The 72,089-nt window shown below is 33.9% G+C and overlaps 1 protein-coding gene and 2 pseudogenes across 1 annotated transcript; 2 read left to right on the top strand and 1 right to left on the bottom strand.

Annotated features, from left to right (window-relative positions):
• Positions 1–17,551: 17,551 nt before the first annotated feature.
• Positions 17,552–20,864, bottom strand: LOC136043907 (S-adenosylmethionine synthase-like; annotated as a pseudogene).
• A 29,496-nt stretch (positions 20,865–50,360) lies between these two features.
• On the top strand, positions 50,361–50,966 carry LOC136036544 (uncharacterized). The gene has a single exon (XM_065718867.1). It carries the CDS (start codon positions 50,361–50,363, stop codon positions 50,964–50,966), a length of 606 nt encoding a protein of 201 aa, XP_065574939.1.
• A 125-nt stretch (positions 50,967–51,091) lies between these two features.
• LOC136036478 (S-adenosylmethionine synthase-like) lies at positions 51,092–52,236 on the top strand (annotated as a pseudogene).
• Positions 52,237–72,089: the final 19,853 nt, after the last annotated feature.

The raw sequence follows: 72,089 nt of genomic DNA, 5'->3' as shown, positions 1-72,089 counted from the left end.
TCCTAATTCCTCCACGAGGAGTACAGGAATTATTAAATTACATCCACCATGGATTGTAGAAAAACATACAGAAATAATATGAAAAAAACTTCGTTTTCTTAAAGAGTTAAAGAGGCTGCGTCCCAAAGTCGAACCTTAAAACGCACAGGAATTAGAAAAGGCAGTTGGGGGGCTGCCGCCCCCCAAACCCCCCGCTTTTAAAGACTCTTTTGGACAGGTTTTTTTTGTGGGGGGACTTCATTGTTACTAATTTCTAGTTTCGGCGCAATGGTTCTCCTGTCCTCTTGTGTTTAACATTTTTCGAAGTTATTCCATTATTCATTCATTTCAATTATTTTTTAATTAAAAGAGGGCCTTTCCGAAGCCAAGAGCGGGGGGTTAGCAAAAAAACAAAAAACCTGTACAAAAGAGTCTTTAAAAGCGGGGGGTTTGGGGGGCGGCAGCCCCCCAACTGCCTTTTCTAATTCCTGTACGTTTTAAGGTTTGACATTGGGACGCAGCCTCTTTAACTCTTTAAGAAAACGAAGTTTTTTTCATATTATATATGAAAGAGGCTGCTTCCTCATCAACGCCCCGCTCTTTACGCTAAAGTTTGACTCTGTCTCTCAATTCTTCTTTTTAAAACAGTAAAAAACTTTAGCGTAAAGAGCGGGGCGTTGACGAGGAAGCAGCCTCTTTCATATACGAAGTAATTTCTGTTCGTTTTAAGTTTTAATGTCGCTCCTTACTTTCAGTTAAAAAAACTTGTTTTTTTTAATTTAATTTCTGAACGTTTTTGAATCAATGCATGTTTTGATTTTTGCTCTCCGCAGAGGAATAATTAAAACGAAATTTACATTTTTTTTTTTTTGGCTAAATGGCTTTCTCATAATTTTGATCGAATGATTTTGAGAAAAAAAGAGCGGGGGAGGAAGCCTAGTTGCCCTCCGATTTTTTGGTTAATTAAAAAGGCAACTAAAACTTTTAATTTTTTACGAATATTTTTATTAGTAAAAGATTTACGTAACTTATAAATTAGCTTACGTAAAGAACTTTTGTATTCTCATATTTTTATTACATATATGAGGGGGTTCGCCCCCTTGTCAGATCCTCGCTCTTTACACTAAAGCTTAAATTTTGTCCCAATTCATTAGGAATGACCCCAGAATCACAAAAGCCGTAGAATAAATAGTTGAAATTACTAAAAATACTTTAACGTAAAGAGCGAGGTAGTAGGAGGAGGTGAGCCCTTCAAATGGGTAATAATTTCCGTTTGTTTTAAGTTTTAATGCTGTTCCTTACTTCCAGCTGAAAGATTTTTTCATATTTTTTTTTCATTGTGTTTTTAAATAATGCTAGTAAATCCTGCGCTCCCTTCATGGAGATTTTCTTCCCCCATGACAAATTATCGATGGAAAGTTCCCCCAGCATATCCCCCTCTTCTCAACCCCTCCCCCAACCAAAAAAATCCTCCTGAAAACGCCTGTATACTTCGCAATAACCATTACTATATGTAAGCATTGGTCAAAGTTTGTAACTTGTTGCCCCTCCCATGGGGACTGTGGGGGAGTAAGTCGTCCCCAAAGACATAGTTATAAGGTTTTTCGACTACGCTGAATAAAATGGCTATCTCAGAATTTTGATCTGTTGACTTTGGTAAAATATTTAGCGTGGGAGGGGGCCTAGGTGCCCTCCAATTTTTTTGGTCACTTAAAAAGGGCACTAGAACTTTTCATTTCCGTTAGAATGAGCCCTCTTGCAACATTCTAGGAAAACTGGGTCGATACGATCACCCCTGGGAAAAAAAAACAAAAAAAAAAAACAAAAAAACAAATAAACACGCATCCGTGATCTGCCTTCTGGCAAAAAAATACAAAATTCCACATTTTTGTAGATAGGAGCTTGAAACTTCTATAGTAGGGTTTTCTGATACGCTGAATCTGATGGTGTGATTTTCGTTAAGATTCTATGACTTCTAGGTGGCGTTTCCCCCTATTTTCTAAAATAACGCAAATTTTCTCAGGCTCGTAACTTTTGGTGGGTAAGACTAAACTTGATGAAACTTATATATTTAAAATCAGCATTAAAATGCGATTCTTTTGATGTAGGTATTGGTATCAAAATTCCATTTTTTAGAGTTTTGGTTACTATTGAGCCGGGTCGCTCCTTACTACAGTTCGTTACCACGAACTGTTTGATTAGGACTGCATAAGCATATTCAACAATCTCTAAAATAGCCGGAATACCTAAACTTAATTGGCAAATAACAACTTAATTTGGCGCAAATAAATCTTCCACGATTGGAATCTATTTCTGACAAACAAAATAGCAAGGGTTAGACAAGAAGTAAACTGAGCAACCGTACGGATATTCCACTAGTGCATTAGCTGTACTAAAAATCATACAGGGAAACTACCCTGCAGAAAAAATCTCGTATCCATCCCGGATACTGGTGCTCTAAATGTAATATCCACTTAAGCTGATTACTCAACAGGATAGGTGCCTGTCACTTTCCATGTCAAACGTGCAAACGAAACTGACAAATTTTCCTAATTTGCTGTCTTGAATAATCTTATAACAGTCGTTACTGAAGGTTATCTCAAAGTCTGCAAATTCACTCAAATAATAATCCAACTTTCATTTTCTCTGAATCGTTCTTACAACCTGTTAAACTTTCTAATACGGAGAGATTCCCCCACTGGAAACCGAAAACTCAATTAACACCATGTTATTTCTCTTTATTCTCAAAATCTTACAATTGTCTCATTATTCCAGCAAAGATGGTCAGTTTGCGTATTTTTCTCTAATTTTTAAGTTTTTGGGCAAGGACTAAGCCATTCTTCAAAGTTATCCTCACTTATGCAATGCATCATTTCTACCTAGAGTATAGCTCATCAAATTTTACATTCCCAATGCTTCAAATCTGTCTTTCCCTGCAAATTTGTACAGCCTCCTACTTGTAGGCTAAATCCAACCGTATCTTCGGAAACGTGTGTTTTTTGCTATCAGTGCTCCTGATAACCCCTTTACTCGCTACCATCAGTGAAGGAAAGGGGAAGGAGGTCCCTACTCTGCCTCCGCCACTATTTGGAGATCTCTAATGCCACTAGAAATTCCTGGTATTACCTCAGAGTTCAGAGATGACCCTAACACGACACGGATTTCTCAGGTGTATTACCCTAACGTGTCAAGTATATTTCCCCTGCGGTAGGAAAGTCCCACACTAATTGGCCCAAGACGCCATTTCAAAGGCTACAAGCATCAACCTCCAACAGTTCACTTTATTTCTCTCCCGAAAAGATATCTTGCTTAGCAGAGTATTCTCTTCCTATACCAAATCAATCTAATGTCAACTTTTCTCTAGGCAACTAACCCTAGTTTCTACCTTGACTAACCAAGAAAACAAAAATATAAAACCCAACTTTCAACTCTCGGATCAGACACAAGATTAATTCCACAATACACAAAACCTCGCGGGTTAATTATCACGTGGAGGTAAGGGCCTAGCTCCTCTGGATGTGAATGGCCGAATCAAATTGAAACTATCCAGTATTCTTTATAGATTTCGGCTAGATTTAACCTATATGGATCATCGCTCATCTGTATTTTCAGGCTTAGATCAATTAGTGAATTGTTGTTAAGACATCTCGTAGTAACAGCTAGGTCCATGGCTTAAGAATAACAATTAAAGAAAAATTGAGCAAAATTTTCAAAAAGGATTATTTTCTGATAAAAGGGGCAAGGGTCTCAACATTCAACAACATGAATAGTGACAAATTAAATACAATCACAAAAAATTATGTCGTCTCTACGGTACCAAATAGTTCTTTAAAGCGAGCGGTAAGTATTGAGCGACTTGGCCCAATAGTAACCGAAACTCCAAAAGACGAAATTCTGATAACAATTAAAACGATTCCAAATATATAAAAATTTATTGATTTAATGTTACCTATCAAAAGCTACAAGCCTGACAAAATTCATATGATTTTCGAAAAATGGTATGTTGACAGTAATCACGCCATCAGATTCAGCATTTCAGAGAACCCTGCTGTAGAGGTTTGGAGCTACCATCTACATAAAAATTGGAATATCGTTTTTTTCTGCCAGAGGAAAGATAACGGGTGCTGTTTATTTGTTTGTTTTTTTTTACTTTTTTTCAGAAATGATCGCATCAAACAAAAGGTCCTAGGAGATTAAGAGGGGTCCCACACAAACACAAATAAAATTTAATAGGGCCCTTTAAAGCGACAAAAAAGTTTGAAGGGCAACTGGCCCCACTTACACTCTTCTTTTTCACCAAAGACTTTTCCGATCAAAATTTGATAAATCTATTTGATTCAGCATAGTTAAAAGGTCCAAAAACTATGCCTTTAGGATCATTGCAAAGTTCAAACGGTAAACCATTTGTACTTTGCTAAAAAAAAAAAAAAAAAAAAAAAAAAAAAAAAAAAAAAAAAAAAAAAAAAAAAAAAAAAAAAAAATCTGTATATATATATTTTATCATTACAATTTTGAAAAATCAAAATTTCTAAGAGCTCCAGGAATTTGTAATATTATGGGAGAGTGGGGTTAGTAGAGACAGGGATAGGTTGATACAAAGGTTGTTTCTAACCATTACGCATGCGCAGCCTAAAGGGAGTGATTAAAAGCAAGTCCTCTTACAGCGCAGCCTTATGGGTAATTTCTGAGTTATGCAGCAAGTGATGATAAAAGTGTGATTATATAACCAAAAAGTTTTTTTTTTATTTTGTGTTTGGGTGAAAATAAAATTTTGCTAGTTTTCGACGAAGCAACTCAGCTACCATCTCGCTTCACTCAGTGTTTCTTATTGAAAAAAAAATTAAATTTGATTAACGAAGGTTGCATAGTGTAGGAGTGATATTAGTTTAAACAACACATAATCACTTGAGACAAGCTGATTTGATGGGTAGTTTCTGAGTTATGCAGCAGATGATGATAAAAGTATGATTATAAAACCAAAACCTAAATTTTTTTAATCTTGTGTTTGAGTAAAAATAAATTTTGCTAGTTTTCAACGAAACCACTCAGCTACCATCTCACTACACTCAGTGTTTCTTATTGAAAAAATCATTTCAATTTTATAAATAAGGTTGCATAGTGTTGGAGTTAATTTAGTTTAAGCAGCACACAATCACTCGGGACAAGTTGATATGATAGCTGAGAGCAGATTGATATGGTTTATCAACGTGAACCAGCACTATTTTTTAAATTGATTTTATATTGTCCATTTTGATCATGGGGTGAACAAGAGGAAGACAGATAGGGGCTAAACAGCGATACAGTCATCTGAAAAACCATATGAGGCTGCTAAAGCAAAGACAATGACATTGAGGGAGCCAGCTATAATTTATTGAATCGACAAAATGACACTTTTTTGATTAATTAAAAAGAAAGGATAAATCAGATTGCAACTCACGATAGTTGTGCTAAGCCGGTGCAAATATTTAGTGATAAACTGGAAGAACGGCTTAAAAGGCACGGGATATACTCATAAAAGATATATCATTGGCTGACTCTTTATAACATTAAATAAAAAAAAACAAGTTTTTTTCAAATGACAGTAAGGAGCAACATTACAATTTAAAACGAAGAGAAATTACTCCGTATATGAAAGGGGCTTTTCCTCCTCAATGCCCCGCTCTTTACGCTAAAGTTTGACTCTTTCTCTTAACTCTATTTTTAAAACAGTAAGAAACTTTAGCGTAAAGAGTGGGGCGTTGAGGAGGAAAAGCCCCTTTCACATACGGAGTAATTTCTGTTCGTTTTAAGTTTTAATGTTGCTCCTTACTTTCTTTTAAAAAAAAAACTTGTTTTTTTTATTTAATTTCTGGACATTTTTGAATTGATGCATGTTTTGATCTTAGCTCTCCACACATAAATAATTAAAACAAAATTTGCATATTAATTAATTGCAATTAATCGGAAGGTTTTGAGAAAAAAGGAGCGAGGGAGGAGGCCTAGTTGCTTTCCAAGTTTTATGTTACTTAAAAAAGCAACTAGAACTTTTAACTTTTTACAAACGCTTTCATTGGTGAAAAATATACTTAACTTACGAATTAACTTACTTAGCGAACTTCTATATTCGTATGTTTTTATTGCGTATATGAGGGGGTTCAACCCTCTTCGTTACCTCACTCTTTACACTAAAGCTTAGATTTTGTCCCAATTCCTTAAGAATGACCTCTGAATTACAAAGGCCGCAGAATAAACAGTTGAAATTACTAAAAATACCTTAGCGTAAAGAGTGAGGTACAACGAGGAGGTAAACCCCTCATATGCATAATAATTTTTGTTCGTTTTAAGTTTTAATGCTGCTCCTTACTTTCAGTAGAAAAAACTTTTCATATTTATTTTTTCATTGTTTTTTCAAATAATACTAGAAAATCCTGTGCCCCCTTCATTGAAATTATCTTTCCCCATGAGAAGTTTCTCCTTGGAAATATCCTCCCACGTACCCCTCCCCCCTTAACTCTTCCCCTAAACAAAAAAAAACTGAAAACGTCTCTACGCTTCCTAGTAACCATTACTATATGTAAACAAAGGTCAAAGTCTGTAACATGCAGCCCCTCCCACGGGGGAGTAAGTCGTCGCTAAGGACATAGTTATTAGGTTTTTCAATTATGGGAATGTCTACCTCAGAATTTTGATCCGCTGACTTTTGGGGAAAATGAGCGTGGGAGGGGGCCTAGGTACCCTCCAATTATTTTGGTCACTCAAAAAGGGCACTAGAACTTTTAATTTCCGTTAGAATGAGCCCAATTGCGACATTCTAGGACTACTCAGTCGATACGATAGCAACTGGAAAAAAAAAAAAAAAAAAAAAAAAAAAAAAAACACTCATCCGTGATCTGTCTTCTGGCAAAAAATGCGAAATTCCACATTTTTGTAGATAGGAGCTTGAAACTTCTACATTAGGTTTCTTTGATACGCTGAATTTGATGGTTTGATTTTCGTTAAGATTGTACGACTTTTAGGGGATGTTTTCCCCTATTTTCTAAAAAAAGGCAAATTTTCTCAGGCTCGTAACTTTTGATGGGTATAACTGATCTCGATGAAACTTATATATTTAAAATCAGCATTAAAATGCAATTCTTTTGATGTAACTATTGTTATCAAAATTTCAGAAAATTTCTAAAAAAAATTTTTAGAGTTTCGTTTACTATTGAGCCGGGTCGCTCCTTGCTACAGTTCGTTACCACGAACTGTTTGATATGATCATTGATGGTATTGGGTATTTTAATCTTCTTGCCAATAGTCTATAAATTATGGTTTTCGGCCAACGATTGCAATTCATTAATTGTATAATGCGGTATTTGATCTTTTATCTTGACGAGTTTGGATTTTCGTTGTAAACAACTTTTAATCCCTTCTGCAAAGTCAGCAATTCATTAGGAGCTGATTTTAGTAAACAAATTCCAAATCTAAAAAAAGTCAAGCCTGAGGAATTTCAATGCTTGTTATTTACTACTCTTGAGACTTTCCTAAGATTGTAGAAGTCTGTTAGTATTTATTGATATGTTTAATAGTTTAAATTTGTTTAAAAACTTTATTCTGCAATAAATGGAGATTTATTGTATGCAATGTAAAAGGATTACTGCAACCGAGTCCTTAACTCGGACAGTTTCAAAAAGAAATAAAGTGTCAATGATTAAAGGTATTTGCACATGTTGTGGCTGCAAGAAAAATCGTTTCTTAAGAAAGGTTTGTTTCTTAAACAAATTCTTAGAACTCTATTATTCGAACCTCTCTGGGATTAATGATGTACATAGAAAACTAAAAGAACATTTACTGTATCAAAATCGGTTTTACTGTATCAAAATCTAAAATCAAAGAGGGGTTGCAAAAATCAAAATAGTTATTTTTTTTAATACTTATTTTTTGTCCCGGTCGTTATTTGTGTCCCGGTGTCCCAGTTTGTAATTTCTCTTTGAGTGTCCCGGTCGTCATTTATATTCCCTGTGTCCCGGTGTCCCGGTTGTCATTTATATTCCCTGTGTCCCGGTGTCCCGGTCGTCATTTGTGTCCCGGTGTCCCGGTCTGTAATTTCTATTCGAACAATCCCTGTGTCCCGGTCGTCATTTATATATTCCGCCTGTGCCCCCGGCGTCCCCGTTGTAGTTTTGTCCCTGTGTCCTGGTCCTCATTTATATTCCCTGTGTCCCGGTCGTCATATGTGTCCCGGTATGTAATTTCATCAGTTGACAAACATGACGTCAGTCGACAAACAACTTCATGACGCATACAGCTCAATCCTTATAATGACGTCAGTCGACATACAAACATGAGGTTACTCGACACACACACACACACACACAGACAACTTATTTATATATATATATATATATATATATATATATATATATATATATTTATATATATATATATCTCCTCCTTTTTGCCCTTCTCTCTGTGAGTAAGTATTTTTTTTCTCTGAGTAAGTGACTCTTTTGTTATTAACGGAAAAAATAAACTAAATTAAACATATAAAGAAAAGTAAAAAATAAATAAAAACCCAAAAGGAAAAAATTTAAAATCCTTGTGAAGTCCAATATAACAGATGTTCACTGTGGGGGAGGGGAAGATCCCTATTCCACCTCAGGTACTATTTGGATATCTCTAATGCCACCAGAATAACCTAGCTTTTAGGTTATTCTGTATTCTGTTAGGTCTATTTAGGTAGGGTCAGGGGTGACCCTACACCGTCACAGATTTTTACACGTCCCGCTTGTCGGTTTTCAAGAACCGGCAGGGTGCTGACAAGTATATTGCCCCCACTTTACAGAAGTGCCACAGTAATTGGCTCAAGATAACATGCCGAAGGCTACATGTATTAAACTCGAACCATTATCTTTCTTTCCCTCCCGGAAAGACATCTTGCTTAGTACATGAATCTCTTCCAATACCAAACCCATTTAATCTCAGCCTTTCTCTAGGCTACTGACTCTAGTTTCTGCCTAGGCTAACCAAGAAGAGAAAAATGTGAAAAAAGCCTACTACTTTCAAACTCAACTTTACACTCTCGAGTCAGAATCAGACACAAGATTAATTCAACTGCTCAAAACCTCTCGGGTAAATTTTTGCGCGGAGGTAAGTGCTTAGCTCCTACCCTCTGGCTATGAATGGCCGAATTAAATTGAAATCACCAAGTATCTTTTGTGGATCTTCTTCGTTTGTACATCTCCACTGAAGCTACCCGTTGGCTCATGGATCTGCAACTATAACATCCGCTTGGCTTAGTTCCATTGCCATGCAGTATCTCTGTCCAACCAATCAAAGCAATTGTCTGTTGGCCCTTTTCATCAAGTTTGGAATTTCGAAGAAGGAAAATCCAAACGATTTGTGGAACCTAATCGTACTTAGCGTGATTGAGTCAAAATTTTCTCGCTCTCACGAATTTACATTTGAAAGAAGCTTAGAATAGGTTCTGGTATATTCGATGAAGCGAGCCATCAAGAAAATTTGGCTGAAATAGCCTTTTGATCTCCAGCGATAAAAACAAGTGAATATCTTACTTGAAATATGAATTGCCTCTTGGAATATTTTGAAATAATCCACGGCCGAAAATTTAAAGTTCTGCGAAAACGATGGGGTACAGGGAATCAGGTAAAAATCTGAGCAAACCGCGAATCAACTTTTCTGGATCTCACCCCTAAGAGATTTGCATGATGAACAAATGGGGATGTCAATTGAAGATGAAATTGAAGACTGGAAAGGAAAGGCCTCGGTAAAGGGATCACAACTGGCCCATAAGACTGGAGCTATTTCATGTATTCTCGTAGGATATTCTCACCAAGGGATTCCTCCCCCTCATAAGAAACTAAAACCTATTTTGAATTGATGGGAACAGTTTCAGATTCCTTCCCAAGCCTCTTCAAACCAACCCAAAATTCAGTATCTCCAATCTTTTCCATGACCCATTGTAGCTTATCCAACTCTATCTTATGATCACCTGTAGTTTCGTCCAATCGGCTATGGATCTTCTCCCTCCTAAGCTTTTAGTCTTTCCGTAGTTTTTTGTAATTTTTCCTACAATTTTACTCTCTTTTATAACTAATTTATTTTGTGTGTAATATTTCTCTTTGTGCTTTTTGTCTCTTTTTTACTTTTCTATCATTTATTTATTATCCAAAACAAACCGTCTTCAATAACCGTTTGGTCCATATTGTCCTTCTTCTTAGACCCCATTGTAAAAAATTCTCGATCCTTACGAGGAAAAGCACATCGGATAACTTTTTTCTTATTTTTCTCCGATAGAATGATTGCTTCACCTTGGTATGTTCTTGTCAACGTCTTGTATTCGTTAGTGTCTTTTGAAGTTTGTTATTTTCTAAAAATTCTTTCGAAAAATCATTTTCGCGCGTTCTATTTTTAATATTACATTGGCTAGCCACTTCCACATCCCATTTTTTGGATTATAAACATTTCAAACTGGAGTATCAAGAATTTCGTTTTTAGTCTAGCTCCCCGCCAAGTTAACGAAGTAGCATGTTTTCCAGTCTTAGCATTTAATGTTGGATAATTTTCTTTCTCTTTCAATAGATCTTTACAAAAATTATTATGGTCATCTTATAGTTCAGAAGTTATTTGCGTAAAATCTCACTTTCTGGAATTTCCCAGTGGGGTATGTTTCTAAACTATTGACGATTTCTCTCTTCGTCTATCTCTCGATCTATTTTTTCTTTTTTTCATTCGTTCCTATCAACCTCTCTACGGGTTTCTCTCATCTGCCTTCCTACGGGCATTTCTTTCTTTTCATATCTGTATAAACTTTTCAACGGTAGAGTTTTGTTTATTACGACTTGAGTGGAAGCTACTTCCCCTAGAGCTAGAAAGTTTGTGTGAGTCCGGGATTGAATATTTTCTAGTTCGATTGGTATTTTCTCTCTCTAAAAATATAGTCAGATTTTCAATCCAACTCACAATTCCAATCCAACCCGAAGAACCTAATAACTATGTCTTTGGGAACGACTTAAATTAATTAATTAATTAAATACCAAGTAAATTTCTTACCACACATTCTAATGGACAAATCCCGGGGAACGAGGTCCTCCCTGGCTCTCACCCTTATACTTTTGCCCTTTTTGCAACATTTTCTTGCTCAAATTGTATATTCTCTCTTTAAAATATAGTCAAATTTTCAACTAGTACGAACATGCGCGTGATCTTCGTGGGGAATACCCCTTAATTAAGCATTCAATCATGGCAAACTCAACAATTGCCGCATGCAAAAACTATGATACACAATTACTATTATGAATGATTAAATAAAAAAAAACAAGTTTTTTTAACTGAAAGTAAGGAGCGACATTAAAACTTAAAACGAACAGAAATTACTTCGTATATGAAAGAGGCTGCTTCCTCGTCAACGCCCCGCTCTTTACGCTAAAGTTTTTAACTGTTTTAAAAAGAAGAATTGAGAGACAGAGTCAAACTTTAGCGTAAAGAGCGGAGCGTTGATGAGGAAGCAGCCTCTTTCATATACGAAGTAATTTCTGTTCGTTTTAAGTTTTAATGTCGCTCCTTACTTTCAGTTAAAAAAACTTGTTTTTTTTATTTAATTTCTGAACGTTTTTGAATCAATGCATGTTTTGATTTTGGCTCTCCGCAGAGGAATAATTAAAACAAAATTTACATTTTTTTTTTTGGCTAAATGGCTTTCTCATAATTTTGATCGAATGATTTTGAGAAAAAAAGAGCGGGGGAGGAAGCCTAGTTGCCCTCCGATTTTTTGGTTAATTAAAAAGGCAACTAGAACTTTTAATTTTTTACGAATATTTTTATTAGTAAAAGATTTACGTAACTTATAAATTAGCTTACATAAAGAACTTTTGTATTCTCATATTTTTATTACATATATGAGGGGGTTCGCCCCCTTGTCAGATCCTCGCTCTTTACACTAAAGCTTAAATTTTGTCCCAATTCATTAGGAATGACCCCAGAATCACAAAAGCCGTAGAATAAATAGTTGAAATTACTAAAAATACTTTAACGTAAAGAGCGAGGTAGTAGGAGGAGGTGAGCCCTTCAAATGGGCAATAATTTCCGTTTTTTTCAAGTTTTAATGCTGTTCCTTACTTCCAGCTGAAAGATTTTTTCATATTTTTTTTTCATTGTGTTTTTAAATAATGCTAGTAAATCCTGCGCTCCCTTCATGGAGATTTTCTTCCCCCATGACAAATTATCGATGGAAAGTTCCCCCAGCATATCCCCCTCTTCTCAACCCCTCCCCCAACCAAAAAATCCTCCTAAAAACGCCTGTATACTTCCCAATAACCATTACTATATGTAAGCATTGGTCAAAGTTTGTAACTTGTTGCCCCTCCCATGGGGACTGTGGGGGAGTAAGTCGTCCCCAAAGACATAGTTATAAGGTTTTTCGACTACGCTGAATAAAATGACTATCTCAGAATTTTGATCTGTTGACTTTGGTAAAATAATTAGCGTGGGAGGGGGCCTAGGTGCCCTCCAATTTTTTTGGTCACTTAAAAAGGGCACTAGAACTTTTCATTTCCGTTAGAATGAGCCCTCTTGCAACATTCTAGGACAACTGGGTCGATACGATCACCCCTGGGAAAAAAAACAAAAAAAAAACAAAAAAACAAATAAACACGCATCCGTGATCTGCCTTCTGGCAAAAAATACAAAATTCCACATTTTTGTAGATAGGAGCTTGAAACTTCTACAGTAGGGTTTTCTGATACGCTGAATCTTATGGTGTGATTTTCGTTAAGATTCTATGACTTCTAGGTGGCGTTTCCCCCTATTTTCTAAAATAACGCAAATTTTCTCAGGCTCGTAACTTTTGATGGGTAAGACTAAACTTGATGAAACTTATATATTTAAAATCAGCATTAAAATGCGATTCTTTTGATGTAGGTATTGGTATCAAAATTCCATTTTTTAGAGTTTTGGTTACTATTGAGCCGGGTCGCTCCTTACTACAGTTCGTTACCACGAACTGTTTGATTAGGACTGCATAAGCATATTCAACAATCTCTAAAATAGCCGGAATACCTAAACTTAATTGGCAAATAACAACTTAATTTGGCGCAAATAAATCTTCCACGATTGGAATCTATTTCTGACAAACAAAATAGCAAGGGTTAGACAAGAAGTAAACTGAGCAACCGTACGGATATTCCACTAGTGCATTAGCTGTACTAAAAATCATACAGGGAAACTACCCTGCAGAAAAAATCTCGTATCCATCCCGGATACTGGTGCTCTAAATGTAATATCCACTTAAGCTGATTACTCAACAGGATAGGTGCCTGTCACTTTCCATGTCAAACGTGCAAACGAAACTGACAAATTTTCCTAATTTGCTGTCTTGAATAATCTTATAACAGTCGTTACTGAAGGTTATCTCAAAGTCTGCAAATTCACTCAAATAATAATCCAACTTTCATTTTCTCTGAATCGTTCTTACAACCTGTTAAACTTTCTAATACGGAGAGATTCCCCCACTGGAAACCGAAAACTCAATTAACACCATGTTATTTCTCTTTATTCTCAAAATCTTACAATTGTCTCATTATTCCAGCAAAGATGGTCAGTTTGCGTATTTTTCTCTAATTTTTATGTTTTTGGGCAAGGACTAAGCCATTCTTCAAAGGTAACCTCACTTATGCAATGCATCATTTCTAGCTAGAGTCTAGCTCATCAAATTTTATATTCCCAATGCTTCAAATCTGTCTTTCCCTACAAATTTGTACAGCCTCCTACCTGTAGGCTAAATCCAACCGTATCTTCGGAAACGTGTGTTTTTTGCTATCAGTGCTCCTGATAACCCCTTTACTCGCTACCATCAGTGAAGGAAAGGGGAAGGAGGTCCCTATTCTGCCTCCGCCACAATTTGGAGATCTCTAATGCCACTAGAAATTCCTGGCATTACCTCTGGGTTCAGAGATGACCCTAACACGACACGGATTTCTCAGGTGTATTACCCTAACGTGACAAGTATATTTCCCCTGCGGTAGGAAAGTCCCACACTAATTGGCCCAAGACGCCATTTCAAAGGCTACAAGCATCAACCTCCAACAGTTCACTTTATTTCTCTCCCGAAAAGATATCTTGCTTAGCAGAGTATTCTCTTCCTATACCAAATCAATCTAATGTCAACTTTTCTCTAGGCAACTAACCCTAGTTTCTACCTTGACTAACCAAGAAAACAAAAATATAAAACCCAACTTTCAACTCTCGGATCAGACACAAGATTAATTCCACAATACACAAAACCTCGCGGGTTAATTATCACGTGGAGGTAAGGGCCTAGCTCCTCTGGATGTGAATGGCCGAATCAAATTGAAACTATCCAGTATTCTTTATAGATTTCGGCTAGATTTAACCTATATGGATCATCGCTCATCTGTATTTTCAGGCTTAGATTAATTAGTGAATTGTTGTTAAGACATCTCGTAGTAACAGCTAGGTCCATGGCTTAAGAATAACAATTAAAGAAAAATTGAGCAAAATTTTCAAAAAGGATTATTTTCTGATAAAAGGGGCAAGGGTCTCAACATTCAACAACATGAATAGTGACAAATTAAATACAATCACAAAAAATTATGTCGTCTCTACGGTACCAAATAGTTCTTTAAAGCGAGCGGTAAGTATTGAGCGACTTGGCCCAATAGTAACCGAAACTCCAAAAGACGAAATTCTGATAACAATTAAAACGATTCCAAATATATAAAAATTTATTGATTTAATGTTACCTATCAAAAGCTACAAGCCTGACAAAATTCATATGATTTTCGAAAAATGGTATGTTGACAGTAATCACGCCATCAGATTCAGCATTTCAGAGAACCCTGCTGTAGAGGTTTGGAGCTACCATCTACATAAAAATTGGAATATCGTTTTTTTCTGCCAGAGGAAAGATAACGGGTGCTGTTTATTTGTTTTTTTTTTTACTTTTTTAAAGAAATGATCGCATCAAACAAAAGGTCCTAGGAGATTAAGAGGGGTCCCACACAAACACAAATAAAATTTAATAGGGCCCTTTAAAGCGACAAAAAAGTTTGAAGGGCAACTGGCCCCACTTACACTCTTCTTTTTCACCAAAGACTTTTCCGATCAAAATTTGATAAATCTATTTGATTCAGCATAGTTAAAAGGTCCAAAAACTATGCCTTTAGGATCATTGCAAAGTTCAAACGGTAAACCATTTGTACTTTGCTAAAAAAAAAAAAAAAAAAAAAAAAAAAAAAAAAAAAAAAAAAAAAAAAATATATATCTATATATATATATATTTTATCATTACAATTTTGAAAAATCAAAATTTCTAAGAGCTCCAGGAATTTGTAATATTATGGGAGAGTGGGGTTAGTAGAGACAGGGATAGGTTGATACAAAGGTTGTTTCTAACCATTACGCATGCGCAGCCTCAAGGGAGTGATTGAAAGCAAGTCCTCTTACAGCGCAGCCTTATGGGTAATTTCTGAGTTATGCAGCAAGTGATGATAAAAGTGTGATTATATAACCAAAAAGTTTTTTTTTTATTTTGTGTTTGGGTGAAAATAAAATTTTGCTAGTTTTCGACGAAGCAACTCAGCTACCATCTCGCTTCACTCAGTGTTTCTTATTAAAAAAAAAAAAATTAAATTTGATTAACGAAGGTTGCATAGTGTAGGAGTGATATTAGTTTAAACAACACATAATCACTTGAGACAAGCTGATTTGATGGGTAGTTTCTGAGTTATGCAGCAGATGATGATAAAAGTATGATTATAAAACCAAAAACTAAATTTTTTTAATCTTGTGATTGAGTAAAAATAAAATTTTGCTAGTTTTCAACGAAACCACTCAGCTACCATCTCACTACACTCAGTGTTTCTTATTGAAAAAATCATTTCAATTTTATAAATAAGGTTGCATAGTGTTGGAGTTAATTTAGTTTAAGCAGCACACAATCACTTGGGACAAGTTGATATGATAGGTGCGAGCAGATTGATATGGTTTATCAATGTACACCAGCATATTGTTTACATTGATTCTATATTGCCCATTTTGATTATAGGGCGAACGCACGAGAGGAAGACAGATCGAGGCTAGACACAGATATAGTCATTTGAAAAACCATATGAGGCTGCTAAAGCAAAGACAATGACATTGAGGGAGCCAGCTATAATTTATTGAATCGATAAAATGACACTTTTTTGATTAATTAAAAAGAAAGTATAAATCAGATTGCAACTCACGATAGTTGTGCTAAGCCGGTGCAAATATTTAGTGATAAACTGGAAGAACGGCTTAAAAGGCACGGGATATACTCATAAAAGATATATCATTGGCTGACTCTTTATAACATTAAATAAAAAAAACAAGTTTTTTTCAAATGACAGTAAGGAGCAACATTACAATTTAAAACGAAGAGAAATTACTCCGTATATGAAAGGGGCTTTTCCTCCTCAATGCCCCGCTCTTTACGCTAAAGTTTGACTCTTTCTCTTAACTCTATTTTTAAAACAGTAAGAAACTTTAGCGTAAAGAGTGGGGCGTTGAGGAGGAAAAGCCCCTTTCACATACGGAGTAATTTCTGTTCGTTTTAAGTTTTAATGTTGCTCCATTTCGAAATAACTTCACGAAGGACCAATTTTTCCAGCACCTTGTTGAATGTAGTCGAGACACTAATCGGCCTGTAGCTTCCACACTCATTTGCGTTTTTTCCTTTCTTCAGGATGTTTGTAACGACTCCGGTACAAAACGATTTGGGGACGGTGGCAGTATCTATACACATCTGAAAAAGTAGTTGCATATGCTGGATCAAAAGCGGTGAACCATTGCACAGATGATTACCATTGACACCATCAAGACCTGGAGCCTTGTTAACCTTTAACTGGCGAACAGCCCTCATAACATCATTCACAGATATAAAAAAAATAATTTCTCTTTTTCAAAAGTAAATCAAGACGCGATTCATCATATTCCTTTTCCAAGGGAGTATCTTTAGACCCGAAAACCTTCGAATAATGTCTTAGCCACTGGTCCTCAGGTATCATGGCACATGGTTTGGACTGCTTTTTTTTTTTTTTTTTTTTTTTTTTTACGTGTAAGCCGTTTATCAGCCCATTTTGTTATTTTAATAACAAAAATATTACCAACATAATTTAGTAGTCAACAGATGTAAAACTAAAAAAGCAACAAAATCGTTACTACCGGATTCGAGGTTGTCAAAATGAAGTTCACATCGTTATATTCCGTCATTTGGCCCCGGAGTGTTTTCGGAAAGTGCTCTTTTTCGCTTCGAATTTCCGGAAACACAACACAAATGAGTGCTCCTTTTCGCTACACGCATTTGCAGCAAAACGAAGTATGTTGAGTAAGGGTCATTTACATTAAGCTTTCATTCATAATTTAGGCTGTTTTAAACCGCGAAATTTGAAATCAGCAGAGGAAATGAACTCTTCTCTGCTTTTAAAGGCTTTCAAAAAGTTATTTTAAATGGGGCTTCAGCTAATGCCATAGATCGCCCCATTAGTCTATTTTGGTTAAATATTGCCACTGTTTTTAGCTGAACTACATTTTCGTTTAAATTCTGAAAATTTGAGTGCGAAATTGTCAACACAGCTTTTAGGAGTTACCTTTGGCAGCACAATAATCATTGCACTATTAGAATCAATATAATTATTATAATCAATAGCATTGAACATACAGCCCAAATAGGGGCAAGAATTTCGAAAAAGACCAATATTCAACGTTGGTATTTGCAGGCTTTACCGAGAGGTTGGCAGAGGGAATGTAAACTCGATGTGACCTTTTACCACACTCAAAGTCTTAAAAAAGGAACAGAGTATAAATAGATGGCACTATTAAAACAATAACTACTAGCAGCGTTTATAGAAGAAGGAAAAGAAAGGGAGAAACTTCATTTACAGGATGAGGGGTTTGACTTGCTCCCAGCTGAAGACATCTCTGCCAAAATGACCATAGGTGCTAGTCTTTTGGTAAATAGGGCTCTTCAGATCCAAGTCTTTAAGAATACGACCAGGTCTGAGGTCGAAATTCTTCTTTATAATGGTGACAAGTTCTTTCTGTGTTTTGTCACTGGAGCCATAGTCAAAGATTGTAGTTGATAAAGGTTCAGCAACATCAATAGCATAGGAGGCTTGAACTAAAAAACGCCAGCATATTCCAGATTTGACCAATGATTGTGCCACCCCTATAGCGGCATAGGCTGCAGATCTATCAACTTTTGTAAAGTCTTTGCCACTGAATGCGCCACCGCCATGTGCTCCCCAGCCACTGTTTGTGTCAGCAATGATTTTTCTACCTGTTAAACCGGAATCACCCATTGGTCCACCGATGATAAAAGCCGCACAAATGTTAATGTGAAACACCGTTCTCGAGTCTAAATATTCGTCTGGGATGACCATTTTTACGACGTGTTCCATAATGTCATTTTGGAGTTGTTCCAAACTGATTTTCTCTGAATGTTGAACTGATATGACAACAGTGCGAACTCGGATAGGAATGCAGGCTCCTTGATCAAAGTAATATTCACACCTGACCTGTGATTTGGTATCAGGCTTGTCCACCAGAATGTTCCATCTCTACTCAACTCAGTTATCGTTGTAATCGTCTTCTTAAATTTTTGTCACTTTCTTGTAATTTATCAGTTATCATATTTGTATTTTTACCTTCTGCTTCCACGATTGAAGCACCCAACTTTTCAGCATAGTCACGAAATCCAGCTTGCTCAAAGGAACATTCTTAAACTACATTTCTTTGTGATGCGTGTTTATTTTATTTTTTTTTTTTTTCAGTTGTTATCGTATCGACTGAGTAGTCCTAGAATGTCGCAAAAGGGCTCATTATAACGGAAATTAAAAGTTCTAGTGCCCTTTTTGAGTGACCAAAATAATTGGAGGGCACCTAGGCCCCCTCCCACGCTCATTTTCCCCAAAAGTCAGCGGATCAAAATTCTGAGATAGCCATTTTATTCACCATAATCGAAAAACCTAATAACTATGTCTTTAGGGACGACTTACTCCCCCGCAGTCCCCGTGGGAGGGGCTGCAAGTTACTGACTTTGACCTGTTTTTACATATAGTAATGGTTACTAGGAAGTGTAGAGACGTTTTCAGGTTTTTTTTTGTTTAGGGGTTGAGTTAGGGGGGGGGGGGGGGGTACGTGGGAGTATATTTCCAAGGAGAAACTTCCCATGGGGGAAGATAATTTCAATTAAGGGGGCACAGGATTTTCTAGCATTATTTGAAAAAACAATGAAAAAATAAATATGAAAAGTTTTTTCTACTGAAAGTAAGGAGCAGCATTAAAAATTAAAACAAACAAAAATTATTACGCATATTAGGGGTTTACCTCCTCGTTATACCTCACTCTTTACGCTAAGGTAGTTTATTAATTTCAACTATTTATTCTACGGCCTTTGTAAATCAGAGGTCATTCTTAAGGAATTGGGACAAAATCTAAGTTTTAGTGTAAAGAGCGAGGTATCGACGAGGGTTGAACCCCTTCATATACGCAATAAAAACATACGAATATAGAAGTTCGTTACGTAAGTTAATTCGTAAGTTACGTATATTTTTTACCACTGAAACCGTTTGTAAAAAATTAAAAGTTCTAGTTGCTTTTTTAAGTAGCCAAAAACTTGGAGAGCAACTAGGCCTCCTCCCTCGCTTCTTTTTTCTCAAAATATTCCGATTAATTGCTATTAATTAATGTGCAAGTTTTGTTTTAATTATTTATGTGTAAAGAGCCAAGATCAAAACATGCATTAATTCAAAAACGCCCAGAAATTAAATAAAAAAAACAAATTTTTTTAAATGAAAGTAAGGAGCAACATTAAAACTTAAAACGAACAAAAATTACTCCGTATATGAAAGGGGCTTTTCCTCCTCAACGCCCCACTCTTTAAATTAAAGGTTCTTACTGCTTTAAATACAGAGTTAAGAGAAAGGGTCAGACATTAGCGTAAAGAGCGGGGCATTGAGGAGGAAAAGCCCCTTTCATATACGGAGTAATTTCTGTTCGTTTTATTTTTTAATGTTGCTTCTTACTTTCATTTGAAAAGACTTGTTTTTTTATATTTAATGTTATACAGAGTCAGCCAATGATATATCTTTTATGAGTATATCACGTGCCTTTTAAGCTGTTCTTCCAGTTTATCACTAAATATTTGCACCGGCTTAGCACAACTATCGTGAGTTGCAATCTGATTTATCCTTTCTTTTTAATTAATCAAAAAAGTGTCATTTTATCGATTCCATAAATTATAGCTGTCTCCCACAATGTCATCGTCTTTGCTTTAGCAGTCTCATATGGTTTTTCAAATGACTATATCTATGTCTAGTCTCGATCTGTCTTCCTCTCGTGCGTTTGCCCTATAATCAAAATGGGCAATATAGAATCAATGTAAACAATATGCTGGTGCACATTGATAAACCATATCAATCTGCTCGCACCTATCATATCAACTTGTCCCAAGTGATTGTGTGTTGCTTAAACTAAATTAACTCCAACACTATGCAATCTATATATATATATATATAAATAAGTTGTCTGTCCGTTACGCCAGATTATATCTTCTATATATATAAAAGAAAACAAACTAGAATATAAAAACTGGAAATTGCATAAATATTTCGAAATATTTTGACAATAGATTAAAGTTATTCGAAAAAAGAAAAACGGTAAAAAACTAAAAAAAAAACTAAAAAAAAAAAAAAATGGATGTTGCTGAACCTTTATCAACTACAATCTTTGACTATGGCTCCAGTGACAAAACACAGAAAGAACTTGTCACCATTATAAAGAAGAATTTCGACCTCAGACCTGGTCGTATTCTTAAAGACTTGGATCTGAAGAGCCCTATTTACCAAAAGACTAGCACCTATGGTCATTTTTCAGCTGGGAGCAAGTCAAACCCCTCATCCTGTAAATGAAGTTTCTCCCTTTCTTTTCCTTCTTCTATAAACGCTGCTAGTAGTTATTGTTTTAATAGTGCCATCTATTTATACTCTGTTCCTTTTTTAAGACTTTGAGTGTGGTAAAAGGTCACATCGAGTTTACATTCCCTCTGCCAACCTCTCGGTAAAGCCTGCAAATACCAACGTTGAATATTGGTCTTTTTCGAAATTCTTGCCCCTATTTGGGCTGTATGTTCAATGCTATTGATTATAATAATTATATTGATTCTAATAGTGCAATGATTATTGTGCTGCCAAAGGTAACTCCTAAAAGCTGTGTTGACAATTTCGCACTCAAATTTTCAGAATTTAAACGAAAATGTAGTTCAGCTAAAAACAGTGGCAATATTTAACCAAAATAGACTAATGGGGCGATCTATGGCATTAGCTGAAGCCCCATTTAAAATAACTTTTTGAAAGCCTTTAAAAGCAGAGAAGAGTTCATTTCCTCTGCTGATTTCAAATTTCGCGGTTTAAAACAGCCTAAATTATGAATGAAAGCTTAATGTAAATGACCCTTACTCAACATACTTCGTTTTGCTGCAAATGCGTGTAGCGAAAAGGAGCACTCATTTGTGTTGTGTTTCCGAAAATTCGAAGCGAAAAAGAGCACTTTCCGAAAACACTCCGGACCAAATGACGGAATATAACGATGTGAACTTCATTTTGACAACCTCGAATCCGGTAGTAACGATTTTGTTGCTTTTTTAGTTTTACATCTGTTGACTACTAAATTATGTTGGTAATATTTTTGTTATTAAAATAACAAAATGGGCTGATAGACGACTTACACGTAAAAAAAAAAAAAAAAAAAAAAAAAAGCAGTCCAAACCATGTGCCATGATACCTGAGGACCAGTGGTTAAGACATTATTCGAAGGTTCTCGGGTCTAAAGATACTCCCTTGGAAAAGAAATATGATGAATCGCGTCTTGATTTACTTTTGAAAAAGAGAAATTATTTTTTTATATCTGTGAATGATGTTATGAGGGCTGTTCGCCAGTTAAAGGTTAACAAGGCTCCAGGTCTTGATGGTGTCAATGGTAATCATCTGTGCAATGGTTCACCGCTTTTGATCCAGCATATGCAACTACTTTTTCAGATGTGTATAGATACTGCCACCGTCCCCAAATCGTTTTGTACCGGAGTCGTTACAAACATCCTGAAGAAAGGAAAAAACGCAAATGAGTGTGGAAGCTACAGGCCGATTAGTGTCTCGACTACATTCAACAAGGTGCTGGAAAAATTGGTGCTTCGTGAAGTTATTTCGAAATGTGTGATAGACTACCGGCAGTTTGGGTTACGAAAGCATCTCAGCTGTGCTTTCACCCATAGACTTCTAAAGCGCATTCTTGCCAAGGCTGATTCACTTGATTTATCCGTATATATGTGTAGTGTTTACATTTCTGCTACATTTTATTCAGTAATCCAGTCTTCCAGACCTTTCTAAATGCCGGTGTGAACGCCCATATAGTAGCTATGTTATCATTTTGGTACTGTAAAAATTATATAAGAGTGAAACTTGGGCATGTAAAACTCAATGAGCCAGTTAAACTAAAGATAGGACTTCGACAAGGTTCCGTCTTAATTCCGATATTGTTTAACACGTAGACATTTACGGTTACAAAACAAATTTCTGGCGGGCTAAGATTTGATACTTGTGATTTGAGTTTAATAAATTATGTTGACGATTTACAGATGTTGAGCTTCTCATTAAGTGTACTGCAGGATAATTTAGATAATCTTGTATCTGGTTATAGCGCTATTTGTCTACAAGTTAATGGCCAGAAAACTGAATTTCTGGTATTCAGCTCTGCGGAACAAGAGGCACCAGAACTAACTATATCCGCAGATGGTGCTATTATCGCACCGTCTTCTTCGCTTAAATATTTAGGTTTTTCATACGGCCGAGATAAGAAAACTACAAGAACTCTTTGCCTTGATACCTTTGTGTCTGACCTGCGAGTGAGCTATGCTAAACTAGCCCCGCTAAAGTATTCTTACAATCGGCAAATTTTGGCGAGGATGTATAGAGCAGTGACATTACCACATGTCCTTTACCTTTCCCTGCTTTGGGAATGGTTCACAGAAACAGAGAGACTTAAAGTTAGGTCCGCGTTTTGTAGATATTTGAAGTTTGTGATACGTATACCGCTATTCGAGAGAAACTCATTTTTTTACTTTGAATAAGTATCAAATTTCAGATCCCCGTGAAGCTGTGGCAGAACAGGAAACTATTGCTAGAAAAGATGCCCTTGAGCACCTTTATGATTTCCTGCCGTTGCAGGTCATATACGAGCTACGAATGTATATAGTGAACTAGTGAATGTATATAGTGAACATGACACGCGGCACGCTTCTATACATGGATTCTCATTGTCCCTTGTGTTCTAACCGCAGACAGTGCTGGCTCCCGACAATTTCGCCACCAGGCCCCAGCATGACACGTGGCAGGCTTCTATATATGGATTCTCATATATATATGGATCCTTTTTTTAATTTTTTTTCTTTTTTCTATTTTTTTTTGTTTTTTTCACTTTAATTTTTACCAATTTTTTTATTTTTTAGTTTTTTTCTTTTATTCCCCTTTGATCTTTTCTTTTCTTTATTTTTTGTCTTTTTTTAGTTTTCTTTTATATATTGACTTCACTCTTAGTGATAGACAGACGGATGGACAGACCGACAGACGGACACACACTACATTTGTATATATATATACTAGCTGTTACAACTAAAAATTTCTCTTTGAACGACCTTCTTACAATTAAAATTTTCTCTTTGAATAATCTTCTTAAATACTTATAATGACGTCATATACTAAGCATCGTCATAACAAACATGACGACAACTAACTTTATGATGACATACAGCTCAATCCTTATAATGACGTCAGTCGACAGACAGACAAACAAATTATTTTTATATATATAGACTAGCTGTTGGGGTGGCGCTTCGCGCCACCCCATAACCTAGTTCGTAACCTAGTTCATAACCTAGTTCGCCCCCCCCAGGCCCCCAGTGCGTGTAATATATATATATATACTAGCTGTTGGGGTGGCGCTTCGCGCCACCCCAAAACCTAGTTGGTGGGGCGCTTCGCGCCCCCCCAAGCCCCCCCGCGCGCGTAAGTCGTTACGCGCCATATTAGTTATGCGCCATTGTAGTTGTGTCCCTCTCTCCCACCTGTGAATATAGATAGATTTATATATGTGTTTCAAACTACGCAAAAATTGCGAATAAACAACATTCTTGGCTTTCCCATTGTCTGTGCATATGCAAAGCCGTATGTACTAATAATGACGTCATATACAAACGCTCTTTTTACAAACAAACAAACATGCATCCACATAACTCGTTTTTATATAGATAGATACAATACATATTAACTGCGTAAAACTTGCGAATAAACAACATTCTTCGCTGTCCAATTGTCGCTGCATATAAATACATTGTCAGGTTTACCGACCCTCGAACATGCAACGTACAATTGTCCATGGGAAAAACAATCAGGATTAAGATCTATAACACATTTTTCTAATGATTGACCTTGAGCTTTGTTAATGGTGATTGCAAATACTAATCGAATTGGGAATTGTAATCTTTTAAATTGAAAAAGCAGATCCGTTGGAATCATGGGAATGCGAGGAATAAGAACAGCCTCACCCTCATAAGGCCCTGTCAAGATTGTGGCCTCTATTATGTTTTCCATTGTTTTTTTTACGGCAAGTCGCGTGCCATTGCAAAGCTTTGGTGGGTTGATATTTCTTAAAAGTATTATTGGTACACCTATTTTTAGTTGTAGCACGTGTGGTGGAAACCCTGAAGGATCTATGGAATTTAAAAATTCAGATGGATAATTAACCGCTTCATTTGGTTCCAAAACTGTGTCGACTGACTTGTAAAGGACTGCCTGGTCTCGAATCTTGTTCAAAACAATATTGTTGATTTCGTGGACGTCTATATTTTTGGGTGCGAAAATCGCTCTTTCACTTAGCCATTTATTATTTTTATAATTTTTTAGAATATTCGGAAATACTTTTTCAATCAATTCATTTTTGGACGTCACTAAATTACAGAAATCAGCAGGTAGTTGTATACGTCCTGAAATTGAGTCTACTGTTTGACCAGAGTCATCGTTTTGCAATCGGACACGCATATTTGTAGTTAATTTTAATATTTTTACGTGTGCCCATAAATTAGAATTTTTTAGGCAAGCATTCATTTCGTCTGCAGGAGTTAAACTACGTAAAAATTGCGAATATACAACATTCTTGGCTTTCCCATTGTCTCTGCATATACAAAGCCGTATGTACTAATAATGACATCATATGCAAACGCTCATTTACAAACAAACAAACATGCATACATACAACTCGTTTTTATAGAGATAGATAGATAGATAGATAGATAAAATACAAATTAACTGCGTAAAACTTGCGAATATACAACATTCTTCGCTGTCCAATTGTCGCTGCATATAAATAGATTGTCAGGTTTACCGACCCTCGAACATGCAACGTACAATTGTCAATGGGAAAAACAATCAGTATTAAGATCTATACCACATTTTTCTAATGATTGACCTTGAGCTTTGTTAATGGTGATTGCAAATGCTAATCGAATTGGGAATTGCAATCTTTTAAATTGAAAAGGCAGATCCGTTGGAATCTTGGGAATGCGAGGAATAAGAACAGCCTCACCCTCAAAAGGCCCTGTCAAGATTGTAGCCTCTATTAGGTTTTCCATTGTTTTTTTTTACGGCAGGTCGAGTGCCATAGCAAAGCTTTGGTGGGTTTATATTTCTTAAAAGTATTATTGGTAGGCCTATTTTTAGTTGTAGCACGTGTGGTGGAAACCCTGAGAATAATATCTCGAGGTAAAAACTGATCACCGACCATAACGATGGCCACTTCGTCGATAGTTGGAGCATTGTATCTACGCACATGTTGGCCAGGAGGCGTTTTGTCAGCGGAAATAACAATTTTATGCGTATAAGTAGGCATCAAATCGATGGCTGTTTTGAACAGACGCACTGAATTATTATTTTCGTGGAAAAGATGTTGTAATTGGGAAACGATTGTCCTTTCAATGTTGGGAGAAATTTCGCAACGTGCATTCAATTCAGAATTTCTATCACTGATGAAGTACAATTGTAAAAATTTATGATTCTCGCCTGAGAATGGTAGAAGAGACCCTGCTCTATGATAAATTTGCCCTTTTACTTTGAAAGTAGACATAAATTGATCTGGATTTTCAATTTGGGCTCCAAACGACGTCATTTGGAAACATGAGTTGTATTTTCTGATTCATTTATATTCCTTATGTCCCGGTGTCCCGGTCGTCATTTATATCCCCCTGTTTTATATCCCGCTTATTTTTCAGTTTTTTCCTTTTTTTAGTTTTTTTTTACTTTTTTAGTTCTTTTAGTTTTTACGTTTTTTAGTTTTTTTTTAGTTTTTTAGATGAATTTTTTTTTAGTTTTTTACCTTGTTTTCTTTTTAGTTTTTATTGGTTTTTACCTTTTTTTTAGCTTTTTATCTTTTTTATTTTTTTTTATTTTTATTTTTAATTTTATTAGTATTCTTTTTCTCTTCTATTTTTCATTTTTCCTTTTTTTTAGTTTTTTTTAGTTTTTAGTTTTTTAAGTTTTTTCCTTTTTTTAGTTTCTTTAGTTTTTTTAGTTTTTCGGCTTTTTTATTTTTTTATTAGTTTTTAGTTTTTTTGTAGTTTTTGCCTTTTTTTAGTTTTTTCAGTTTTTTTTTTAGTTTTTAGTTTTTTACCTTTTTTAGCCTAACCAGGATTTGAACCTGGGACCTTCATTCTCCGTTCTGACACCCTCTCTCACCGAGTGACTACTCCAGCATGTTCATTTTGGTGTTTTAAATGGTATATTATTAACCAAATTAATGTGTTTTACAATATACTAAGCATCGTCTGAACAAAAATGACGGCAACTAATTTCATGACGTCAGCCGAAACATGACGTCACCTGATCCACAGACCCACAGACAGACAGACAACTTATTTTTATATATATAGATATATATATATATATATATATATATATATATATATATATATATATATATATATATATATATATATATATATATATATATATATATATATATATATATATATATATATATATGTTTTAACTACGTAAAATTTGCGAATATACAACATTCTTCGCTGTCCCATTGTCTTTGCATATAAATAGATTGTCAGGTTTACTGACTCTTGAACATGCAACATATAATTGTCCATGTGAAAAACAATCCGTATTCAGATCTATACCTCAATATTCTAATGATTGCCCTTGAGCTTTGTTGATGGTGTTTGCTAATCGAACATTCCCTGTGTCCCCGTCGTCATTTATATATCCCCCTGTGCCCTTCCGGCGTCCCCGTTGTAGTTGTGTCCCTGTGTCCCGGTCGTCATTTATATTCCCTGTGTCCCGGTCGTTATTTGTGTCCCGGTGTCCCAGTCTATAATTTCTATTTGAGTGTCCCGGTCATCATTTATATTCCCTGTGTCCAGATGTCCCGGTCGTCATTTGTGTCCCGGTGTCCCGGCATGTAATTTCTCTTCAAACATTCCCTGTGTCCGGGTCGTCATTTATTTATCAACCCTGTGCCCCCGGCGTCACCGTTGTAGTTGTGTCCCTGTGTCCCGGTCATCATTTATATTCCCTGTGTCCCGGTCGTCATTTGTGTCCCGATGTCCCAGTCTGTAATTTCTCTTTGAGTGTCCCGGTCGTCATTTATATTCCCTGTGTCCCGGTGTCCCGGTCTGTATATACATTCGTTTTTGAATTGGTCTTTTTTTTAGTTTTTAGTTTTTACCTTTTGTTTTAGTTTTTTTTAGTTATACCTCATGATTCTAATGATTGCCCTTGAGCTTTGTTGGTGGTGATTGCTAATCAAACATTCCATATGTCCCCGTCGTCATTTATATATACCCCTTCCCCCCCCCCCCGGCGTCCCCGTTGTAGTTGTGTCCCTGTGTCCCGGTTGTCATTTATATTCCCTGTGTCCAGGTCGTCATTTGTGTCCCGGTGTCCCGGTCTGTATATACATTCGTTTTTGAATTGGTATACGATGAAATAAATTTTTGTGTTTTAAAAAAATTTATAAAACACATTAATTTGGTTAATAATATACCATTTAAAACACCAAACTGAACATGCCGGAGTAGTCATTTGCTGAACGAGGCTGGCAGACTGGAGAATGAAGGTCCCAGGTTGAAATCCTGGTTGGGCTTCGGCAACTTTTTGTTGGTATTTGTTTTAGTTTAATAAAAACCAGGGAAATGTTGCGCAAAGAGAAAAAAAAACAGGTAATTACAAAATCTGTGTATATATTTTAACAAGGTATTGCAACAATTCTAAAACCTTAAACAGAGAACCGAAATTTTGAATCTTAGTAAAAAGTTGGAGTTATACATTAAATTTCTTCAATAGTCAATATCGTTGAAAAGACTGCAGATTTTTAGCAAGTAAAACTAACGAAACTAAATCCTTTAGGTCCAAACCAAAAGTGCTAGTCTCCGTTTCTTGGCCCTCCAGTCAGGAAGTGTGATCAATAGTTGGGGCCTAGTCATTCTATGTTTTTGCACACAAGAAAACGCAAACACATTTTATCTTGCTCAACAATTCTTTTAAAAAGTTAAAAAAGTTGTAAAATTTACACAGTATTGCATAAACGTAACAAGTTTTGACGTCACTCATACGAATTTCTTTCCAAAATTAAAAATCTTGACGATTTTTTTTCAAATTTATCACTTATCTAGAAATTTCTTTAGTTAGAAAATCACAGAAAACCAAGTTTCCCAAAAAATATGGAGCTGTAACTGAGAAAAAAGATGCACAATAATCTTTATTTAAACAGATAGTATAGTAATAATAATAATTAAGAAAATTTGTAAAACACATTAATCTGGTTAATAATATACCATTTAAAACACCAAATTGAATATGCCGGAGTAGTCACTCGCTGAGAGAGGCTGTCAGACTGGAGAATGAAGGTCCCAGGTTCAAATCCTGGTTAGGCTTCGGACACTTTTTGTTGGTATTTATTTTAGTTTAATAAAAACCAGCGAAATGTTGCATAAAGAGAAAAAAAACAGGTAATTATCTCCGTTTCTAAAATTATTTTAAAAACTTAAAAGAGTTGTAAATTTTACACAGTATTGCATAAACGTAATAAGTTTTGACGTCACTCATACGAATTTCTTTCCAAAATTATAAATCTTGACGATTTTTTTTAAATTTATCACTTATCTAGATATTTCTTTAGTTAGAAAATCACAGAAAACCAAGTTTTCCGAAAAATATGGAGCTGTTACTGAGAAAAAATATACACAATAATCTTTATTTAAACAGAAAGTATAATAATAATGATAATCAAAAAAATTATAAAGCACATTAATTTGGTTAATAATATACCATTTAAAACACCAAACTGAATATGCCGGAGTAGTCACTCGCTGAGTGAACTAAATCCTTTAGGTCCAAACCAAAAGTGCTAATCTCCGTTTCTTGGCCCTCCAGTCAGGAAGTGTGATCAAGAGTTGGGGCCAGTCATCCTATGTTTTTGCACACACGAAAACGCACACATATTTTATCTTGTTCTACAATTCTTTTAAAAAGTTAAAAAAGTTGTAAATTTTACACAGCATTGCATAAACGTAATAAGTTTTGACTTCACTCATACGAATTTCTTTCCAAAATTAAAAATCTTGAGGATTTTTTTTTCAAATTTATCACTTATCTAGATATTTCTTTAGTTTGAAAACCACAGAAAACCAAGTTTTCCGAAAAATATGGAGCTGTTATAGAGAAATAATATACACAATAATCTTTATTTAAACAGATAGTATAATAATAATAATAATAATAATTAAAAAACTTGTAAAACACATTATTTTGGTTAATAATATACCATTTAAAACACCAAATTAAATATGCCGGAGTAGTCACTCGCTGAGAGAGGCTGGCAGACTGGAGAATGAAGGTCCCAGGTTCAAATCCTGGTTAGGCTTCGGCAACTTTTTGTTGGTATTTGTTTTAGTTTAATAAAAACCAGCGAAATGTTGTGCAAAGAGAAAAAAACAGGTAATTACAAAAATATTTGTATATATTTTAACAAGGTATTGCAACAATTCTAAAACCTTAAAGAGAGAATCGAAATTTTGAATCTTAATAAAAAATTGGAGTTATACATTAAATTTCTTCAATAGTCAATGTCGTTGAAAAGACTGCAGATTTTTAGCAAGTAAAACTAAAGAAACTAAATCCTTTAGGTCCAAACCAAAAGTGGTAGTCTCCGTTTTTTCGCCCTCCAGTGAGGAAGTGTGATCAAGAGTTGGGGCCCAGTCATCCTATGTTTTGCACACACGAAAACGCTAACACATTTTATCTTGTTCTACAATTTTTTTAAAAAGTTAAAACAGTTGTAAATTTTACACAGTATTGCATAAACGTAATAAGTTTTGACGTCACTTATACAAATTTCTTTCCAAAATTAAAAATCTTGACGATTTCTTTTTCAAATTTATCACTTATCTAGATATTTATTTAGTTAGAAAATCACAGATAACCAAGTTTCCCGAAAAATATGGAGCTGTTACTGAAAAAAAAATATGTACAATAATCTTTATTTAAACAGATAGTATAATAATAATAATAATTAAGAAAATTTTGTAAAACACATTAATTTGGTTAATAATATACCATTTAAAACACCAAATTGAATATGCCGGAGTAGTCACTCGCTGAGAGAGGCTGTTAGTCAGGGAGCCACACGAGAGAAATGTTGATATTTAAGGATTGAGGTGATCAGCAAGCAGCAGAAGGTTTGAGTGTGCAATTTAATGCAATCGACCATGCTGAAAACGAAAATCGGCGTTATATAGTCGACAAATGGGTGCGACATCCACATTTCTTCAAATTCCCTAAATATCCATCTTAACTGGCAAAAATTATATTAAAATCGATAAAAAATTACAGGTTACTCCAAAATTGTTCAGCTATACCTCAGATCGAAGGTAATTAAATAAAGAAGCATATTCTCTTTTCAAAACATTTTTATCTTTTGCCGTTCAGTTGTAATCACAAAATTTCGACGAAAAAGTTAATACAATTTATCTCTCTTTTGGATTAATCTTGATCCATCTTGAAAATTTGCCTGACTGAGGTGTATTTTTTTTTAATGGCTTCTGTAGGAAATTTATTGTCCTACAAAATGACTGATCCAGAAATTCTCTAACTCTTCTCGTTTTTGAACTATTGACAGAAAAGCGGATTGACCCAACTGCATATCCCCAGACCATGCTGTAGAATCTACCATTAATTTAGATTCAAAAACGGAAGGTAGAATGACGGGTATTACCATGAATGAGTTGGCACTGGTGAAGTGGACTTTAACTCTTCCATTCTGTGCCTCAGTCTCGTCTACATTCACTGAGATGCTATGCATTGCTCCCCAGACTGAGTTTGACTCCTCTCACCACAAAGATCACCCTTCCTTCGTTCTGCGGCAACACATGGCTGTTGATAAAGTGAAGTCTGTTCTGGAAGCCAGGCTCAATCCCTTTCGATCCACTGACGAAGATATGCTGAATATTTATACGCTTGAGACAGTTGATAGTGAGATAGCTGACAGTCTCCTCAGTGTGCGATCTGTTGGAAGCAGAGCGGTTGATCGCTACTTGGACGGTGAAAAAGGTGCCTTTAGCAAAGTAAAGGTCATGAATAATGAGAAGGCGAAACAGAAAAAAGCAACCAATACTTCTAGTGCTGTCAATAGCCTTACCAATGTTGAACTTCAAACTGTCAAAAGGGTATTGGTGAGTGTTGACTTTACAGGCGAAAGAGGACTTCACCATCTAAAGAATTTGCTTTCCCATGAGCTTCTTCCATATGCACCTTCTATATTCTAGAGAAGTGCCATATCTGGAATGGTTGTGCTTCCGACAGGAACAAAGTCAGCTCTTCTGGAGTATTTGAAAACAAAAATCAGCTTGAGCGAGTGGCCCGTTAACCTCGAGATTAGCAGTGAGTCGACTCACTCAAGGGTGGTAGACTTGATGCCCTACCTCAGAAGCCATCCACCAAATCCATCGGAAACCGTTGAGAGCTATGGAAAACGGACATTTTCTACGCTTGTGTCTTTCAACAGCAACGTTAAGGAGCTGCACGTCCTTGCAGATAGATATGATGGGATTTTTGGATATTCCGACGAAGAAGGCAAGGTGATCTGCCTAAAGGACTGCGGTGGTTGCCATGAGCAGCGAGGATGTTCAAACAGGTCTCTGGTAGCTCTAGGTAGACACTCAAACCTAGATGACTGGAACTCGTTGCTCTCAAATTCCAAGACAAAGGCAAGACTGATTGAGCTTCTATTCGGTGAGTTTGAAAACTCAGTTCACCTGCTGCAAGCAGGGTTCACTGTGTACCTCTCAGGAGGCTTTCGAGACCGGATGAGAGTGGTGATGCTCAACAGAAGTGGAAATGCTGATACAAACTTTGAAGAGCGTTTGAGCTGTACCCATGAAGAGGCCGATACAAGAGTTGTGTTACACATGTTGGACTGTTTGGAGAGGGGTTTCGATGTCGTTTTGGTCGATGCGAATGACACAGACATAGTTGTCGTCCTGCTATATCACTACAAGTTATTCCTTGGGAACCACCCAAATTGTGAAAATCGGAAAGTTTATGTCAGGTTCCACAGCTATTTAGTGCCTATACATCGGCTTTGCAGCAATTTACCGAACGATTTTGTTCACTCCATCTGCCTTCTTCATACGCTTTCAGGGTGTGATACCGTGGGTTTCATGTTTTCTAAGGGAAAACGAGTGGTGGCCAAGGCTGTCGAGAAATGGGGATTGGAGAAACCGATTGCTTTGCTTGTCCAAGAGATACAGAAGTCAAAGCTCGACCCTGCGGTTCTAGAAAAATTCAGTGTGATTTGCAAAAAGGTCGTTGTTGCCTCATACGGAAAAGACCCAGACCACTTTACCTCTCTTAATGAATTAAGAGTGCATTTGTACCCTCGAAAGCGGGAGCTTAAGTATTTGCCACCATCTGACGCTGCCTTTGAGTGTCATGCTAAGCGCGTGTACCTACAGTTGGACATTTTTTTGCAAGCAAATCGAGCAAAGCCACAGTTTTTGGATCCCCTGCAATTTGGCTGGATGTTTCAAGACGGTGGGGTTAGGCCAGTTGTGTCTACCCTTCAGGCATTTCCAGAAGGTATGGTCCCCCAGTACTGCTCGTGCAAGCGCTGTACAAAAAAATGTTCATGTGCTGGAAATAGACCTTGCGATTTACTTTGTGGCTGTGGTGGGAAGTGTTTTATGGACGAGTTTGATATGCTTGATGGATAATTTGATATGCTGAGCTACTTTTTAACTTTTGTAGTAACAAGTGCTGTTCACGAAATCCGTAGCAGGTGTTAGTATAGTAATCTTTTTTTTGTTTATTCAAGCTTATTGAATAATAATCTTGTCAAGTTTACTAATAATTCTGATTAGGAATGAAAGAGAGTTGTAATCAAGGTCATTGTTGAGTATAGTGGCAATCTTCCTGTCTGAGATAATAAAACTATCCACTACCAGCTGAATCTAGGCGTGAAATCTTTTCCAGCGCGAATAAAAAAAATTAAAATTGCAAGTTTCAAGGTCATTCGCGATGGTCCCTACTGTACTCGTCACTTCTGGCATCAGTTACGAAAGATTTGGCGATCATTGTGGAAATTTTTCCGAAAGGTGATTTAATAGTAAAAAAAACGCGAAATTTTCAATTTTCGGGGTCAAGCACCCCCCGGCCGAGTATATAACGCCCATTTTCGTGATCAGCGCTATCGATTACCCCGTATTCGGTTGTCAAACCTTCTGCTGCTCACTGATCACCTACCCGACACATTTTCGTTGAGTGGCTCCCTGAGTATGTCAGACTGGAGACTGAAGGTTCCAGGTTCAAATCCTGGTTAGGCTTCGGCAACTTTTTGTTGGTATTTATTTTAGTTTAATGAAAACCAGCGAAATTTTGCATAAAGAGAAAAAAACAGGTAATTATCTCCGTTTCTATAATCCTTTTTCATAAGTTAAAAGAGTTGTAAATTTTACACAGTTTTGCATAAACGTATTGTTTTGATCATCCTATTTTTTTGCACACACGAAAACGCACACACATTTTAGCTTGTTCTACAATTCTCTTAAAAAGTTAAAACAGTTGTAAATTTTACACAGCATTGCATAAACGCATTAAGTTTTGACGTCACTCAAAACGATATTTATTTTAGTTTAATAAAAACCAGCGAAATGTTGCATAAATAGAAAAAAAAACAGGTAATTATCTCCGTTTCTATAATTCTTTTTTAAAAGATAAAAGAGTTGTAGATTTTACACAGTATTGCATAAACGTAATAAGCTTTGACGTCACTCACACGAATTTCTTTCCAAAATTATAAATCTTGACGATTTTTTTCAAATTTATCACTTATCTAGATATTTCTTTAGTTAGAAAATAACAGAAAACCAAGTTTCCCGAAAAATATGGAGCTATTACTGAGAAAAAATATACACAATAATCTTTATTTAAACAGAGAGTACAATAATTATAATAATTAAAAAAATTATAAAACACATTAATTTGGTTAATAATAAACCATTTAAAACACCAAATTGAATATGCCGGCGTAGTCACTCGCTGAGTAAACTAAATCCTTTAGGTCCAAACCAAAAGTGCTAATCTCCGTTTCTTGGCCCTCAAGGCAGGAAGTTTGATCAAGAGTTGGGGCCAGTCATCCTATATTTTTGCACACACGAAAACGCACATATATTTTATCTTGTTCTACAATTCTTTTAAAAAGTTAAAACAGTTGTAAATTTTACACAGCATTGCATAAATGTAATAAGTTTTGACGTCACTCGTACGAATTTCTTTCCAAAATTAAAAATCTTGACGATTTTTTTTCAAATTTATCACTTATCTAGATATTTCTTTAGTTTGAAAACCACAGAAAACCAAGTTTCCCGAAAAATATGGAGCTGTTACAGAGAAAAAATATACACAATAATCTTTATTTAAACAGAAAGTATAATAATAATAATAATTAAAAAAACTTGTAAAACACATTAATTTGGTTAATAATATACCATTTAAAACATCAAATTGAATATGACGGAGTAGTCACTCGCTGAGAGAGGCTGGCAGACTGGAGAATGAAGGTCCCAGGTTCAAATCCTGGTTAGGCTTCGGCAACTTTTTGTTGGTATTTGTTTTAGTTTAATAAAAACCAGCGAAATGTTGCGCAAAGAGAAAAAAAACAGGTATTTACAAAAATCTTTGTATATATTTTAACAAGGTATTGCAACAATTCTAAAACCTTAAAGAGAGAACCGAAATTCTGAAGCTTAATAAAAAATTGGAGTTATACATTAGATTTCTCCAATAATCAATATTTTATCTTAGTAAATTTTATACAGTACTAGCTGTTGGGGTGGCGCTTCGCGCCACCCCAACACCTAGTTGGTGGGGGCACTTCGCGCCCCCCCAAGCCCCCCCGCGCGCGTAAGTCGTTACGCGCCATATTAGTTACGCGCCATTGTAGTTGTGTCCCTCCCGGTCGTCATTTGTGTCCCGGTGTTCCAGTCTGTGATTTCTCTTTGAGCGTCCCGGGCGTCATTTATATTCCTTGTGTCCCGGTGTCCCGGTCGTCATTTATATCCCCCTGTGCCCCCCGGCGTCCCCATTGTAGTTGTGTCCCTGTGTCCCGGTCGTCATTTATATTCCCTGTGTCCCGGTCGTCATTTGTATCCCGGTGTCCCGGTCTGTATATACATTCGTTTTTTAGTTTTGTTTTTCTCCTTTATTTTTTTCCTTTTTTCTTTTTTTTCTTTTTTAGTTTATTTAGATTTTTAGATTTTTTAGTTTTTTTATTAGTTTTTAGTTTTTTTGTAGTTTTTACCATTTTTTTAGTTTTTTTAGTTTTTTTTTTTTACTTATGTCCTGGTCGTCATTTATACTCCCTGTGTCCCGGTCGTCATTTGTGTCTCGGTGCTTTGTTGATTGCTAATTTATATTATATTTATATTTATATTTTTTATATTTATTAATATTTTTTTAGTTTTCTTTTTCTCTTATTTTTCAGTTTTTTCCTTTTTTTTAGTTTTTTCTTTTTTAGTTTTTAGTTTTTTTTTGTTTTTTACCTTTTTTTTAGTTTTTTTAGTATTTTTAGTTTTTGCCTTTTTTTAGTTTTTTCAGTTTTTTTTAGTTTTTAGTTTTTTACCTTTTTTTAGTTTTTTTTAGTTTTTTAGCTTTTTTAGTTTTTTTTCTTTTTAGTTTTTTTTGTAGTTTTTACCTTTTTTAGTTTTTTTTCTTCTTTTGTATTAGTGTGAAATAATTCAGACGTCATATGCAGACAAACACGACGTCACTCGACAGACAGACAGACAGACATAACCCACAAACAACTTATTTTTATATATATTTATTCATATTTTTTTAGTTTTCTTTTTCTCTTTTATTTTTCAGTTTTTTCCTTTTTTTTAGTTTTTTTCTTTTTTAGTTTTTAGTTTTTTTTAGTTTTTTACCTTTTTTTAGTTTTTTTTAGTATTTTTAGTTTTTTAGCTTTTTTAGTTTTTTTTATTAGTTTTTATTTTTTTTTGTAGTTTTTGCCTTTTTTTATTTTTTTCAGTTTTTTTTTAGTTATTAGATTTTTACCTTTTTTTTAGTTGTTTTTAGTTTTTTAGTTTTTTTAGTTTTTTTTTCTTTTTAGTTTGTTTTTGTAGTTTTTACCTTTTTTAGTTTTTTTCTTCTTTTGTATTAGTGTGAAATAATTCAGACGTCATATGCGGACAAACATGACGTCACCTGATCCACAGATCCACACACAGACAACTTATTTTTATATATATAGATTGCATAAACGTAATAAGTTTTGACGTCACTCATACGAATTTCTTTCCAAAATTAAATATCTTGACGATTTTCTTTCAAATTTATCACTTATCTAGATATTTCTTTAGTTAGAAAATCAAAGAAAACCAAGTTTCCCGAAAAATATGGAGCTATTACTGAGAAAAAAATATATACATAATAATTTTTATTTAAACAGATAGTATTGTAATAATAAAGATTAAAAAAATGTATAAAACTCATTAATTTGGTTCATAATATAGAATTTAAAACACCAAACTGAATATGCCAGATATGTCAAACTGAATATGCCAGGCACTCGCTGAGAGATGCTGTCACACCGTAGAATGAAGGTCCCAGGTTCAAATCCTTATTAGGCTTCAGTAACTTTTTGCTGTTCAGTAACTTTTCCTTCAGTATTTGTATTGGTTTAATAAAAAACAGCGAAATGTTGCGTGAAGAGAAAAAAACAGGTAATGACGAAAATCTCTGAATGTATTTTAACTAAGATGTTAGAGAAAGAACCGAAATTTTGAAGCTTAGCAAAAAATTGGAGTTATTCATTAGATTTCTTCAATAATTAATATCTTTGAATAGACTGCAAATTTAATGGTAGTGTATTATGAACCAAATTAATGTATTTTAATTTTTTTTTTTTAATTACTACTATTATTATACTATCTGTTTAAATAAAGATTATTATGTATATTTTTTTCTCAGTAACCGCTCCATATTTTTTGGGAAACTTGGTCTTCTTTGATTTTCTAACTAAAGAAATATCTAGATAAGTGGTAAATTTAAATGAAAATCGTCAAGATATTTGATTTTGAAAATAAATTTGTATGAGTGACGTCAAAACTTATTACGGTTATTCAATACTGTGTAAAATTTCCAACTGTTTTAACTTTTTAAAAGTATTATAGAACAAGATAAAATGCATGTGCGTTTTTGTCTGTGCAAAAAACATAGGATGGCTGGCCCCCAACTCTTAATCGCAGTTCCTGGCCGGAGAGCAAAGAAACGGAGTTTAGCGCTTTCGGTTTGGACCTTAAGAGTCTAGTTTCGTTATACATAGTTACTTAAATTCTGAGGTCTTTTCAAAGATATTTATTGTAGATAGATAGATAGATAGATATTTAATATTAGCCCACCATCAAAACAACAACATGGCGGAGTATAAAGAAAAAATAAAAAGGACAAAGAAAAAGGTGAAAAATAATACTTCAAGATTAAACGATTAGATTACATTCACTATATACATTCATAGCTCGTATATAACGTACAACAGCAGGAAATTGTAAAGGTGCTCAAGGGCACCTTTTCTAGCACTAGTTTCATGTTCTGCCACAGTTTCACGGGGATCTGAAATTTGATACTTATTCAAAAGGGATGAGTTTCTCTGGGCATAGCGGTATACGTATCGAAAACTTCAAATATCTACAAGACGCGGACCTAACTTTTAGTCTCTCTGTTTCTGTGAACCATTCCTAAAGCGGGGAAAGGTAAAGGACATGTGTTAATGCCACTGCTCTATACACCCTCGCCAAAATTTGCCGATTGTAAGGATATTTCAGCGGGGCTAGTTTAGCATAGCCCAGTCGTAGGAAAGACACAATGGTATCAAGGCAAAGAGTTATTTTAGTTTTCTTATCCCAGCCGTACGGAAGACCTAACTAATTTGATCGAAGAAGACGGTGCGATAATAGCACCATCTACGGATACAGTTGGTGCTGGTGCCTCTTGTTCAGCAGAGCTTAAACTAGAAATTCAGTTTTTTGGCCATTAACTTGTAGACAAACAGCACTATAACCAGATACAAGATTATCTAAATTATCTTACAGTACACTTGATGAGAAGCTCAACATAAGTAAATCGTCAACATAGCTTATTAAACTCAAAACACAAGTATCAAATCTTAGCCCGCAAAAATATGTTTTGTAACCGTAGAAGTCAACGTGTTAAACAATACCGGACTTAAGACAGAACCTTGTCGAAGTCTTCTCTTTAGTTTAACTGGCTCATTGAGTTTTACAAGCCCGTTTCACTCTTATATAATTATTAGAGTGCCACAATGATAATATAGCTAGTCAATGGGCGTTCACACCGGCATCTAGAAAGGTCTGGAACACATCAGACTGGATTACTGCATCAAATACAGCGGGATTGTCAACACTACATATATGTACGGATAACTCAAGTGAATTAGCCTTGGCGAGAATGTGTTTTCAAAGTCTATGGGCGAAGGCACAGCTGAGATGCTTTCGAAACCCAAACTGCCTGTAGTCTATCACACGCTTCGATATAAATTCACGAAGGACCAATTTACCAGCACCTTGTTGAATGTACTCGAAACAGTATTCGGCCTGTAGCCTCCAAACTCATTTGCGTTTTTCATTTCTTCGGGATGTTTGTAACAACTCCGGTACAAAACGATTTGGGGACGGTGGCAGTATCTATAGACATCTGAAAAAGTAGTTGCATATGCTGGATCAAAAGCGGTGAACCATTGCGCAGATGATTACCACTGACACCATCAAGAACTGGAGCCTTGTTAACCTTTAACTGGCGAACAGCCCCCAAAACATCATTCGCAGTTATAAGAAAAATAATTTCTCTTTTCAACAGTAAATCAATACACAATTTAAGCGATTCACCATATTCCTTTTCCAAGGGAATATCCTTAGACCCGAAGACATTCGAATAATGTCTTAACCACTGTTCCGCAGGTATCATAGAACATGGCTTGGACTGCATTTTTTTTACGTGTAAACCGTTTATTAGCCCATTTTTTTGTTTTAATAACAAAAATGTTACCAACATAATTTGATAGTCAATAGATGTAAAATAAAAAAAAGCAACAAAATCTTAACTACCGGATTTGAAGTTGTCAAAATGAGGTTCACATCGTTATATTCCGTCATCCGGCCCTGGAGTGTTTTCGGAAAGTGTTCTTTTCCGCTTCGAATTTTCGGAAACACAACACAAATGAGTGCTCCTTTTCGCTACACGCATTTGCAGCAAAACGCAGTATGTCGAGTAAGGGTTATTTACATACAGCTTTCATTCATAATTTAGGCTGTTTTAAACCGCGACAATTGAAAGCAACAGAGGAAATGAGCTCTTCCCTGCTTTTAAAGGCTTTCAAAAAGAAACTTTAAATGGGGCTTCAGCTAATGCGATAGATGGCCCCATTAGCCTATTTTGGTTTAATAGTGCCACTGTTTTTAGCTGAACTACATTTTCGTTTAAATTCATAAAAACTGAGTGTGAAATTGTCAACACAGCCTTTAGGAGTTATCTTTGGCAGCACAATAATCATTGCCCAGTCTGTAATTTCTCTTTGAGTATCCCGGTCGTCATTTATATTCCCTCTGTCCCGGTCGTCATTTACATTTCCTGTGTCCCGGTTGTCATCTGTGTCCCCGTGTCCCCGTCTGTAATTTTGTCAATTGACAAACATGATGTCAGTCGACAAACAACTTCATGACGACATAGAGCTCAATCCTTACAATGACGTCAGTCGACAAACATGAAGTCAATCGACACACAAACATGACGTCAGTCGACAGAACCCAAACAAACAACTTATTTATATATACTAGCTGTTGGGGCTTCGCTTCACACCACCCCAACAACTAGTTGGTTGGGGCGCGAAGCACCCCCATCAAACATATATATATCTTAAAAAAGGTAAAAAACTAAAATCTAAAAAAGAAAAAAACTTAAAAAAACTAAAAAAAGGTAAAACTACAAAAAAACTAAAAAAACTAAAAACTGAAAAAGAAAAAAAAATAAAAAATGGAAAAAATTGAAAAATAAAGGCAAAAAAGAAAAGTAAAAAAAAAATCAAAAAAAACTAAAAAAGGTAAATGTATTCAAACCGAAGTAGCTGAGTTGGTAAAGCGTTATGTAAAAAAGAAAAAAACGAAAAAAAATAAAAAAGGTAAAAACTACAAGAAAACTAAAAAGAAAAAAACTAAAAACTAATAAAAAAAACTAAAAAACTAAAAAACTGAAAAATAAAGGAGAAAAAGAAAACTAAAAAATAAAAATGAAAATAAAAAAAACTAAAAATGGTAAAAACTACAAAAAAAAACTAAAAAGAAAAAAGAAAAAAAAACTAAAAAAGAAAAAAGGTAAAAACAAAAAAAAACTAAAAAGAAAAAAGGAAAAAAACAAAAAACTTATTTCATCATATTCCAATTCAAAAACGAATGTATATACAGACCGGGACACAAGGAATATAAATGACGACCGGGACACTCAGAGAGAAATTACAGACTGGGACACCGGGACACAAATGACGACTGGGACATGTGTGTCATGACTGACGTTATGTTTGTGTGTCGACTGACGTCATGTTTATTGACTATAAATGACGACTTGGACACAGGGACACAACTACAAAGGGGAAGCCGGGGGGCACAGGGGGGATATATAAATGACGATGGGGACACAGGGAATGTTTGATTAGCAATCACCATCAACAAAGCTCAAGGGCAATCATTAGAATAATGAGGTATAGATCTGAATACAGATTGTTTTCGACATGGACAATTATATGTTGCATGTTCAAGAGTCGGTAAACCTGACAATCTATTTATATGTACAGACAATGGGACAGCGAAGAATGGTGTATAGTCGTAAGTTTTACGTAGTTAAAAACATATATATATCTATCTATATATATAAAAATAAGTTGTCTGTGGATGTGTCTGTCTGTCTGTCTGTCGAGTAACGTCATGTCATCATGTCGTCATGTTGTCATGAAGTTAGTTGTCGTTATGTTTGTTATGACGATGACGTCATTAAAAGTATTTAAGAAAATCGTTCAAAGACAAATTTTTAATTGTAAGAAGATCGTGGACGGAAAAATATTTAATCGTAAAATGACTGAAGAACCTACAAGGGCAACAGACACACAACTTTCGAGTTACGTCATGTCATCATGTCGTCATGTCGTAATGAAGTTAGTTGTCGTCATGTTCGTTATGACGATGAGGTCATTAAAAGTATTTAAGAAAATCGTTCTTAGACAAATTCTTAATTGTAGGAAGATCGTGGACGGAAAAATGTTTAATTGTAAAATGACTGAAGAGCCTACAATGGCAACAGACACACAACTTATTTATATATATATATATATATATATATATATATATATATATATGTATATATATATATATATATATATATATATTTTATATATATATATATATATATATATATATATATATATAAATATATATATATATATATATATATATATATATATATATATATATATATATATATATATATATATATATATGTATATATATATATACTAGCTGTTGGGGTGGCGCTTCGCGCCACCCCAACACCTAGTTGGTGGGGCGCTTCGCGCCCCCCCAAGCCCCCCCGCGCGCGTAAGTCGTTACGCGCCATATTAGTTACGCGCCATTGTAGTTGTGTCCCTGTGTCCCACCTGTGAATACAGATAGATTTATATATGTGTTTCAAACTACGTAAAAATTGCGAATATACAACATTCTTGGCTTTCCCATTGTCTGTCCATATACAAAGCCGTATGTACTAATAATGACGTCATATGCAAACGCTCTTTTTACAAACAAACAAACATGCATACACACAACTCGTTTTTATATAGATAGATAGATAGATAGATACAATACAAATTAACTGCGTAAAACTTGCGAATATACAACATTCTTCGCTGTCCAATTGTCGCTGCATATAAATAAATTGTCAGGTTTACCGACCCTCGAACATGCAACGTACAATTGTCCATGGGAAAAACAATCAGTATTGAGATCTATACCACATTTTTCTAATGATTGACCTTGAGCTTTGTTAATGGTGATTGCAAATGCTAATCGAATTGGGAATTGCAATCTTTTAAATTGAAAAGGCAGATCCGTTGGAATCATGGGAATGCGAGGAATAAGAACAGCCTCACCCTCAAAAGGCCCTGTCAAGATTGTGGCCTCTATTAGGTTTTCCATTGTTTTTTTTTACGGCAAGTCGCGTGCCATTGCAAAGCTTTGGTGGGTTGATATTTCTTAAAAGTATTATTGGTACGCCTATTTTTAGTTGTAGCACGTGTGGTGGAAACCCTGAAAGATCCACGGAATTTAAAAATTCAGATGGATAATTAACCGCTTCATTTGGTTCCAAAACTGTGTCGACTGACTTGTAAAGGACTGCCTAGTCTCGAATCTTGGTCAAAACAGTATTGTTGATTTCGTGGACGTCTATATTTTTGGGTGCGAGAATCGCTCTTTCACTTAGCCATTTATTATTTTTATAATTTTTTAGAATATTCGGAAATACTTTTTCAATCAATTCATTTTTGGACGTCACTAAATTACAGAAATCAGCAGGTAGTTGTATACGTCCTGAAATTGAGTCTACTGGGAGTTTTCCGTTTCCCATTGCCAGCAATTGATCTGAAGATGTTTGACCAGAGTCATCGTTTTGCAATCGGACACGCATATTTGTAGTTAATTTAAATGTTTTTACGTGTGCCCATAAATTAGAATTTTTCAGGCAAGCATTCATTTCGTCTGCAGGAGTTGATCTAGGTATTATAGGTAATGTTTGCCTGAAATCTCCCGCAAGCAATATTAATGTGCTGCCAAAGGGTTTCGACTTCCCTCGCAAATCTTTCAAGCATTGATCCAGAGCCTCGAGCGATTTTTTGTGTGCCATGGTGCACTCATCAATAATAAGTCATCCCAAATAATAAGTTTGCATTGCTGCAATACTTTACCCATCCCAGATGATTTGGAAATATTGCACGTGGGAGTTTCTGTAGAATGCAAGTTCAGAGGCAATTTCAAAGCGGAATGAGCAGTTCTTCCACCAGGCAGCAATGTTGCGGCTATTCCGGACGACGCAATTGCCAACGCTATATCATTTTTTGATCGAATTGATGCCAGAATCAGTTTTATCACAAACGTTTTACCAGTACCTCCTGGCGCATCCAAAAAGAAAATTTCACCAACGTTGTTATCGACACAATGCATTATCGTATCATAAATGTCTTTTTGTTCCGACGTTAACTTGGAAATGTTATTTTGTACATACGACAATAGATCACTCGTACTTTAACTTTGTTCACGATCCAATTCTACACATGTCGAAACAGCAACGATACGGTTAGGTGAAGGCATTCCCAAATCCTGAAGAGGTTTGTTTGCCATACGTACGCACAAATCTTCTATAACAACTAAAGTGTAGTTATAAATTTCTGATGTAAAATCGCCGATATATGTCTATGAACCGCCGATTGTCCTTGAAGTAAAAGCTGCAGTATCTCGTCCCAGGATTGATTACATGTAAATGTAACAAATAAATCTGGACGACCATAGAGACGAACATACGCAATAGCATCTTGAGCATATTCATGCATATGACGGTTACTGCCAGCATATGACGAAGGTAAAATTGTTAATCTTCAAACGTTTGTGATATTACCGTCATTTATAACTGCATCTCGCAAATGAATGTATTGTTCAGAGCGGAGCTTGGTCTGATTCAGGCGGATATATAGCAAACGTTCTGATTCAATTTTAGCATACATATCAACGACGAATTGGTGAAACAATTCACGGCATTTTAAAATATAATTTTCTTCATCCTGCCGAATCATTAGTCTATAGGAATAATAATGCATTGCACTGCATTTCTTATTCATTTCTTTGTTAGTGGCTGGATTCATCAATTTAATATTAAAGTGATAGCCGTCGGCTCCATCCCAAAAAATGATAGGATATTGTAGGGCATCGTAGCATCGATGAGTTTTAGCAATTCTTAACAACTGAGCGTTTTGCTTATGAAGAATAATATATCGAGGTAAAAACTGATCACCGACCATAACGATTGCCACTTCGTCGATAGTTGGAGCATTGTATCTACGCACATGTTGGCCAGGAGGCGTTTTGTCAGCGGAAATAACAATTTTATGCGTATCAGTAGGCATCAAATCGATGGCTGTTTTGAACAGACGCACTAAATTATTATTTTCGTTGAAAAGATGTTGCAATTGGGAAACGATAGTCCTTTCAGCGTTGGGAGAAATTTCGCAACGTGCATTCAATTCAGAATTTCTATCACTGATGAAGTACAATTGTGAAAATTTATGATTCTCGCCTGAGAATGGTAGAAGGGACCCTGCTCTATGATAAATTTGCCCTTTTACTTTGAAAGTAGACATAAATTGATCTGGATTTTCGATTTGGGCTCCAAACGACGTCATTTGGAAACATGAGTTATATTTTCTGATTTTTGACAAAAAACGCTTAGATTCTGACGTAGTTCCAGTAAGGAAAGTCTTCAATGGCTCTGGTGGTGCAGCCAATAGAGGAAGTTTAACTTTTCCTGAGGCGCAACACATTCCCATTGTTTCACCATTGAATTTCAAGGCCTTGCAATAGGGACAAATTTTAGACATTGTCCCGATTTGAACACATCTACTCAAGCTATAATCATCGACTGGGTTGTACCTGAATGCCAGGCGATAACTTTCAGATTGCTCTGATTCCTCGGCACGCTTTCTTTTCTTACTTTCTCTATCAGCAGCAAGCCTGATTTCTTGCTGTTCTTGTAATTCCTCGGCACGCTTTTTTTCTTACTTTCTCTATCAGCAGCAAGCCTGATTTCTTGCTGTTCTTGTGATTCCTCGGCGCGCTTTCTTTTCTTACTTTCTCTTTCAGCAGCAAGCCTGATTTCTTGCTGTTCTTGTAATTCCTCGGCACGCCTTCTTTTTTCAAATTCTCTTTTAGCAGCAAGTCTGCTTCTGCGTTGCTCTGGTAGTTCCTCGGCATGCTTTCTGTTCTTTCTTTCTCTATCAGCCTCAAGCCTGTTTCCCTGCTGGTCTTTTGATTCCTCGGCACGCCTTCTTTTTTCACTTTCTCTTTTAGCAGCAAGTCTGCTTCTGCGTTGCTCTGGTAGTTCCTCGGCATGCTTTCTGTTCTTTCTTTCTCTATCAGCCTCAAGCCTGTTTCCCTGCTGGTCTTTTGATTCCTCGGCACGCCTTCTTTTTTACTTTCTCTTTTAGCAGCAAGTCTACTTTCGCGTTGCTCTGGTAGTTCCTCGGCACGCTTTCTTTTCTGACTTTCTCTATCAGCAGCAAGTTTTTTGGCATAGACTCTTTGAGCATCTTCGTCAGTCATTGTAAACTTAAACATTAATAGATTTCTACGCGAACATATGTCTTATATAACTTGAATGACGTCACCTTCAAAGCAAAAATGACGGCAACTAATTTCATGACGTCAGCCGAAACATGACGTCACCTGATCCACAGATCCACAGACAGACAGACAACTTATTTTTATATATATAGATATATATATATATATATATATATATATATATATATATATATACAACATTCTTTGCTGTCCCATTGTTTGTCCATATAAATAGATTGTCAGGTATACCAACTCTTGAACATGCAACATAATAATTGTCCATGGGAGAACAATCCGTATTCAGATTTATCCCAAATTTTTCTAACAATGACCCTTGAGCTTTGTCGATGGTGATTGCTAATCGAACATTCTCTGTGTCCCCGTCGTTATTTATATATACCCCTGTGCCCCTGGCGTACCCGTTTTAGTTGTGTCCCTGTGTGCTGGTCCTCATTTATATACCCTGTGTCCCGGTCGTCATTTGTGTCCCGGTATCCCAGTCTGTAATTTCTCTTTGAGTGTCCCGGTCGTCATTTATATTAACTCTGTCCCAGCGTCCCGGTTTTCATTTGTGTCCCGGTCTCTAATTTCTCTTTGAGTGTCCCGGTCGTCATTTATATTCCCTGTGTCTCGGTCGTCATTTCAGTCCCGGTGGTTCGGTCTGTAGTGTCATCTTGTAATGATGGCATATACAAAGCCTTATACACTTATAATGACGTCAAATGCAAACCCATAAACAAACAAACATGCATATATACAACTTATTTATATAATATAGATACAGTTTCTTTTTAAGTTTTTTTTCTTTTGTAGTTTTTTCTTTTCTTAGTTTTTTTTTTAGTTTCTTCTTTTTATTGATTTGTTTTCTTCAATTTGTCAATTTTCATTCTAACATTGACACTTGGAAAAATCTTTACGTGCCAAGCATGCTAAAGCTCCAACAATTTATATTAAACTTCAAAATTTGGGGTATCTGTTTTAAGGTTTTCGAATTACTTTACTCTATTGTCAAAATATATTGAAATATTTGTGCAATTCCCAGTTTTTTTTTAGTTTTTTCTTTTTTTTAGTTTTTTAGCTTTTTTTAGTTTTTTTTTAGCTTTTTATCTTTTTTATTTTTTTACGTTTTTTATTTTTAGGTTTTTTCTTTTTTTAATTTTTTTTATTTTTAATTTTTTTTTTTAGTTTTTTTTTTTAGTTTTTTTTTTAGTTTTTTACCATTTTTCTTTTTTCGAATAACTTTAATCTATTGTCAAAATATTTCGAAATATTTATGCAATTTCCAGTTTTTATATTCTAGTTTGTTTTCTTTTATATATATAGAAGATATAATCTGGCGTAACGGACAGACAACTTATTTATATATATATATATAGATTGCATAGTGTTGGAGTTAATTTAGTTTAAGCAACACACAATCACTTGGGACAAGTTGATATGATAGGTGCGAGCAGATTGATATGGTTTATCAATGTGCACCAGCATATTGTTTACATTGATTCTATATTGCCCATTTTGATTATAGGGCAAACGCACGAGAGGAAGACAGATCGAGACTAGACATAGATATAGTCATTTGAAAAACCATATGAGACTGCTAAAGCAAAGACGATGACATTGTGGGAGACAGCTATAATTTATGGAATCGATAAAATGACACTTTTTTGATTAATTAAAAAGAAAGGATAAATCAGATTGCAACTCACGATAGTTGTGCTAAGCCGGTGCAAATATTTAGTGATAAACTGGAAGAACAGCTTAAAAGGCACGTGATATACTCATAAAAGATATATCATTGGCTGACTCTGTATAACATTAAATATAAAAAAACAAGTCTTTTCAAATGAAAGTAAGAAGCAACATTAAAAAATAAAACGAACAGAAATTACTCCGTATATGAAAGGGGCTTTTCCTCCTCAATGCCCCGCTCTTTACGCTAATGTCTGACCCTTTCTCTTAACTCTGTATTTAAAGCAGTAAGAACCTTTAATTTAAAGAGTGGGGCGTTGAGGAGGAAAAGCCCCTTTCATATACGGAGTAATTTTTGTTCGTTTTAAGTTTTAATGTTGCTCCTTACTTTCATTTAAAAAAATTTGTTTTTTTTATTTAATTTCTGGGCGTTTTTGAATTAATGCATGTTTTGATCTTGGCTCTTTACACATAAATAATTAAAACAAAACTTGCACATTAATTAATAGCAATTAATCGGAATATTTTGAGAAAAAAGAAGCGAGGGAGGAGGCCTAGTTGCTCTCCAAGTTTTTGGCTACTTAAAAAAGCAACTAGAACTTTTAATTTTTTACAAACGGTTTCAGTGGTAAAAAATATACGTAACTTACGAATTAACTTACGTAACGAACTTCTATATTCGTATGTTTTTATTGCGTATATGAAGGGGTTCAACCCTCGTCGATACCTCGCTCTTTACACTAAAACTTAGATTTTGTCCCAATTCCTTAAGAATGACCTCTGATTTACAAAGGCCGTAGAATAAATAGTTGAAATTAATAAACTACCTTAGCGTAAAGAGTGAGGTATAACGAGGAGGTAAACCCCTAATATGCGTAATAATTTTTGTTTGTTTTAATTTTTAATGCTGCTCCTTACTTTCAGTAGAAAAAACTTTTCATATTTATTTTTTCATTGTTTTTTCAAATAATGCTAGAAAATCCTGTGCCCCCTTAATTGAAATTATCTTCCCCCATGGGAAGTTTCTCCTTGGAAATATACTCCCACGTACCCCCCCCCCTAACTCAACCCCTAAACAAAAAAAAACCTGAAAACGTCTCTACACTTCCTAGTAACCATTACTATATGTAAAAACAGGTCAAAGTCAGTAACTTGCAGCCCCTCCCACGGGGACTGCGGGGGAGTAAGTCGTCCCTAAAGACATAGTTATTAGGTTTTTCGATTATGGTGAATAAAATGGCTATCTCAGAATTTTGATCCGCTGACTTTTGGGGAAAATGAGCGTGGGAGGGGGCCTAGGTGCCCTCCAATTATTTTGGTCACTCAAAAAGGGCACTAGAACTTTTAATTTCCGTTATAATGAGCCCTTTTGCGACATTCTAGGACTACTCAGTCGATACGATAACAACTGAAAAAAAAAAAAAAATAAAATAAACACGCATCCGTGATCTGTCTTCTGGCAAAAAATGCGAAATTCCACATTTTTGTAGATAGGAGCTTGAAACTTCTACAGTAGGGTTCTTTGATACGTTGAATTTGATGGTGTGATTTTCGTTAAGATTGTACGACTTTTAAGGGATGTTTTCCCCTATTTTCTAAAATGAGGCAAATTTTCTCAGGCTCGTAACTTTTGATGGGTATAACTGATCTCGATGAAGCTTATATATTTAAAATCAGCATTAAAATGCGATTCTTTTGATGTAACTGTTGGTATCAAAATTACAGAAAATTTCTAAAAAAATTTTTAGAGTTTCGGTTACTATTGAGCCAGGTCGCTCCTTGTTACAGTTCGTTACCACGAACTGTTTCATATGATTATTGATGGTATTAGGTATTTTAATCTTTTTGCCAATAGTCTATAAATTATGGTTTTAGGCAAACGATTGCAATTCATTAATTGTATAATGCGGTATTTGATCTTTTATCTTGACGAGTTTGGATTTTCGCTGTAAACAACTTTTAATCACTTCTGCAAAGTCAGCCATTCATTAGGAGCTGATTTTAGTAAACAAATTCCAAATCTAAAAAAAGTCAAGCCTGAGGAATTTCAGTGCTTGTTATTTACTACTCTTGAGACTTTCCTAAGATTGTAGAAGTCTGTTAGCATTTATTGATATGTTTAATAGCTTAAATTTGTTTAAAAACTTTATTCGGCAATAAATGGAGGTTTATTGTATGCAATGTAAAAGGATTACTGCAACCGAGTCCTTAACTCGGACAGTTTCAAAAAGAAATAAAGTGTCAATGATTAAAGGTATTTGCACATGTTGTGGCTGCAAGAAAAATTGTTTCTTAAGAAAGGTTTGTTTCTTAAACAAACTCTTAGAACTCTATTATTCGAACCTCTCTGGAATTAATGATTTACATAGAAAACTAAAAGCACATGGTTTTACTGTATCAAAATCTAAAATCAAAGAGGGGTTGCAAAAATCAAAATAATTATTTTTTACAATATCCAGCTTATCATACACTTAAAAGAAATCGCGTTTAGATTCATATTATCGACGACTAGTGGCAAGCAGATTTGGTTGATATGCAGCATTATAATTGTGAAAATAATAATTTTAATTAAATTCTTGCAGTCATCGATTGTTCCAATAAATATGCTCGGTCCATTCCCTTAATGGATGAAACGGGTAAGGAAATTATTAATACTTTTATGGGTTTATTTAAACATAGAAAACCTAGAAAATTAGAAACAGATAAAGGCAAAGAATTTGTTATGAACAACGTTCAATTATTTTTAAGAGTCATGACATTCATTTGGTTCTCATCTGAAAGTGAATTGAAAGCTTATATTGTTGAACAGTTTAATAGAACAATCAAAGAGAAATTATGGGAATATTTTACTCACAACAACACAAAACGTTGGACAGATGTATTACCCTCTTCCGTTGACAATTATAAAAATTCTTATCATCGATCCATTAAAATGGAACCAATAGAAGCGAGTAAAAAAGAAAATGAAAAAGAGGTCTACACTAATTTATTTCCTTATGTCGAAGTTCAAAAACCATCCATAAACAAATTCAATGTTGGCTATTTGGTTATAATTAATAAAAGTAAAGGTGGTTTCGATAAAGGTTACCTACCAAATTATACAACTAAAATGTTTCAAATAGCTCAAGTGAAACATTCAACCGCTATAATTTACGAACTGTCAGATAAAACTGGTGAACTCATTATTGGTGGTTTTTACGAAAAAGAACGCTCGAAATCTATTCAATAAGACTTTCATTCTATAAATGTATCCTATAAAGTTGAATAAATTGTTAGCGAGTATAGTGAAAAGTAGAGAAGCACAAAGAAATGTAGTTTAAGAATGTTACTTTGAGCAAGCTGGATTTCGTGACTATGCTGAAAAGTTGGGTGCTTCAATCGTGGAAGCAGAAGGTAAAAATACAAATATGATAACTGATAAATTACAAGAAAGTGACAAAAATTTAAGAAGACGATTACAACGATAACTGAGTTGAGTAGAGATGGAACATTCTGGTGGACAAGCCTGATACCAAATCACAGGTCAGGTGTGAATATTACTTTGATCAAGGAGCCTGCATTCCTATCCGAGTTCGCACTGTTGTCATATCAGTTCAACATTCAGAGAAAATCAGTTTGGAACAACTCCAAAATGACATTATGGAACACGTCGTAAAAATGGTCATCCCAGACGAATATTTAGACTCGAGAACGGTGTTTCACATTAACATTTGTGCGGCTTTTATCATCGGTGGACCAATGGGTGATTCCGGTTTAACAGGGAGAAAAATCATTGCTGACACAAACAGTGGCTGGGGAGCACATGGCGGTGGCGCATTCAGTGGCAAAGACTTTACAAAAGTTGATAGATCTGCAGCCTATGCCGCTATAGGGGTGGCACAATCATTGGTCAAATCTGGAATATGCTGGCGTTTTTTAGTTCAAGCCTCCTATGCTATTGATGTTGCTGAACCTTTATCAACTACAATCTTTGACTATGGCTCCAGTGACAAAACACAGAAAGAACTTGTCACCATTATAAAGAAGAATTTCGACCTCAGACCTGGTCGTATTCTTAAAGACTTGGATCTGAAGAGCCCTATTTACCAAAAGACTAGCACCTATGGTCATTTTGGCAGAGATGTCTTCAGCTGGGAGCAAGTCAAACCCCTCATCCTGTAAATGAAGTTTCTCCCTTTCTTTTCCTTCTTCTATAAACGCTGCTAGTAGTTATTGTTTTAATAGTGCCATCTATTTATACTCTGTTCCTTTTTTAAGACTTTGAGTGTGGTAAAAGGTCACATCGAGTTTACATTCCCTCTGCCAACCTCTCGGTAAAGCCTGCAAATACCAACGTTGAATATTGGTCTTTTTCGAAATTCTTGCCCCTATTTGGGCTGTATGTTCAATGCTATTGATTATAATAATTATATTGATTCTAATAGTGCAATGATTATTGTGCTGCCAAAGGTAACTCCTAAAAGCTGTGTTGACAATTTCGCACTCAAATTTTCAGAATTTAAACGAAAATGTAGTTCAGCTAAAAACAGTGGCAATATTTAACCAAAATAGACTAATGGGGCGATCTATGGCATTAGCTGAAGCCCCATTTAAAATAACTTTTTGAAAGCCTTTAAAAGCAGAGAAGAGTTCATTTCCTCTGCTGATTTCAAATTTCGTGGTTTAAAACAGCCTAAATTATGAATGAAAGCTTAATGTAAATGACCCTTACTCAACATACTTCGTTTTGCTGCAAATGCGTGTAGCGAAAAGGAGCACTCATTTGTGTTGTGTTTCCGAAAATTCGAAGCGAAAAAGAGCACTTTCCGAAAACACTCCGGGGCCAAATGACGGAATATAACGATGTGAACTTCATTTTGACAACCTCGAATCCGGTAGTAACGATTTTGTTGCTTTTTTAGTTTTACATCTGTTGACTACTAAATTATGTTGGTAATATTTTTGTTATTAAAATAACAAAATGGGCTGATAAACGGCTTACACGTAAAAAAAAAAAAAAAAAAAAAAAAAAAAGCAGTCCAAACCATGTGCCATGATACCTGAGGACCAGTGGCTAAGACATTATTCGAAGGTTTTCGGGTCTAAAGATACTCCCTTGGAAAAGGAATATGATGAATCGCGTCTTGATTTACTTTTGAAAAAGAGAAATTATTTTTTTTATATCTGTGAATGATGTTATGAGGGCTGTTCGCCAGTTAAAGGTTAACAAGGCTCCAGGTCTTGATGGTGTCAATGGTAATCATCTGTGCAATGGTTCACCGCTTTTGATCCAGCATATGCAACTACTTTTTCAGATGTGTATAGATACTGCCACCGTCCCCAAATCGTTTTGTACCGGAGTCGTTACAAACATCCTGAAGAAAGGAAAAAACGCAAATGAGTGTGGAAGCTACAGGCCGATTAGTGTCTCGACTACATTCAACAAGGTGCTGGAAAAATTGGTCCTTCGTGAAGTTATTTCGAAATGTGTGATAGACTACCGGCAGTTTGGGTTTCGAAAGCATCTCAGCTGTGCTTTCACCCATAGACTTCTAAAGCGCATTCTTGCCAAGGCTGATTCACTTGATTTATCCGTACATATATGTAGTGTTTATATTTCCGCTACATTTTATTCAGTAATCCAGTCTTCCAGACGTTTCTAAATGCCGGTGTGAACGCCCATATAGTAGCTATGTTATCATTTTGGTACTGTAATAATTATATAAGAGTGAAACTTGGGCATGTAAAACTCAATGAGCCAGTTAAACTAAAGATAGGACTTCGACAAGGTTCCGTCTTAAGTCCGATATTGTTTAACACGTAGACATTTACGGTTACAAAACAAATTTCTGGCGGGCTAAGATTTGATACTTGTGATTTGAGTTTAATAAGTTATGTTGACGATTTACAGATGTTGAGCTTCTCATTAAGTGTACTGCAGGATAATTTAGATAATCTTGTATCTGGTTATAGTGCTATTTGTCTACAAGTTAATGGCCAGAAAACTGAATTTCTGGTATTCAGCTCTGCGGAATAAGAGGCACCAGAACTAACTGTATCCGTAGATGGTGCTATTATCGCACCGTCTTCTTCGCTTAAATATTTAGGTTTTTCATACGGCCGAAATAAGAAAACTACAATAACTCTTTGCCTTGATACCTTTGTGTCTGACCTGCGAGTGAGCTATGCTAAACTAGCCCCGCTAAAGTATTCTTACAATCGGCAAATTTTGGCGAGGATGTATAGAGCAGTGACATTACCACATGTCCTTTACCTTTCCCTGCTTTGGGAATGGTTCACAGAAACAGAGAGACTTAAAGTTAGGTCCGTGTTTTGTAGATATTTGAAGTTTGTGATACGTATACCGCTATTCGAGAGAAACTCATTTTTTTACTTTGAATAAGTATCAAATTCCAGATCCCCGTGAAGCTGTGGCAGAACAGGAAACTAGTGCTAGAAAAGATGCCCTTGAGCACCTTTATGATTTCCTGCCGTTGCAGGTCATATACGAGCTACGAATGTATATAGTGAACATGACACGCGGCACGCTTCTATACATGGATTCTCATTGTCCCTTGTGTTCTAACCGCAGACAGTGCTGGCTCCCGACAATTTCGCCACCAGGCCCCAGCATGACACGTGGCAGGCTTCTATATATGGATTCTCATATATATATGGATCCTTTTTTTAATTTTTTTTCTTTTTTCTATTTTTTTTTTTCATTTTAATTTTTACCTATTTTTTTATTTTTTTTCTTTTATTCCCCTTTTATCTTTTCTTTTCTTTATTTTTTGTCTTTTTTTTAGTTTTCTTTTCTTAGTTTTGTTTAGTTTCTTTTATATATTGACTTCATTCTTTGTGATAGACAGACGGACGGACAGACCGACAGAAGGACACACACTACATTTGTATATATATATACTAGCTGTTACAATCAAAAATTTATCTTTGAACGACCTTCTTACAATTCAAATTTTCTCTTTGAACGATCTTCTTAAATACTTATAATGACGTCATATACTAAGCATCGTCATAACAAACATGACGACAACTAACTTTATGACGACATACAGCTCAATCCTTATAATGACGTCAGTCGACAGACAGACTATCAAATTATTTTTATATATATAGACTAGCTGTTGGGGTGGCACTTCGCGCCACCCCATAACCTAGTTCGTGGGGGCGCTATGCGCCCCCCAGGCCCCCAGTGCGTGTAATATATATATATATATATATATATATATATATATGTTTTCATTATAATGAACTTTTAAATAAATATCAAAAGAGTTATCTAGAAACACTTAAAGAAATTTTCAACTAATTTCGGAGGTTCGAGAAATGTTGTTGCAGCGCCATTTATTTTGAATTGTGTTTCTAATGGAGCGGATTTTCTTAAAAATTAGCCACATGGTAAAGATGAATTCTATAATTGTTTAGTTCATTCAGGTTTTTTGCAATGTGTTAATATTTGTGATTTGGTAAAATTTATAATATTTAGTTTACCTATTGTTGCTAAAGGGAGGGATATATTAACAGGATAAGCTTGTTTTGGTTTTACTTGGTTGTTTTACATTTGCTGTTTTTTTTTCTTTCATAGGCATATATTTTGGGGGTGATACCTGACGCGGGGATGCCATGGATATTCTGTGGTAGCCACAACACTGTGCTGGGTAGAGAATTTAGAGTGGCGAAACCCTATATAGGCCAGTGTATTCTCCTGATGAGCCCTTATGTTGGGTGTTGCCTCTGAATTATTTGTCTATATTATTTTTTCTATTGTTTGGTAGATGACGACTTATACTTATTGACGACATGACTGCCTGTCCATGGATTATTCTTTATGGTTGATTGTGTGTGGCTATGCTGTTTGACCTATGTGATTGTATGGATGAGTAGGGTTAAGGCCTCATTCAAGTGCTGGTCTATATTAATCACTAATTTAGGAAAACAGTCTTCCTTTTCTCCTTCTGTCTCTCTTTTTTTTTTTTTTTGTGCGTTTGTGCTGTTGCATTGGTGATTTCTCTTTTCATGATATTATTCCAGGTTGGATCCAGTGCTGGTGGAGATATTTTTTTTTAGTTTTCTCCCCGACAGACCTTTACCCTGGTCCAGGTTTTTAACCTGATATTGTTAATTATTGGTGAGATGGCACTTATGCAAATTTCATGTTCTTTCATGTTTTTGTTTATGTATTTATTGACCTATTGACCTATTGACCTTGGCATGTTTTTTGGACTTTGATTGTTGGATTTTGATTGGGATGTTGGTTTGTTTTGGATTTATTTTCAATAACTTTTTATGCAACAAAACAAAAATATTAGCCTCGGAACTCGGAACGATTTTTTGAAAGTTAGTAAGTGTAAAAGTCGTTGTTTTCTTTGCCAAGATCATTTTGTCCCACGGACTTCTGTTAAGAGTACATTGTATAATAAAAATTTTGCATGCAAGTTACGTGGTAATGTTAATTGTAGAACAACCAATGTAATTTACCTATTAGAATGTAATAAATGCTGCCTACAATATGTGGGGGAAACAACTAATAATATATATAAAAGATTTTCTGGACATAAGACAACAGTTAATAATGAAAAAACTAATAACTATTTAGTTCAACATTGTAATAATGGTAAATGTTCCATATCAGATATAACTGTCACAATTTTAGAAAATTTAGAATTAGAAAATTTAAATAAAGAAGAGAAGAATAATAGACTACGTAAACAGGAGGATTTCTGGATCCATACTCTTGGTACAGCTTATCCTTTTGGGCTAAATGATCGTGTAGCAAAATATGGTGACATGTCTCATGTTTTTGTTAAATGTATTGATGGTTTTATGGACCATCCTTCTTTTACTTGTCCTACTAAACGTAAAAAACGATCGAGAGGACATAGGAAAAATAATAGAAAAAATGAACTAGATGTACATATGCTTTCTATAGATCTATGTCAGCTACTTGAATCTAGGGGTATGATTTCTGTAATAAAATGTCTAAATAATTTATCCAAGAGGAATTTAATCAAACTTTTCTGGATTGTTAAGAATAATACAGCTCTTGATTATAATTTTAAAGTAATATGTGATAAAATTTGCATTCTAACTAAAACGAAATTTATTATAAAAAAGAAAAAGTTCGATAAGATTAGTAATAAGGATAACAGATTATATTTACCTATTAATTTTACTTGTAAGCAGATTGAAGATATTAATTTACCAGAAATTTTAAATCAGCGGCATGTGAAACAGGCCCTTCCTAGTAATTTGAATTATAATGATAGTCCAGCTTTAACTTATAAATTTTCAAAAACTATTGGGCAAATTATTTTTAATTATAATTTAATACTAAAAAGACTAGATAGTGATATAAATTGGAAACCGGTTTGTAATTGTAAGCAACTTGGCCCATTTGTAAATCCTACTTACAAACATGTTATAACAGGGGACTTGTCAATAATAAAGCAAGATGATCTTCAAATTATAATGAATAAAGGGGCTAATTTCCGTCTTTCTCATCATCTGAAACCATCGAGTGTTCTTGATGGCTTGGAAAATGATTTTGATTTATTTATTGATAAGTGGTGTAAGAAAGAGAATAAAAATAAAGAGAGTTTTCAAAGTTGGAAGAATTTAATTATTAGTAGAATAAGAAATAAAATATATTCTAACTTAAAAAATAGTAACACTAAATCATTATTTTATAATGCGAAGATTAAACAAGCAATTGCTAATCTAAAGAATGAATTTGTAATTGTGCCAGTGGATAAAGCTAATAATAATTTTGCCATAATTTGTCAGAAGCTGTATTGTGATATCTTAAAAAGGGAGTTATGCACAACTAATGTTTACGAAAAGGTAAATATAGAGGATGAGAATTTAATTGAAAACACTGAAGAAATACTTTTTAAAAATTTTAATATTAAAATAAATGACAATGATAAAAAGTTCCCTTTCCTATATTGGACTGTAAAATTTCATTAGAATCCCCCTAAACCACAGTTTATTGCTGGAGCAGCTAAATGTCCAACCCGCATTGCTGCTACTGACCTTTCTTTAATTTTAAAGGAAATTGTAAATGAACTTAAAACCTATTGTTCTGGTATTAAAAAATTTTCGAATTTTAATCCATATTGGAGTGTTAATAATTCACTGCAGGTGATAGATTCTTTAACAATGGTTTCAGCTAAAAGAATTGAGTCTTTCGATTTTGCGACAATGTATACTAATTTATCACTTAATGTAGTGTTTGATAATTTAAAAACTGTTATCAAAAAATCTTTCCTCTTATCTAGTAAAAGGTTCTTAAAAATAAACATTTATAATAAAAAAGCTATATGGACAAATTGCTTTAATACTACAGTTAACTTGAGATGTTACAGCTTGGATATGATTTTTGAGTTATTGGAATTTGTTTTATACAATACTTATATAAGATTTGGGGGTGATTTGTACAAGCAAATTGTGGGAATTCCCATGGGGGGGAATGCCAGCCCATTTATAGCTGACTTGTTTTTAAGTCAACTAGAATATAAATATATGATGGATAAGAATAATCCAATTAATTTAAAACATGCTTTGTCAAATAATAAAAGATATTTAGATGATATTTTGGTCTTAAATTGTAAGGATTTCATTGATATTTCTAAAAATATATATCCGTCAGAGCTTATTCTTGAGCCTAGTCATGGCGCTGGTCATGAAGATCATTTCTTAGATTTAAATATTAATATTTGTGATAATAATAAATTAAGTTTTAAAATGTATAATAAAACGGATGATTTTGATTTTGAAGTGATTAATTTCCCATTCCTTGAAAGTAATATACACTCAAATATCACATATTCAGCGTTTTTGTCACAGTTACTTCGTTATGCAAGGATTTGTAGTATTTATATTGATTTTAAAAATAGATGTAAAATCTTAAGCCAAAAATTGATATCAAGAGGTTTTTCTGCAAATAAATTAACTTGGCAATTTAAAAAATTTAGTTTTCATTATAACGAACTTTTAAATAAATATCAAAAGAGTTATCTAGAAATACCTAAAGAAATTTTCAACTAATTTCGGAGGTTTTTTAGTTTTTTTTATTAGTTTTTATTTTTTTTTATTTTTAGTTTTTTTGTAGTTTTTACCTTTTTTTTATTTTTTTTAGTTTTTTCGGCTTAAATGCATTCGTTTTTGAATTGGTATATGATGAAATAATTCAGACGTCATATGCGGACAGACAGACAGACAGACATAACACAAAAACAACTTATTTTTATATATATAATATATATAGATTAAAAAAATTTATAAAATACATTAATTTGGTTAATAATATACCATTTAAAACACCAAACTGAAAATGCCGGAGTAGTCACTCGCTGAAAGAGGCTGGCAGACTGGAGAATGAAGGTCCCAGGTTGAAATCCTGGTTGGGCTTCGGAAACTTTTTGTTGTCATTTGTTTTAGTTTAATAAAAACCAGGGAAATGTTGCGCAAAGAGAAAAAAAACAGGTAATTACAAAAATCTGTGTATATATTTTAACAAGGTATTGCAACAATTCTAAAACCTTAAACAGACAACCGAAATTTTGAATCTTTTAGGTCCAAACCAAAAGTGCTAGTCTCCGTTTCTTGGCCCTCCAGTCAGGAAGTGTGATCAATAGTTGGGGCCTAGTCATTCTATGTTTTTGCACACAAGAAAACGCAAACACATTTTATCTTGTTCTACAATTCTTTTAAAAAGTTAAAAAAATTGTAAAATTTACACAGTATTGCATAAACGTAATAAGTTTTTACGTCACTCATACGAATTTCTTTCCAAAATTAAAAATCTTGACGATTTTTTTTTTCAAATTTATCACTTATCTAGAAATTTCTTTAGTTAGAAAATCACAGAAAACCAAGTTTCCCGAAAAATATGGAGCTGTTACTGAGAAAAAATATGCAAAATAATCTTTATTTAAACAGATAGTATAGTAATAATAATAATTAAGAAAATTTGTAAAACACATAAATCTGGTTAATAATATACCATTTAAAACACCAAATTGAATATGCCGGAGTAGTTACTCGTTGAGAGAGGCTGTCAGACTGGAGAATGAAGGTCCCAGGTTCAAATCCTGGTTAGTCTTCGGACACTTTTTGTTGGTATTTATTTTAGTTTAATAAAAACCAGCGAAATGTTGCATAAAGAGAAAAAAAACAGGTAATTATCTCCGTTTCTATAATTCTTTTAAAAAGTTAAAAGAGTTGTAAATTTTACACAGTATTGCATAAACGTAATAAGTTTTGACGTCACTCATACGAATTTCTTTCCAAAATTATAAATCTTGACGATTTTTTTCAAATTTATCACTTATCTAGATATTTCTTTAGTTAGAAAACCACAGAAAACCAAGTTTTCCGAAAAATATGGAGCTGTTACTGAGAAAAAATATACACAATAATCTTTATTTAAACAGAGAGGAATAATAATGATAATCAAAAAAATTATAAAGCACATTAATTTGGTTAATAATATACCATTTAAAACACCAAACTGAATATGCCGGAGTAGTCACTCGCTGAGTGAACTATATCCTTTAGGTCCAAACCAAAAGTGCTAATCTCCGTTTCTTGGCCCTCCAGTCAGGAAGTATGATCAAGAGTTGGGGCCAGTCATCCTATGTTTTTGCACACACGAAAACGCACACATATTTTATCTTGTTCTACAATTCTTTTAAAAAGTTAAAAAAGTTGTAAATTTTACACAGCATTGCATAAACGTAATAAGTTTTGACTTCACTCATACGAATTTTTTTCCAAAATTAAAAATCTTGAGGATTTTTTTTTTCAAATTTATCACTTATCTAGATATTTCTTTAGTTTGAAAACCACAGAAAACAAAGTTTTCCGAAAAATATGGAGCTGTTACAGAGAAAAAATATACACAATAATCTTTATTTAAACAGATAGTATAATAATAATAATAATAATTAAAAAACTTGTAAAACACATTAATTTGGTTAATAATATACCATTTAAAACACCAAATTAAATATGCCGGAGTAGTCACTCGCTGAGAGAGGCTGGCAGACTGGAGAATGAAGGTCCCAGGTTCAAATCCTGGTTAGGCTTCGGCAACTTTTTGTTACTATTTGTTTTAGTTTAATAAAAACCAGCGAAATGTTGTGCAAAGAGAAGAAAACAGGTAATTACAAAAATATTTGTATATATTTTAACAAGGTATTGCAACAATTCTAAAACCTTAAAGAGAGAATCGAAATTTTGAATCTTAGTAAAAAATTTGAGTTATACATTAAATTTCTTCAATAGTCAACGTCGTTGAAAAGACTGCAGATTTTTAGCAAGTAAAACTAAAGAAACTAAATCCTTTAGGTCCAAACCAAAAGTGCTGGTCTCCGTTTTTTCGCCCTCCAGTCAGGAAGTGTGATCAAGAGTTGGGGCCCAGTCATCCTATGTTTTGCACACACGAAAACGCTAACAAATTTTATCTTGTTCTACAATTCTTTTAAAAAGTTAAAACAGTTGTAAATTTTACACAGTATTGCATAAACGTAATAAGTTTTGACGTCACTCATACAAATTTCTTTCCAAAATTAAAAATCTTGACGATTTTTTTTTCAAATTTATCACTTATCTAGATATTTATTTAGTTAGAAAATCACAGATAACCAAGTTTCCCGAATAATATGGAGCTGTTACTTAAAAAAATATGTACAATAATCTTTATTTAAACAGATAGTATAATAATAATAATAATTAAGAAAATTTTGTAAAACACATTAATTTGGTTAATAATATACCATTTAAAACACCAAATTGAATATGTCGGAGTAGTCACTCGCTGAGAGAGGCTGTCAGACTGGAGAATGAAGGTCCCAGGTTCAAATCCTGGTTAGGCTTCGGCAACTTTTTGCTGGTATTTATTTTAGTTTAATGAAAACCAGCGAAATTTTGCATAAAGAGCAAAAAAAAACAGGTAATTATCTCCGTTTCTATAATTCTTTTTTAAAAGTTAAAAGAGTTGTAAATTTTACACAGTTTTGCATAAACGTATTAAGTTTTGACGTCACTCATACGAATTTATTTCCAAAATTATAAATATTGACGATTTTTTTTCAAATTTATCACTTATCTAGATATTTCTTTAGTTAGAAAATCACAGAAAACCAAGTTTCCCGAAAAATATGGAGCTGTTACTGAGAAAAAATATACACAATAATCTTTACTTAAACAGAGTATAATAATAATAATAATTAAAAAAAATTATAAAACACATTAATTTGGTTAATAATATACCATTTAAAACACCATATTGAATATGCCGGAGTGGTCACTCGCTGAGTGAACTAAATCCTTTAGGTCCAAACCAAAAGTGCTAATCTCCGTTTCTTGGCCCTCAAGTCAGGAAGTGTGATCAAGAGTTGGGGCAAGTCATCCTATGTTTTTGCACACACGAAAACGCACACACATTTTAGCTTGTTCTACAATTCTCTTAAAAAGTTAAAACAGTTGTAAATTTTACACAGCATTGCATAAACGCAATAAGTTTTGACGTCACTCATACGAATTTCTTTCCAAAATTAAAAATCTTGACGATTTTTTTTTCAAATTTATCACTTATCTAGATATTTCTTTAGTTTGAAAATCACAGAAAACCAAGTTTCCCGAAAAATATGGAGCTGTTACAGAGAAAAATATACACAAAAATCTTTATTTAAACAGATAGTACAATAATAATAATAATTAAAAAAACTTGTAAAACACATTAATTTGGTTAATAATATAACATTTAAAACACCAAATTGAATATGCCGGAGTAGTCACTCGCTGAGAGAGGGTGGCAGACTGGAGAATGAAGGTCCCAGGTTCAAATCCTGATTAGGCTTCGGCAACTTTTGTTGGTATTTGTTTTAGTATTATAAAAACCAGCGAAATGTTGCGCAAAGAGAAAAAAAAACAGGTAATTACAAAAATATTTGTATATATTTTAACAAGGTATTGCAACAATTCTAAAACTTTAAAGAGAGAACCAAAATTTTGAATCTTAGTAAAAAATTGGAGTTATACATTAAATTTCTTCAATAGTCAATATCGTTGAAAAGACTGCAGATTTTTAGCAAGTAAAACTAACGAAACTAAATCCTTTAGGTCCAAACCAAAAGTGCTAGTCTCCGTTTCTTGGCCCTCCAGTCAGGAAGTGTGATCAAGAGTTGAGACCCAGTCATCCTATGTTTTTGCACACACGAAAACGCAAACACATTTTATCTTGTTCTACAATTCTTTTAAAAAGTTAAAACAGTTGTAAATTTTACAAAGTATTGCATAAACGTAATAAGTTTTGACGTCACTCATACGAATTTCTTTCCGAAATTAAAAATCTTGACGATTTTTTTTTCAAATTTATCACTTATCTAGATATTTCTTTAGTTAGAAAATCACAGAAAGCCAAGTTTCCCGAAAAATATGGAGCTGTTACTGAGAAAAAATATGCACAATAATATTTATTTAAATAGATAGTATAATAATAATAATAATTAAGAAAATTTGTAAAACTCATTAATTTGGTTAATAATATACCATTTAAAACACCAAATTGAATATGCCGGAGTAGTCACTCGCTGAGAGAGGCTGTCAGACTGGAGAATGAAGGTCCCAGGTTCAAATCCTGGTTAGGCTTCGGCAAATTTTTGTTGGTATTTATTTTAGTTTAATAAAAACCAGCGCAATCATGCATAAAGAGAAAAAAAACAGGAATTTATTTCAGTTTCTATAATTCTTTTTTAAAAGTTAAAAGAGTTGTAAATTTTACACAGTATTGCATAAACGTAATAAGTTTTGACGTCACTCATACGAATTTCTTTCCAAAATTAAAAATCATGACGATTTTTTTTTCAAATTTATCACTTATCTAGATATTTCTTTAGTTTGAAAATCACAGAAAACCAAGTTTCCCGAAAAATATGGAGCTGTTACAGAGAAAAATATACACAAAAATCTTTATTTAAACAGATAGTACAATAATAATAATAATTAAAAAAACTTGTAAAACACATTAATTTGGTTAATAATATAACATTTAAAACACCAAATTGAATATGCCGGAGTAGTCACTCGCCGAGAGAGGGTGGCAGACTGGAGAATGAAGGTCCCAGGTTCAAATCCTGATTAGGCTTCGGCAACTTTTGTTGGTATTTGTTTTAGTATTATAAAAACCAGCGAAATAATGCGCAAAGAGAAAAAAAAACAGGTAATTACAAAAATATTTGTATTTATTTTAACAAGGTATTGCAACAATTCTAAAACTTTAAAGAGAGAACCGAAATTTTGAATCTTAGTAAAAACTTGGAGTTATACATTAAATTTCTTCAATAGTCAATATCGTTGAAAAGACTGCAGATTTTTAGCAAGTAAAACTAACGAAACTAAATCCTTTAGGTCGAAACCAAAAGTGCTAGTCTCCGTTTCTTGGCCCTCCAGTCAGGAAGTGTGATCAAGAGTTGGGGCCCAATCATCCTATGTTTTTGCACACACGAAAACGCAAACACATTTTATCTTGTTCTACAATTCTTTTAAAAAGTTAAAACAGTTGTAAATTTTACAAAGTATTGCATAAACGTAATAAGTTTTGACGTCACTCATACGAATTTCTTTCCGAAATTAAAAATCTTGACGATTTTTTTTCAAATTTATCACTTATCTAGATATTTCTTTAGTTAGAAAATCACAGAAAGCCAAGTTTCCCGAAAAATATGGAGCTGTTACTGAGAAAAAATATGCACAATAATATTTATTTAAACAGATAGTATAATAATAATAATAATTAAGAAAATTTGTAAAACACATTAATTTGGTTAATAATATACCATTTAAAACACCAAATTGAATATGCCGGAGTAGTCACTCGCTGAGAGAGGCTGTCAGACTGGAGAATGAAGGTCCCAGGTTCAAATCTTGGTTAGGCTTCGGCAACTTTTTGTTGGTATTTATTTTAGTTTAATAAAAATCAGCGCAATGTTGCATAAAGAGAAAAAAAACAGGTATTTATTTCCGTTTCTATAATTCTTTTTTAAAAGTTAAAAGAGTTGTAAATTTTACACAGTATTGCATAAACGTAATAAGTTTTGACGTCATTCATACGAATGTCTTTCCAAAATTATAAATCTTGACGATTTTTTTCAAATTTATCACTTATCTAGATATTTCTTTAGTTAGAAAATCACAGAAAACCAAATTTCCCGAAAAATATGGAGCTGTTACTGAGAAAAAATATACACAATAATCTTTATTTAAACAGAGAGTATAATAATAATAACAATTAAAAAAATTATAAAACACATTAATTTGGTTAATAATATACCATTTAAAACACCAAATTGAATATGCCGGAGTAGTCACTCGCTGAGTGAACTAAATCCTTTAGGTCCAAACCAAAAGTGCTAATCTCCGTTTCTTGGCCCTCAAGTCAGGAAGTGTGATCAAGAGTTGGGGCCAGTCATCCTATGTTTTTGCACACACGAAAACGCACACATATTTTATCTTGTTCTACAATTCTTTTAAAAAGTTAAAACAGTTGTAAATTTTACACAGCATTGCATAACCGTGATAAGTTTTGACGTCACTCATACGAATTTCTTTCCAAAATTAAAAATCTTGACGATTTTTTTTCAAATTTATCACTTATCTAGATATTTCTTTAGTTTTAAAAACACAAAATCAAGTTTCCCGAAAAATATGGAGCTGTTACAGAGAAAAAATATACACAATAATCTTTATTTAAACAGATAGTATAATAATAATAATAATTAAAAAACTTGTAAAACACATTAATTTGGATAATAATATACCATTTAAAACATCAAATTGAATAGGCCGGAGTAGTCACTCGCTGACAGAGGCTGGCCGACTGGAGAATGAAGGTCTCAGGTTCAAATCCTGGTTAGGCTTCGGCAACATTTTGTTGGTATTTGTTTTAGTTTAATAAAAACCAGCAAAATGTTGCGCAAAGAGAAAAAAAACAGGTAATTACAAAAATGTTTGTATATATTCTAACAAGGTATTGCGACAATTCTAAAACCATAAAGAGAGAACCGAAATTTTGAATCTTAGTAAAAAATTGGAGTTATATATTAAATTTCTTCAATAGTCAATATCGTTGAAAAGACTGCAGATTTTTAGCAAGTAAAACTAACGAAACTAAATCTTTTAGGTCCAAACCAAAAGTGCTAGTCTCCGTTTCTTGGCGCTCCAGTCAGGAAGTGTGATCAAGAGTTGGGGCCCAGTCATCCTATGTTTTTGCACACACGAAAACGCAAACATATTTTATCTTGTTCTACAATTTTTTTAGAAAGTTAAAACAGTTGTAAATTTTACACAGTATTGCATAAACGTGATAAGTTTTGACGTCACTCATACGAATTTCTTTCCAAAATTAAAAATCTTGACGATTTTTTTTTTAAATTTATCACTTATCTAGATATTTCTTTAGTTAGAAAATCACAGAAAACCAAGTTTCCCAAAAAATATGGAGCTGTTACTGAGAAAAAATATGCACAATAATCTTTATTTAAACAGATAGTATAATAATAATAATAATTAAGAAAATTTGTAAAACACATTAATTTGGTTAATAATATACCATTTAAAACACCTAATTGAATATGCCGGAGTAGTCACTCGCTGAGAGAGGCTGTCAGACTGGAGAATGAAGGTCCCAGGTTCAAATCCTGGTTAGGCTTTGGCAACTTTTTATTTATATTTATTTTAGTTTAATAAAAACCAGCGAAATGTTGCATAATTAGAAAAAAACAGGTAATTATCTCCGTTTCTATAATTCTTTTTTTAAAGTTAAAAGAGTTGTAAATTTTACACAGTATTGCATAAACGTAATAAGTTTTGACGTCACTCATACGAATTTCTTTCCATAATTATAAATCTTTACGATTTTTTTCAAATTTATCACTTATCTAGATATTTCTTTAGTTAGAAAATAACAGAAAACCAAGTTTCCCGAAAAATATGGAGCTGTTACTGAGAAAAAATATACACAATAATCTTTATTTAAACAGAGAGTACAATAATTATAATAATTAAAAAAATTATAAAACACATTAATTTGGTTAATAATAAACCATTTAAAACACCAAATTGAATATGCCGGAGTAGTCACTCGCTGAGTGAACTAAATCCTTTAGGTCCAAACCAAAAGTGCTAATCTCCGTGTCTTGGCCCTCAAGGCAGGAAGTTTGATCAAGAGTTGGGGCCAGTCATCCTATATTTTTGCACACACGAAAACGCACACATATTTTATCTTGTTCTACAATTCTTTTAAAAAGTTATAACAGTTGTAAATTTTACACAGCATTGCATAAATGTAATAAGTTTTGACGTCACTCGTAAGAATTTCTTTCCAAAATTGAAAATCTTGACGATTTTTTTTTCAAATTTATCACTTATCTAGATATTTCTTTAGTAAATCTTGACGATTTTTTTCAAATTTATCACTTATCTAGATATTTCTTTAGTTAGAAAATCACAGAAAACCAAATCTCCCGAAAAATATGGAGCTGTTACTGAGAAAAAATATACACAATAATCTTTATTTAAACAGAGAGTATAATAATAATAACAATTAAAAAAATTATAAAACACATTAATTATGTTAATAATATACCATATAAAACACCAAATTGAATATGCCGGAGTAGTTTCTCGCTGAGAGAGGCTGTCAGACTGGAGAATAAAGGTCCCAGGTTCAAATCCTGGTTAGGCTTCGGCAACTTTTTGTTGGTATTCGTTTTAGTTTAATAAAAACCAGCGAAATGTTACGCAAAGATAAAAAAAAACAGGTAATTACAAAAATATTTGTATATATTCTAACAAGGTATTGCAACAATTCTAAAACCTTAAAGAGAGAACCGAAATTTTGAATCTTAGTAAAAAATTGGAGTTATACATTAAATTTCTTCAATAGTCAATATCGTTGAAAAGACTGCAGATTTTTAGCAAGTAAAAACTAACGAAACTAAATCTTTTAGGTCCAAACCAAAAGTGCTAGTCTCCGTTTCTTGGCCCTCCAGTCAGGAAGTGTGATCAAGAGTTGGGGCCCAGTCATCCTATGTTTTTGCACACACGAAAACGCAAACACATTTTATCTTGTTCTACAATTCTTTTAGAAAGTTAAAACAGTTGTAAATTTTACACAGTATTGCATAAACGTGATAAGTTTTGACGTCACTCATACGAATTTCTTTCGAAATTTAAAAATCTTGACGATTTTTTTTTTCAAATTTATCACTTATCTAGATATTTCTTTAGTTAGAAAATCACAGAAAACCAAGTTTCCCGAAAAATATGGAGCTGTTACTGAGAAAAAATATGCACAATAATCTTTATTTAAACAGATAGTATAATAATAATAATAATTAAGAAAATTTGTAAAACACATTAATTTGGTTAATAATATACCATTTAAAACACCAAAGTGAATATGCCGGAGTAGTCACTCGCTGAGTGAACTAAATCCTTTAGGTCCAAACCAAAAGTGCTAATCTCCGTTTCTTGGCCCTCAAGGCAGGAAGTTTGATCAAGAGTTGGGGCCAGTCATCCTATATTTTTGCACACACGAAAACGCACACATATTTTATCTTGTTCTACAATTCTTTTAAAAAGTTAAAACAGTTGTAAATTTTACACAGCATTGCATAAATGTAATAAGTTTTGACGTCACTCGTACGAATTTCTTTCCAAAATTAAAAATATTGACGATTTCTTTTCAAATTTATCACTTATCTAGATATTTCTCTAGTAAATCTTGACGATTATTTTCAAATTTATCACTTATCTAGATATTTCTTTAGTTAGAAAATCACAGAAAACCAAATTTCCCGAAAAATATGGAGCTGTTACTGAGAAAAAATATACACAATAATCTTTATTTAAACAGAGAGTATAATAATAATAACAATTAAAAAAATTATAATACACATTAATTTGGTTAATAATATACCATTTAAAACACCAAATTGAATATGCCGGAGTAGTCACTCGCTGAGTGAACTAAATCCTTTAGGTCCAAACCAAAAGTGCTAATCTCCGTTTCTTGGCCCTCAAGTCAGGAAGTGTGATCAAGAGTTGGGGCCAGTCATCCTATGTTTTTGCACACACGAAAACGCACACATATTTTATCTTGTTCTACAATTCTTTTAAAAAGTTAAAACAGTTGTAAATTTTACACAGCATTGCATAAACGTGATAAGTTTTGACGTCACTCATACGAATTTCTTTCCAAAATTAAAAATCTTGACGATTTTTTTTCAAATTTATCACTTATCTAGATATTTCTTTAGTTTTAAAAACACAAAATCAAGTTTCCCGAAAAATATGGAGCTGTTACAGAGAAAAAATATACACAATAATCTTTATTTAAACAGATAGTATAATAATAATAATAATTAAAAAAACTTGTAAAACACATTAATTTGGATAATAATATACCATTTAAAACATCAAATTGAATATGGCGGAGTAGTCACTCGCTGAGAGAGGCTGGCAGACTGGAGAATGAAGGTCCCAGGTTCAAATCCTGGTTAGGCTTCGGCAACTTTTTGTTGGTATTTGTTTTAGTTTAATAAAAACCAGCGAAATGTTGCGCAAAGAGAAAAAAAAACAGGTAATTACAAAAATATTTGTATATATTCTAACAAGGTATTGCAACAATTCTAAAACCTTAAAGAGAGAACCGAAATTTTGAATCTTAGTAAAAAATTGGAGTTATACATTAAATTTCTTCAATAGTCAATATCGTTGAAAAGACTGCAGATTTTTAGCAAGTAAAACTAACGAAACTAAATCTTTTAGGTCCAAACCAAAAGTGCTAGTCTCCGTTTCTTGGCCCTCCAGTCAGGAAGAGTGATCAAGAGTTGGGGCTCAGTAATCCTATGTTTTTGCACACACGAAAACGCAAACATATTTTATCTTGTTCTACAATTCTTTTAGAAAGTTAAAACAGTTGTAAATTTTACACAGTATTGCATAAAAGTGATAGGTTTTGACGTCACTCATACGAATTTCTTTCCAAAATTAAAAATCTTGACGATTTTTTTTCAAATTTATCACTTATCTAGCTATTTCTTTAGTTAAAAAATCACAGAAAACCAAGTTTCCCGAAAAATATGGAGCTGTTACTGAGAAAAAATATGCACAATAATCTTTATTTAAACAGATAGTATAATAATAATAATAATTAAGAAAATTTGTAAAACACATTAATTTGGTTAATAATATACCATTTAAAACACCAAAGTGAATATGCCGGAGTAGTCACTCGCTGAGAGAGGCTGTCAGACTGGAGAATAAAGGTCCCAGGTTCAAATCCTGGTTAGGCTTCGGCAATTTTTTATTGATATTTATTTTAGTTTAATAAAAACCAGCGAAATGTTGCATAAATAGAAAAAAAACAGGTAATTATCTCCGTTTCTATAATTCTTTTTTAAAAGTTAAAAGAGTTGTAAATTTTACACAGTATTGCATAAGCGTAATAAGTTTTGACGTCACTCATACGAATTTCTTTCCAAAATTATAAATCTTGACGATTTTTTTCAAATTTATCACTTATCTAGATATTTCTTTAGTTAGAAAATAACAGAAAACCAAGTTTCCCGAAAAATATGGAGCTGTTACTGAGAAAAAATATACACAATAATCTTTATTTAAACAGAGAGTACAATAATTATAATAATTAAAAAAATTATAAAACACATTAATTTGGTTAATAATAAACCATTTAAAACACCAAATTGAATATGCCGGAGTAGTCACTCGCTGAGTGAACTAAATCCTTTAGGTCCAAACCAAAAGTGCTAATCTCCGTTTCTTGGCCCTCAAGGCAGGAAGTTTGATCAAGAGTTGGGGCCAGTCATCCTATATTTTTGCACACACGAAAACGCACATACATTTTATCTTGTTCTACAATTCTTTTAAAAAGTTAAAACAGTTGTAAATTTTACACAGCATTGCATAAATGTAATAAGTTTTGACGTCACTCGTACGAATTTCTTTCCAAAATTAAAAATCTTGACGATTTTTTTTCAAATTTATCACTTATTTAGATATTTCTTTAGTTTGAAAACCACAGAAAACCAAGTTTCCCGAAAAATATGGAGCTGTTACAGAGAAAAAATATACACAATAATCTTTATTTAAACAGAAAGTATAATAATAATAATAATTAAAAAGACTTGTAAAACACATTAATTTGGTTAATAATATACCATTTAAAACATCAAATTGAATATGACGGAGTAGTCACTCGCTGAGAGAGGCTGGCAGACTGGAGAATGAAGGTCCCAGGTTCAAATCCTGGTTAGGCTTCGGCAACTTTTGTTGGTATTTGTTTTAGTTTAATAAAAAACCAGCGAAATGTTGCGCAAAGAGAAAAAAAACAGGTATTTACAAAAATCTTTGTATATATTTTAACAAGGTATTGCAACAATTATAAAACCTCAAAGAGAGAACCGAAATTCTGAAGCTTAATAAAAAATTGGAGTTATACATTAGATTTCTCCAATAATCAATATTTTATCTTAGTAAATTTTATACAGTATTGCATAAACGTAATAAGTTTTGACGTCACTCATACGAATTTCTTTCCAAAATTAAATATCTTGACGATTTTCTTTCAATTTTATCACTTATCTAGATATTTCTTAAGTTAGAAAATCAAAGAAAACCAAGTTTCCCGAAAAATATGGAGCTATTACTGAGAAAAAAAAAATACATAATAATTTTTATTTAAACAGATAGTATTATAATAATAAAGATTAAAAAAATGTATAAAACTCATTAATGTGGTTCATAATATACCATTTAAAACACCAAACTGAATATGCCAGATATATCAAACTGAATATGCCAGGCACTCGCTGAAAGATGCTGTCACACCGCAGAATCAAGGTCCCAGGTTCAAATCCTTATTAGGCTTCAGTAACTTTATGCTGTTCAGTAACTTTTCCTTCAGTATTTGTATTGGCTTAATAAAAAACAGCGAAATGTTGCGTAAAGAGAAAAAAACAGGTAATGACGAAAATCTCTGAATGTATTTTAACTAAGATGTTAAAGAAAGAACCGAAATTTTGAAGCTTAGCAAAATATTGGAGTTATTCATTAGATTTCTTCAATAATTAATATCTTTGAATAGACTGCAAATTTAATGGTAGTGTATTATGAACCAAATTAATGTATTTAAAAAAAATTTTTTATTACTACTATTATTATACTATCTGTTTAAATAAAGATTATTATGTATATTTTTTTCTCAGTAACCGCTCCATATTTTTTGGGAAACTTGGTCTTTTTTGATTTTCTAACTAAAGAAATATCT

The sequence above is a fragment of the Artemia franciscana genome, chromosome 1 (assembly GCF_032884065.1).
Source record: "Artemia franciscana chromosome 1, ASM3288406v1, whole genome shotgun sequence".
NCBI classification, from domain to species: domain Eukaryota; kingdom Metazoa; phylum Arthropoda; class Branchiopoda; order Anostraca; family Artemiidae; genus Artemia; species Artemia franciscana.
The sequence above is the reverse complement of the archived record's forward strand: the minus strand, read 5'-3'. Positions and strand labels throughout refer to the sequence as shown.

Coding starts and splice junctions, on each gene's coding strand:
- LOC136036544 (XM_065718867.1), top strand. CDS start 50,361: ATGGATGAAACGGGTAAGGAAATTATTAATACTTTTATGGGTTTATTT.